This window comes from Loxodonta africana, chromosome 4 (genome assembly GCF_030014295.1).
Source record: "Loxodonta africana isolate mLoxAfr1 chromosome 4, mLoxAfr1.hap2, whole genome shotgun sequence".
NCBI lineage: Eukaryota > Metazoa > Chordata > Mammalia > Proboscidea > Elephantidae > Loxodonta > Loxodonta africana.
Genome location: NC_087345.1, coordinates 154978014 through 155038961, shown reverse-complemented (window position 1 = coordinate 155038961; position 60948 = coordinate 154978014). Strand labels below are relative to the sequence as shown.

The following is a 60948-nucleotide window of genomic DNA, read 5'->3' as shown; positions in this document are numbered from 1 at the left end:
CGCCTGCGCCCCACGTTGCAGTCAGCGGAGCGCGGGGTGGGGGTCGTGGTGGTGGGGAAGAACATACTGGGTTAGCGCCCACCTATCCGTCTGGTTTGTGAAACGCTTTAACTCGCGTGTACGCAACCCACTCCTTCCCACGTTTTAAAATTATTTTAAATAGGCATCACGTATACGTTGTACAGAATTCAAAACGTACAATGGGGCTATATAGTGAAAAGTAAGTTTCCTTCTCATTCCCGTTGTTCAGCCACCTGAGCCAAACAAACCTTTGTTTGTTTCTTCCATTTTACTTCCCTAGATCACACACACACAAAAAAAACACAGTCCTTAAAAAAGGCTGCACGTTGGAATCGCGTGGAAAGGGTTTTTTTTGTTGTTACTGTTTTGTTTTTTTTTTTTGGTGGTGGTGGGGATACTGATGTCTTTGTCCCCCTGCCGGAGATTCTGATTCACTGGGTCTGGGGTTCGGCCTGCGCACTGGAATTTTTTTAACCTCCCAGGTGATTCTCATGTGCAGCACAGTTCGAGACCGCCTGTCTACATCAGTGCTTTTCAGACTTTAATGTGCGTATGAATCATCTGGGGAATCTTGTTAAAATGCAGAATCTGATTCGGTAGTTCTGGGGCGGCCTGGGATTATGCATTTCTGACAAGCTCCCAGGCTATGCCTGATGCTACTGGTCCCGTGGGAGGCGGGACACATTTTAGTAGCAAGGCTACTTGACGCTTTAGTCTTCGCAGCTGGACAACTCCTGGAGCCTCCTAACCGGTCTCCACTCCCCGTCCTCATTCCACCCCGCCCCCATCCATTCTTCACACCGCATCCATGGTAATCGTACTAAACAACCTTAGAAGATAAATCGCGAAAACATTTTGTAGAAAGCATTTCGACAATCACCAATGATTTTTTTGTTTATGTAAAAATTACATAAATATTTTAAGCATCATGTACAAATTTGAAATATTGGAAATAAACGTTGAACGTTAAAGGAGTGGTTGATTTGGTTATGAAATACTGGTCTAGCCACCTAAAAAAAGATGTTTATGAAGATTATTAATATCATGGGGAAGTGTTTGATATGTTAAGTAAAAAAGCTCTATAAAATAAAATACACAGAGTTTCAACTATATAAGAAAAACGGTATGGGGAAATACGATAAAATCTTTGGGAGGTGATTTTGACTTCTCGTTTGTATTTAACCATATTCTAAAATGAGTATCTTATTACCTTGATAACAAGGAACCAGAAGTCCTATCACATTGAAGGCCCTTTGTGATATGGTTTCTGTCTACTTCTCAAACCTCACTGCTCATCATTTTCTCCTATTATCCTTAACTTCCTCAAATATTTCCTGCTCCTATGTCTTTGGTCAATTCTGTTCCCTCTGATTACAAAGTTTCTACCTTTTCCCCACCTTTGTTAGGATTACTCGTACAGATCCTTCAAGACTTGGATAGAGCCTTATGTTTCCCAAGTCTCCCCCCTCCCCCTTCCCCTGTGTACTAATTGCTCCTCCTATATGTTCTTACAGCATCCTGTGAACATCCCTTATTACTCGGTTTCTTTCTTGGTTTTCCTTCTACCTTTTTGGCCACTTTTCACCGCCTTTCTTGGTTCCTTTTCTTCTATCCAACCTAAATTTTGGGTTCCTCATAGCTTGAACCTGCGACCAAACACATTTCTTATACTTCCTATATGACTACGTCAGTTCCCATGGATTTAAGAATCTTTATGCTTAAGATTCCCAACTTTTTGTCTCCAGCCCAGACCTCTGCCCTAAATTCCAGACTGGAATATCCAAAGTACCTCATTAACATATGCATTTATGTGTTACAAAAATACCTCAAATTGAACATATGCATAGAAGTACCCTTGATTTTTGCCTCCAGATCTGGTAACCTCAACCCAATGTCACACGAAACTTTCTCATCTTAGTACATTGGCGTCACCATCTACTCAGATGTCCAAACAGGAAATCTAGGTGTCATCTTGATTTACCCTCTTCTCATTCTCCAAATTAATTTCATTAGCAAGCTCTGTCTACACCATCTTTAAAATATACCTTGATTCTATCCTCTGCTGTCTCCACTGCCATTACCTTAGTCCAGGCCACCATTTAACTGGAGTCCTGCAAAAGCCTCCCAACTGGTCTCCTCACTCCAACTTGTACTCTCCTCCAATCTATTTTCCATACAGCTGAAAAAGTGATCTTAAAACATAAAGTGGAACATACCCTTCTGCCCTTTTAAAAAAATACTCTCCAATGCAGCCTCAGTAAAATCCAAACTTTGATGGTTTACATAGCCTTCGGTGATTAGAACCCTGTCTCTCTAATCTTACCTGTGCATTTCTCCCCTTTGCTCACTATTCTCCAGGGCTATCTTTCACTCAGAAATCTTGTATTGTGCATCTACTCTGTGCCAGGCACTGTACATGGTCCTGGGAATATAACAGTGGACAAGAGAAAGACCCTGTCCTCATGGTGCTTATTTTCTAGTGGGAGGAGCTGATAATAAACAGTAACTTAAGGCAACTCTGAATTATATCCTCATTCAGAGGACAAGTTCCTCCCCTTCTTCACATGGCTATCTTCTTATTGGGTTTTAGCTTAAATATCACTTCTTCAGAGAGGCCTCCTGGTCCCCTGTCTGGAGTAGGTAGGTACTTCTCATCTTCCCCCATTCGCTGTCTCTCCTCTGCATCCTGAAAAGCAATTACCAGAATTTTCAGTTATCTTGTCTGATTTTTTTTGGTCTTGCTCAGTTTCAATAAAAATTTATGGAATGTATTACACTGTTTTGTTTCTCCAGTTCTGAATCTCGAATTCCAGGGTATAGATTAGACTTTGTTCAATATTCACCACTATGTCTACTATTCAGGGCTTCTGACCAGCTCTTTCAGATTCAAACCCCTGCTGATAATTTGCATTTCTAACAAGTTCCCAAACCAGCCCAACGGAAACCCATTGCGGTCATGTTGATTCCAACTCAGAGAGAGACCCTTTAGGACAGAGTATAACTGCCCCATAGGGTTTCCAAGACTGTAAATTTTTACAGAAGCAGACTGCCACATCTTCCTGCTGCAGAGCAGCTGGTGGTTTCAAATCTCTTAACTTCTAGTTACCAGCCCAGTGCTTTAACCGCTGCACCACCACGGCTCCTCTAACAAGTTCACAGGCAATGTTAATGTTGCTGGTTAGGGACCAATTCTGAGAACCACTAGTAGAGCAAACCAAAAAACCAAGCCCGTTGCCATCGAGTCGATTCCGACTCATAGCAAGCCTGTAGGACAGAGTAGAACTACCCCACAGGGTTTCCAAGGAGCACCTGGTAGATTCAAACTGCCAACCTTTTGGTTAGCAACTACAGCACTTAACCACTATGAGACCAGGGTTTCCAACTAGTAGAGCACAGGTTCTCAAATTTATTATACATAAGAATCACCTGGGGATCTTGTAAAACTGTAGTTTCTGATTCAGTACATCTCGGGTGGAAATACTAATTCTTAGCAGGGGTTGAAACCAGTTTATCTACAGTAGTGATTCTCGAAGTATGGTACAGGAACCCTGAGACTCTTCGGGGGTTCGTGAGTTCAAAACTATTTTCATAATAGTATCAAGATGTTAACTGCCTTCTTTACTCTCCTTCTCTCGTGAGTATACAGTGGAGTTTCTAGAAGTTACACAACTTGGATATTCCAACAGCTTGAATGCAAAAGCCGGTACGAGAATACAGATATCTTCTATTAAGCCAGCCATTAAAGAGATTTGAAAAAATCATAAAACACCACCACTGCTGTTTTTGTTTTACAAATTATTTTCATAAAAATGTTATTTATGTTAACATGTAATTCTTTTTGTTATTTAAAATCAATTATTTTTAAAATATCTTGGTTTTAATTTCTAATATGGTAAATGAGAATATCTGTATGACCTATAAAAACAAAAGCTTCTTGGATTCTCAGTAGTTTTTTAAGAGTACAACTGTGTCCTGAGGCTAAAACATTTGAGGATCTTGATAAATCCTGGCTAAATGAATGGAGAAGGATGTCAAAAGCCACTGGGAGAAGAATACCAGTATCCTCAAGGGAGAAGTACAGAATTATGGCTCCCCCAAATTCTTCTTCATAAAGGCCACTGAAAAAAATATGGAGTGCCTTCTGTTTAAATAAATATTCATCTTTGAGAGGTAAAGAATGGACAATGGATTAAAAATTTGAGATTTAAATAAAATAATGTAGATAAGTGTTTAGAATACGAAGCAATCAGTAAAAATTAAGTTTGGAAAAGAGGACCTGAACTTTAGTTTGAAATTTACCAGGTTGTTATTGTGAGATGTTGGATAAATAAAATTATTTAACCTTTCTGGATCTATTTCCATATCTACAAAACAGAAGTGATACCAGACCCTATTACTCTCTACATACTACAACTATTCGTGGAGTTGCGGGGTCATCAAAATTTTAAAATGTTGTTAGTCACTCTCCAGCATTTTAGAAATCCTGAAATGTTCCTGTAGAACTTGTTTTGTACTCTGATCCGTTTTTCGTTTGTTTGTTTTTATCCTTAAAAACTCTTACATAAAGCTTTCAGTTTGTGATTAAATATTTTGTGGCCTCCCAGGACTTTCACAGTATTATAGACATTTATTTCTATTTTTATGTTGGCTCTGTTCTTTAGGTGGTATCAGACATATAAAGAGACAAAATTACAATTTGACATAACCTTTTGCTGGGTCAGGTAGAAGTGTTCACGTATTGAACTACGTATGTGACACTGCAAAGATAACTTGGAGGTACACACAAAGATTTTCAAGATGCTCACCAAAAATATCTGAACAGTTATTACTCTGGGTGGTAGCATAAAGAAGGTTTAATATTTTGGTTTTTTTAATTTAATTTTATAATAAAACACGTATCATTTTATAATCAGAAAAAATTTAAAAGTTACTTTCACCTTGAAAAATGCAATACACTAGAAAATTTAGCTGGCAAATCTTTCACACACTCAGAGAAAAAAACTTGTCACTGGAGGATACAAGAAAACTTGAGGGTGTTTCATTAGGCAGTAGCACTTACTGATAACAATTTCAAATTTGATACGTCTGAAAAAAAATCACACAAAGTTGACTGGTAAAATCAGAAGCAGTGGCATCCCTTTCCTTCTTTATTATGTTTCTAAACAAACCATAAACAAAATATGGCATTGTCCTGTAAGATACAAAGATGACACGTATTTTTTCTTCCATGTAACTCCTTTATTCAGTAGACATTTATTGAACACCTACGACGGCAGTGGTTAGTGGGTACTATGTTCATGACTGTTCTGGGGGGCTGAGATAAAATGGTGACTAAGATTGACAGTCTCTGCCCTCACAATGCTTAACGATCTAGTGGGGAAAGCAGTCAAGAAAATAACTATGTGAATACGGAGAAAAATACACTCTTGAATAAATCTATGATTTTTTTATCCTACGAGTTTCAATAATCTACTTGAGGGGTCTACACAATTTTTCTGCAAAGGATCAGAGAATATTTTAAGCTTTGCGGGCCATACAGTCTCTGTTGCAACTACTCAACTTGGCCATTGTAGGGTGAAAACAACCACAAACAATACATAACAAATGAGCATGGCTATGCTGTAATAAAACTTTATTTACAAAAAGGTGGAGGGTAGATTGTGATCTAACCGACTGCCATTGAGTTGATTCCGACTCATAGCAACCCTACAGGACAGAATAGAACTGCCCTATACCGTTTCCAAGGCTGTAATCCTGATGGAAGCAGATTACCACATCGTTCTCCTGCAGAGTGGATGGAGGGTCTGAACCACCAATCTTTTGGTTAGCAGCCAAGCACTTCATCACTGTATCACCAGGGTACCACTGGATCTGGCCTGTAGGCCATAATTTGTCAACACATGGTCTATCTTAAAAAGCAATTAATGATAACGATGAAGTAAAATCCTAAAGCATTTTTCCAAAGCATTTAGACTTAGCAATTGAACAAGTTTAGTTGGCATTTTCCTATTTTTCTGAAGACACTTAAGTGTCTGGCTTATAAACATATTTATTTCCAATATTTTGTAATTTTGGAAAATATCTTAAGAAATAACTAAGTCTTAGTCCAAATGGTATGCCTTTGAGGCTGCTTCTATATCTAGAGACTTTGTGGACTTACGATCTGCATTCTCTTCGTGGTTCTGTCAATAATTTGCTGCATAATAATCATGAAAAAAATTAAGTTTGGTTTCTATATCCTTAGAAAAAGAAAAAACTGACATATATCCCCATAAAAATCAACTTCAGTAATAAAGCACATCCGCAAAGTTTAACAGATAAAAACAGCACAGGGAGTTAGTTTTACGAGTTAGTAGACAGTTCCTCTTCTCAGCTCTGCTGGGAACCAAGGGGAGAAATGAATGGAACCTCCTCCTTCGCAATAAAATCTTGAGTCTGATGTGCACTGCTAACCTTCCGGCTCTTCCCCATATGGGAAGACTTGTTCTCTTGCTTTATTTAGAGAATAAGTTTTTTAATCAGCAGCCCATTGAGTATCTCAATGCACTCATGAATATTCTCTGGTAAATGGACATATGGCTAGATCTCTTTTAAAAAACCTTTTAAATTCAAAAGAAAAACAGGTTTCCTCTGACAGTGTTGTAAAAAGAAAAAAGTAAAATCCGCTCCCCCTATTTCTCTCCACAAAAGCTACTGCTAAACATTTGATATTCAGCCTCCTAGACTTTCTCTCTTTCTGTACATTCATATATACGCAACTGTTGAGTTTGTGAGTTTGCTTTAAAAAAAAAAAAATGTTGCATATAGTTCTCTAGTTTTTTTTCATTTAATATCAAGGACTTTTCATTGTTTTTAGTTCTTAAACAAGAATAGAAGACTTTTTTTAATTGGAAGTTCTAAAGGCAAAAAAAGTAAAACAATGAGAAATTTCTTGTAAAATTTCCTTCAATAAACTCGATTTAATTCTCAACAGCTTCATGAGAGAAAAGGTTCCTTTATTTCTCACTGATAACAGTTCATCTTAAATGAAAAAAAGAAGTTCCAACATTTACCAATATAGTCATTTAATAGAAACATAGATTATATAGTTCATTTAAAAAGTATTTTAATATAAACTTCACTTATAAACAAAACCAAATAATATTGACATTCTAAAAAACTCAAGGTTTCTCTAAAATGCTAAGATGCCACCTCAATAGTGATTGCTTCGCATTTTCCAGTCTCTTGATCTGTGCATGTCACGTGTAAAGATCCATCTCTAAACAAACAAAAAAAATAACATTTTATAAGCTCATTTTATAAAAACAAAGTCCTTAGAAATTACTTGAGAACTTACGGTAAATGAGAGATTATTTTAATTTTTGAAAGAAGAGTATGAAGATAAAGAATAAACACAATTTCAGTGTCTTTAAATATAGTTTAATACTTAGGTTGTAATTCTTAGAAATTTCCTCCTAGAGCACTAGTTTCTGAAAAACTCATTTTAAGTTTAAGATTTTATGTAAATTCTACAAACTCAAGATGCATCATGCTGTTTTTAAGCCTAGGCTAAGGCAAACCCCTCCTTATGAATCTGGGATTCTTGCTAAGTATAGTTTATGGACTAAGTCATCCCTACTATTAATATGGAAAGGATTTACTTGCAAAAGATAGGGGCGTGCATGGACTGTTGCTAGGGAAATGGCATAGCTGAATTTGATTCGCGCTTTCATTTCCTAGAGATTTTCTATACCAATAGTGAAATAAACTTATCCTTTCGTAGGGCAAATAATATTAATTATGTAAACCTTAGAAAATTTATATTTAAAACTGATTGAAATTATGTCTCAAATTAGTATGGACCAGTTTTTCAGATTGACTATACCCAAAATAATTAAAAAGTTCAAAAAAATTCAGAAAAACAAATGACCTGAGATGTACTTTTCCTTGTAGGTCAAGTCTCAAAGTGAATTTTTTTAACATCAGAATAATTTAATTTGGTACCTTTTCATTGTAAGAACAGCTAATATATCACGCAATCCATTTTCTTTTCTATCTAAATCCTGGAGTACAACCTGTTTATACAAAAAAAAAAAAAAAAAGACAAAAACAATTCAACACTTGGACATAATAAATTGATTCATCAATTATTCCAGATGACCAAATCTGATTACTGAAAAAACTTTAAAAAATAGGACAGTTTTCAATTCTCCTGCCAATAATTTAAACAGAATTCAGAGACTAGGCAATAAACTTTCTTAATTGGAAATACCTCTAGAAGGATGATGTATAAGATAACTAATGTATTTGTCCCTCTTAAATGTCCTAAATTAAAATGGTTTCCAAGAAATATTGTTTGTCTCAGAAAATAAAGACTACTTTTCTTTTTAATAATTAAGCCATTATCAGTAATCTGCAGATTTTTGGTAAGCTTTTTCTATACATACTTTTTTTAAAAATCAAATATTTTAAATACATTTGAAAAGCCTCTATTTAAAAGAAATATATGACAAATTCTTTTGTACAATTAAGATTACATTTGTAAATAAGAGATACTAATGAATTTACTGTAAAATTCTCTGATTTCCTAAAGAAGGTGTATCAATAAACCAAGCCTGGAGTCTGAAGTGGTTTTTGTGACTTTGCCAATATCAAGTTTCATGACCTCAGGCAAAGCACTTTTTACTCACTGGTAAATGAGGAAGTTCGAACAGATAGGAACTCTAAAAGGTTCTCTTTCAAATTCAGTGTTGTTATCTTTTAGCTGTACCAAGATAAAGCTAATTCTTCTCCTTCTGGCATCTTTAAGTTAGGATATAGTGACAGTAGCTGTGATGTCTCAAGTAGTATGCGAAGAGGAAAGGTGATGAAGGTACAGGAGAGAGTAGCTAAAGGAATACTAAGTGACCACCATTTGGGTTTAAAAACCTGATGCAGAGGAAAGTGTTTATACACTACTACACATCAGAATCACCTGGAGGAGCTTTTAAACAATGTGCTAGTAGAAGGGGCCCTACTCCAGCAGATCATAAGTTGGTAAGTCTGAGCTGAAGCCAGGAATGTTATGTGTGTGTGTGTGTGTGTGTGTGCACGTGTGTGTGTTCATTATGCTTCAGTTGGAATTAGAAATAGATATATAAAGCTAAAAAGAATACATATAAATATATAAATTATATATATATATATATACACACCCACACACACACATTAGAGAGAGAGAGTCACCCCCTCTCCCAATATAACTAGATATTTTAGTCTGGTTCTAGACTTTACTTTGAATGTATGTATTTAAAAAAATAAAAACAATCATACAATACATTCTCTTTTGTTACCTACATTTAACTATACAAGTAATTCATGCTCATGCCCTGTATTGCTTATAAAAAGTTCAGTATAAGGTATAAAAAGTTCAGTATAAGGTATAAAAAGCGAAAGGCCCTTCTTAGTATCTTTAAACGTACCCACTTTTAAGTTTCCAGAATACAGTTAAAATATGTATAGATATTTTCTACATACGTGCATGAATATCTAAAAATGCACATCTTTTTTTTTAAACACAAATGACATATACTGAAAATACTGTTCTACAGTCCTTGTGTGTGTATGTATGTTTTAACTATATTTCTTGGGCATATTTCTAAGTAAACGGCATCATTCTACCTTACTCTTTTCAAAGGAGGCAGAGGATCTTATATTATAAAATGTACATGTGGTACTTTGAAAAGGCTTCCCAGGGGATCCTGTTGGAGCATACAAACTTAACCCGTGTCAAAGGCAGCGTGGTAAAACGGAAAGCTCATGAAGCTAAGAGAATCCTACAGCTCCTCCTCGACCCGTGTGGCCAACCTGAGAGTAAATCCTACCTCTACCAAGAAAATAACAAGGCATTTACTACCCTGAGCCTCAGTTTCTTAATTATCTATAAAATAGAGATAGTAATGTCTATCTCCTAACAGTCTGAGATTATGCTGGTATACTGCCTACTACCCATTGCCATTGAGTCGATTCCAACTCATAGTGACCCTACAGGACAGAGTAGAACTGCCTCACAGTGTTTCCAAAGAGCACCTGGTGGATTCAAACTGCTGACCTTTTGATGAACTGCCAACCTTTTAATCACTGTGCCACCAGGCATCCAGATTGCCTACTACAGCACCTGGCATTTAGCAAACAACAATGTTATTTTCCCATTCCACTTAGCTTGTTCGCAAATACCAAGGAGGGTCAAGAGCACAAATACAGAAGCAGTGTAACTACAAACTACTTATTTTCCCATAATGCTTTCCAATTAAAATGGCCTATTTCTTCCCTCTTTCAAAAATGAATAAGAAGTAATCCATTTGTAAAAATGTGTTAGATGTCTATATACATTTTGTAGTAATTGAGATATCAAACTGAATCTAATCCTGAAAGAAAAGCTAAACGGTTTCATGTGACTAATTCATAGTCTAATTTTATGTATTCACCTGGGCAAACTTATTTTCCTCTTTTGCAGAATTTTTCCCCTCAGACTCATAGAGCTCAAGGCATACTGAAGATATACTTCCAGGGGCTTGTAATGTGTGTTGTCTTCGAGCTGGCAAAGGAGTTCCTGATGGAAATAGGACTGTGAATCTGTCGGCTCCTGATTCATCCACACCCTAGTGAGCGGGAAAATAATATGCATATCCTTTGAGATTTATCTTTACAATTAAGAAAAAAATAACACCTATGAACGTAATATATTTTTAATTAAATATTTAATGTAATACTAATTAAAAATATATGCCTTGTTGATAATCTAGAAACTACAGATAGGTGAGAAGAAAATAGAAGCGATCCTTAACTCCAGCTCACTTTATTTAAAAACATATTTTTATCTATATTAGAAGCTTCTGATTAAAATTATCATTAATTTTCATAAATTAATGTTAGATAAATATTAGCTAAAAGAACATAAACTCATTAAAAGTAAAATTAAAACTCTAAATTTATAATTTTAGTCAGAGTACCAAGATTTAAGGTAAAAACATAGTATGCATGAAAATTTATAGCAACTAATTTATAATATTTGTATGGAAAAATATAGAAAAGCTAAACATACCTTAATTAAAATATCTTTGGCTGAACACTCTATCACAAGGGAGTCTTCCACTAAAAGGTTTTCTTTCCCAATAAGAATTCCTGCTTCTATTGCGGCACCAATAGGGATAACCTCATCAGGAGGGATAGAATTCAAAAGCTCAACTTCTGGGAAAAGGTCTTTAATTAGCTGCTGTAGCTTTGGGATTCGAGAAGACCCTCCACAAAGGACAACCTAGAAAGTAAAAATTTTCAAATTTTCACTTTTAAAAAACCGGTTATTTCTTAAAAATTAAGTGCAATAGGCCAAGCCATCTTCTTGTTCTTGTATGTAAAATACAAAAAGCCCTAGATTTTAATATATTATTTTAACATTAATTCCTTACTTACAACAAAATTTAAAACAAGGAAATCTCACCCCGTATTAGAATATACAGAGGAACAACGTAGTTCACGATTAACACTGTGCAAATAAGGCTTAATCCCAAACAGTCATTGGAACAGGAAATATTAACATCTTATACTGTTCCAGCTTTAAAAAGAAATGTTTAAATAAGTCTTACAGCATTTTTATGACAAAATAAATATTGCCAATCACTCTAAAACTATTCCACAGACTTTTGCCCTTAACATGGAATAATAATTCTAAGGAAAAACAGATGCTTTCTAAAACTACATTTTAAGCTCCTGGTACCATCTGATCAATTAAATCAGTTGCCCCTGATGAACTTTATATAATATTGCTTAAATTCCTCACCAAATCATCCAGTCTGCATCTATGACTACGGATATTCAGAATATTGAGTAGTTACATAGGTAACCCATATGTAGCCAAATAAAGGAAATCATTAGTAACCACTTCTTGTTTCTTGTTCTGAAAGCTCAGCGTGACAGGGAAGAGGTCCTACTGATGAAAACTAAACCTCTCTAACATCAAGTATGAAATGATAAAGAATAACATGTATATCTTCAGGTGAAGGCATGAGGAACATAAGCTGAAGAATACAAAAAAAAGTAGGTTTACCTTGGCAAAGATCCCCAAAAGGTCTGTTTTAGAGTAAGTAAAAAGAAAACTCTTCTCTAAAATTTTATGATTTCAGTAAGTTCCATAAGAACAAAAATGTAAATTTTTTTTAATTTCCTAGACTTAACATCAAAAAGCTGTATTAATAAACAAATGTTCTGTGCAAAAGAAATAACCTTGGAAAAACTTGGCTTTTGGACTATTGTCATTTAAAAGAGTAAAAAGTCAAATATGTTACTATTAATGCAGTAACCAGCAAGTTTTAATTTAAATATATCCTTTAAACATCTAGTTTGTAGTGTGAGATTTCTTTTGCAAACTTTAATTTTAATAGAAAATACATATTTCAAACATAAATAACTATTCCTACCAAGAGCTTTTCAAATACAATGTTAGCTGTATTTCATAAAACTGCTGTTAAGAATCAGAAATAACCTAGCTACTTGGAAATGAGAAAACATGAAGCTAAACAACAGAGAGAGAAATACAAAGTACTACAGATTATTCTGAAAGTTAAAAAAAATAAGAACACAGTTTATCAAAGCTTGTAAAAAAAAAAAAAAGCAAGGCTATTAATAAGGTAAAATTGTAGTTAAAAGTTTTTGAGGGAAATATGTAAGCGAAATAAATGAGCTCACATTCAATTTAAGAATTTAGAAAAATAATAAAAGTGACCTGGAAAATCTGAAGGGGTAAAAAAAAAAAAAGAAAGAGAAAGTCAAGAATAAACCAGTTAGGAGAAAAACAGGATTTAAAAAAATCTAAGGAATGTTTTGGGAGGGAATGGTGGCAGGAGTTGGAAAAAACAATAAAACAGATTAATATCTGACAAAGCTAGACAAGAAAAAACAGAAAAGCTAAAAAAGAGAGAGAAATTAGTCAGTTTTAATCTTCTTTAAATGTCTAAATTTAGTATCAAAAGACACATAAAATTAAAAATTTTAAGGATAGTACTCAAAATTGGATGTTAAAAATTTAAGAAATCTTTACAGAGACCACCCACACATTATGCACTAATCCAGAATACCTGAAATCAAGAAAAGGTATTAAATTCATTTTTTAAGCACCTGACAGCCTCCACCTTAGGAATATCTGGAGAGAACCTTTAACAACATTCTTAATACTAAGACTGTATTCGACCTCAGTTCAAGCAACTGGAAGTTGTACTATCTGTGATATCAAAATGTCAGGGCTCTATGATCAGTTAAGGAAAAAAGGAACTTACATTAATAGATCATCTACAATCTGTCACACACTGTACCATATATATTTCATTTAATCCTCCTAACAACTGTATAAAACCCACTGCCCTCAAGTCGATTCTGACTCATAGTGACCCTATAGGACAGAGTAGAACTGCCCCATAGAGTTTCCAAGGAGTGCCTGGTGGATCTGAACTGCTGACCTCTTGGTTCGCAGCCATAGCACTTAACCACTATGCCACCACGGTTTCCAACCATCGTATAGGTAAGTTATAATACTTACTAATAAGGTTAAGTATTATCACCCTCTTATAAGAAGAATAAGGCTCAAGAAATTAAGTAATTTTCCTAGTCTAGAGCAATTAGCATTGTGAGGTTTCTGGTTCAGGTTGGTCTGTTTCCAAGCCCATTCATTTTCCAACACTGCCTTGCTACCACTGTACTACCAAAAAAAAAAAAAAAAAACCCAAACCCATTGCCCTTGAGTTGATTCTGACTCATAAAAATTAAAAAAAAAAAAAAAAATCGACTGCCAACGAGTTGATTCCGACTCATAGCGACCCTACAGGACAGAGTATAACTGCCCCATAGAGTTTCCAAGGAGCGCCTGGTGGACTTGAACTGCCAACCATTTGGTGAGCAGCCGTAGCACTTAACTACTATGCCACCAGGGTTTCCTTCTGACTCATAGCAACCCTAAAAGACAGAGGAGAACTGCCCCATAGGGTTTCCAAGGAGCAGCTGGTGGATTCGAACTGCCGACCTCTTAGCGCCTGAACTCTTAGCCACTGAGCCACCAGGGTTCCTCACTGTACTACAGGCCTTATTTTTTTTTTTTTTATAATCTACCTTCTAAGCCCCACGCAGGTCCCTGGGTGGTACAAATGGTTAAGCACTTGACTACTAGCCAAAAGGTTGGTGGTTCAAAGCCACCCAGAGCTTCAAAAGACAAGTCTGGTGATCTGCTTCCAAAGTAAACAGCCTTAAAAACCTTATGGAGCAATTCTACTCTACACAGACAGGGGTCACCATGAGCTGGAATCCACTCAATGGCAAATAACAACAACAAATCCCCAAGCACCTAGCACAATGGGTGGTACATTATACAATGTTAAAAAAAACATTTATTGAACTGAATTGCAAAAAAAGGATAAAAGAAAGATTTTCATCATACGGCATATACCAAAACAGTAAAAATCCTTCAAACTACATAGACAAATTATATTAAATATTTGCCATACATCTAAACAAAGATGGGATTTATAAGCTCAGGAGCTGATGAGGAAATCAGAATAACAGAACAATACATTTAAGTACATAAATAAGTGAAACTTCTATATGTGAAAAACATTCCTCCCTCCCTAAAATTAAACAATCAACTACATGCCTCAAAAGAAGACTGCGGCAAATGACAGTTAATATTCTGATTATATCAAGCATTAACACAGATACGATTTTCTCAAAAACACTAGGATTTAAAAGATTAAACATGTAAAGAATACGAAATGAATATACACAGGAAACAAAAAATTAAATATTATGAAATAATCTTCTAGTAACCAAAGAAGCATAAAATGACAAGATACCTTTTTTCAACTGAAAATTTATTTTTAAAATGATAAAACTCAGTGTCAGCAAAGTTATAGTAAAATGTACATTCTTACGTACTGCTGATGAGAGTAGTAACTAATTCAACTTTTTTGGAAAGTAACTTGAGATAAAAATAGTCTTAAGTTATTTATACTCTCTGGCCCAATAATTATACTATGGAAATCTAGCTGAAGAATAATCCTAAATACTGTAAAAGCCTGTTACAGCTTTGGTGTACAAAAATAATCACCGGTGAAATAAAGGCACTCTGGTGCCTTTCCCATTGTAAGATACAAAGATCTATTTTAAATTGTGTTTATGAAGGCTACGCAGTTAATACAGAAAAAGGAATTGGTTACGATATTATATGAAAAAAGTAAAATTCTAAATTGTATATATAAACTCAAAATAGTTATATTCTAGCTATAGCTAGAAAACAAACCTATGCATACAAATTAGACTAGTTAGAAATACTCTAAAATACAACATTGCTTGCCTTTTGATATTTTCTGAATTTTAATATGAATACTCATTAATAATGTAAAAGGAAAAAATTATATAAATCTTAAATTTATAAAAACAGTATGCTCAATGAAGTAATCTGGGGGAAAAAAGAAAACATTAAACAACTCGAATGGTTTTGAAAATCTCAAACTACTTTTCTTAAGCAAGTAGAGAGAAACGGTATGGTGTACTAGTTAAAAGCAGACTCTGGAACTAGATTGTAAATTCTGGCTCTACCACTTACTAACCATGTGATCTTTAGGAAATTACTTAATCTCTCTGCACCTTGGTGTCTTCACTTATAAACCCATTGCCGTCCAGTTGATTCTGACTCATGGTGACCCTACAGGACAGAGTAGAACTGCCATGTAGGGTTTCCAAGGCTGTAATCTTTACAGAAGCCGACTGCCACATCTTTCTCTTGTGGAGCAGCTGGTGGGCCGAGCACTAAACCAGTGTGCCACCAGGTTAATAACCGTGACTAGCTCACAGAGTTACTGGTGAGTGTTCAATAAGTTAATACACATAAAACACTTAGAAACAGTGCCTGGCACATACTAAGCATTCAAATGCCTGTCAGTCTTTGCTCACATATACAAAAAACAGACTGGAAAGGAATTCTTTGCTAGAGACTGAATATACATTAACTTTGAGTTCAGCAGCCACGAATCAAAATTTAATCAATTTTCTTTACTGATTAAAACAGGCTTAGAAAACATATAAATGCATAAAAATATTCTTTCGGTACCAAAGGGCTGTTCCCTAAATTGCAAATCTGAAAATACTCCTGAAATAATTAAGTAAAATATAAAATTATTACCTTGTTGATATCATCTGCTGTAAATCCACTTTGTTCTAAGAGTTCTCTGATTGCTTCTATACATTTATTAAAAAGTGGAGAACAGAGGAGTTCAAATCTTGCTCTATAAAACACACACACAGAGAGAGAAAAGGCTTAGGACAATCAAACAAGACATCTTTTTCTGTGAAGAGTAATGCCAAAACCTAATGTGATGGTTCCTGAAGAACGGGTTTATGGTCAAGAATAGGGTATTAAACACCCAGCAGTGCAATATAATTGCGGGGTGGGGGGAACGGGACAGGAGTCTAAGTTATTCATCTACAAATATATGAGGTAGAAGCCTGTCTTGCCCATGGCCTACTTATAAGCTTCAAAATAATCTAATACTCAATAAACCAAATGATCCTTAAAGATTTAGAAATTTTTGCTATTTTTATACATGAAAATTTTAAAATTTATTTCTAATTATTTCTCTGTATAGTTTGAGACTATGATGTACCTAAGTTCAGTTCTTTTGTACTGTTTGAGAAGCTTAAGTGCTGGCATGTAATTTTAAGATCCATGTTCATGAAGGAAACCCTGGTAGCGGAGTGGTTAGGAGCTACAACTATGAACCCAAAGGTTGGCAGTTTGAATCCACCAGGCACTCCTTGAAAACCATATGGGGCAGTTCTACTCTGTCCTATACGGTTACTTTGAGTCAGAATCGACTTGACGGTAATGGGCTTTTTATTTCATGTTCATGAAAATGTACTCCTTAATTTTATACTGAATTTCTTAAATGCAGATGAGTGATTTCTAAATTTATTTGTGCTATCTATAGATACTAAAACATAGTTTTATGTTGGAAATCTTTGTGATAACGGCAAAATTTCCTTAATCAGTAAAAATACAAAGTTCTATTTCCTTTCTAATTACTGATAATGATAAGCAAGCAGATGTACTTGGTTACAAACTTAAGTTAGGAATTCTAGAAATAGAAAAGAAATAAAGATATTGTGCCTACAAAGAGATTTCAATTCAACACTTTTTCTGTCTTTTGGGTTATAGCTTTAAATGTTTCTTAAAAACTCTAGAGCAGTGCTGTCCAATAGAACTTTCTATAAGCTACTAGCTACATATGACTACTGAGCATATAAACTACGGCTAGTGATCCTAAGGATCTGAATTTTTAATGTTATTTATTTTTAATTAATTTAAATAGCCACATGTGGCTAGTGGCTGTTGTATTAGACAGTGCAGATCTAGAGTCTTCAGGAAAGCTCAGGGAAGGTGAGGAAGCTAAACTACAAGGGTCAGATTTAAAAAAAAAAAAAAAGGCATTTAGCCAAGTAGTCAGCAGAGTCCTAAAATAATATAATAATGTAGTTATGGAAAATTTTACTATTTCATAAGTTACCTGTTATGTTGTTGGGAGGTTTTTAACAGTGTTAACTAATGGTGGTGTAAATGGTTAAGCCTGGAGATCTACTTCTGAAAGGTCGCAGTCTTGAAAATCCTATGGAGTACAGTTCTACTGTGCAATACACGGTGTTACTACAAGTGGGAACTGACTAAATAGCAACTGGTTTAACTAATGGTAGCTGTTATTGTTAATAATATACAACACATAATGACAGAGCAAGACCTCCTTTTGGACTTCTTGGGTAAAAATACAATCATGTAACCAATGTTTTGGATTATATAAAACATGCAGCTATTAAAAACAATTTTATGTACATTAAATGTGTATTTGCTAAATGTCGTAAGAGTGATTAAAATTTTAAATGTTGACAATGGATGACTGAGCAAACAAAACCAAGATAGATATAAATCTTCAGTGTAGTATAATGGTTAAGGCGGATGAACCCTGGAGTCAAGCTGCCTGGGTATGAATCCCAGGCCCACCACTTATTATTAGCTGTGTGACTTTTGGCAACTAAACTTCTCCATGTTTCAGCTTCCTCATGCATAAGAATAATAACAGTAGTTACCTTCCAGCGTTGTTAGAAGGATTCAGCGTGTTGATCATGTATTAAGTACTGAGAATGCTGCCTCCCAAACAGTGTTAACCATTAAGTCATAACAAACAGTAACTGACACATGTGCAGGCCCCACATCGAATTTAAGCTAAACAAGGAATGAGGGCCTATACAGGTGAGACTGAGACTGCAATTCAGTAAGAGATACCTGAAAATCTCACCTCACCTTTCTTTAAAAGACCTAAGATGCCTTTTTCACACACTGCTATTTGTAGCTGTAAAATAACAGGGCAAGCAACTGACGTAATTACTTATGGAACAGCTATTTAGTTTGACAAAAACTGGGCCCTGAGGGTAAAGAAAGAAAAGTGCCCCTTTTATACAGATGGCTTGGTATATCTCAAATAAATGAACAAACAAAAAACCCACATGAGAAAACTATACCTAAATATGAGTGCTCTTGAAAATCTTTTTTTTTTCTAAGTTCTTTGAACTTGAGTTTTACCTGGACACATTGCAATCAAAATCTTGACCTTCATATAATGAATCAAGGAAACAATTGGCACTTCCCAAAGTTGACAAAGAGTGTTTTGCAACTTCAGCACTGTTCATCAATTTCATCATGGCTCGAGCGTTTCCCCTCACATCATGTTTGAAAGATCTAAAATAAAAACATAGACTTTGAGGTTATATTTTTACAACAACAGAAAATGAAAAATACATAAATAAATAAATTCACCCTAACTAAAGTCTAGACGATCCCCATTAGGACGATAGTGAATCAATATCACACACCAGGTTTCAGTATCTGCCTTCTAATCCCGTTAAAATTTCCTAAGAAAATTCTGTGCAGTTAAAAAAAAGGTTTTCACAAAAATAATAAATAAATAAACAGAAACCCGATTTACTTAATACTATGAATTGCTGCATTATGTATCCACAACAATAGACTGTCCTTTCAGGTAAGTAGAGTAGATGTCATCTTTTTGCAGGTGAGACAAACAGATTAAGGAGAGTTATGTAAATGGGTCAAAGTCTTGTATTTCACCTATAATCACTGCACAATTATTGTTTAATGGTATAAAATTGTCTATCTGTCCAGCATAAAAAACAACAAATTCTAAGTGCTTCTTCAAAGAAATTTGACACATACAAATACGCAAAATTATAGTTCCTCTATCTTCAATATAAGGTTTTTAATTAAAATTTAAATTTTTAAATTGCTTGGTAAGTAACATCTTTATCACAAAAAACAGTATAAGTCTTTATTAATCAAATGAGAAATTACCATTTTCCAAAAAAAATTTTTTTGACCAATCTAGTGTAGCTGCGTCAGTGGAAAACACTATGCTTTCAGCTACATTTTTTTTTTTTTTTTTTAAGAGCAGGAATGTCCAAAACATACCTGTTACAGGTGTGATTCCTGATATGTCCAAACACACGTAGAATTTTGAATGGAATAATTACATCCAGGAACAAAACTTAAATATTCCTTGTGGCAGCAGATTAGTAATTTAAAAAAATACCCCATAAGACATTAATTCTTAAGATTTAACACTGGAATATGACTATAACATAATCTTCATCAGGTCTAAATTTTTTAAAAAACTGTTCAGAAAGAAGGGAGGCCTCAATGCCTGCACTCTCCTTTACCCAGACATAAAAACAGAACATGAATAATTAAAATATCCAGTTTGAAGCAGAACAATTTAAAATAAATCACACACAAAAAAAAAGAACCTGAAGAGTAACATCAATCAAAATGTATTTTCAAGTTCTTTAATACTCACCTTTGAAACTCAGAAGCTAGATACTGTGCTAAGGTTTCGGTGAAATGCGCACCACCTATGTTCTCATCAGTGTTTGTTGAAAGAACACGATATATCCCACTGTTAACTTCCATGACACTGACAGACAGGGATGTTCCTCCGAGCTTAAATACCAAAATATAGCTTCAAAAGAAAGACAAAGGGTAAGTCATCAGAGAATCACAACATTTTAAAGCTAGGTTGAACATTGGAAGTCATTTAGTATAATCCCTTTGAATTACAAATGAAGAAACTGAGAATCTCAGATGAGCAAATTGTCTATATTCACTTAATGATGAATCAAGCCTAGAGCCCAGATCTTCTAATTCCAAGAACCAAGTTCTTTTTCACTTAGTCATGCTGGTAAAACTGTATTCTGAGTATCTGGAGTTCAAACCATTAAAATTTAAAGTAAATCAAGATGAGATCTATAATTATAGTGAGTTGTAAGAGACTTGGATATAAAAATTGTATATATCAGTACCCATGATTCGATTGTGCAAGTTACTATTGCAATAACACATAAAACACACAAAAACCCAGTGCCGTCGGGTCGATTCCAACTCATAGCGGCCCTATAGGACAGAGCAGAACTGCCCCATAGAGTTTCCAAGGAGTGCCTGGTGGATTCAAACTGCTGACCTTTCGGTTAGCAGCGGTAGCACTTAACTATGCCACCAGGGTTTCCAAAACACACAAAACTAGGAGTTAATTCCTGATTTCCTATGTATGGAAAATTTGTAACTTCTGATATTCTACATTTTTACTTAGTTCACCTAAAATAATTTCCTAGTGATTTATACATATTTCTTTAACTGTGAAATATGAATCAGGTGAAACAGAAATTGAACACAGGGTCTGGATTAATTTCCTTAAAGTTGCATGATGCATCAGATCTATTAAAACATGTTCTGACAACTAAATTAGGGGTAAGGTGGTTTGGTGGTAAAAGTCTCAAATTCCATGCAGGAGATCAGGTTTGATTCCTGGCCAGTACAACCTCGAGCACAGCCACCACTCATCTGTCAGTGGAGGCCTGTGTACTGCTGTGATGTTAACAGGTTTCAATGGAGCTTCCAGACAAGAAGGGCTAGGACGAAAGGCCTGAGGTGATTTACTTCCCCTCCTCCCCACAAAAAAATCAGTCAGTGAAAACCCTATAAATCACAACAGACCAATCCTGTTGTGGATGGCAACTCCTGTTACCCTGAGTTAGGGGCTGACTCAAAGGTAGATAATAACAATGATGTCTTCCTATTTCACCATCAAAAGAAGTACCAAATCCCCATTCTGGATTTCCCCCATCTCCTGCCGAGTTAAATTTATATAAAAGTATCTACCATTTCTAAACATGTATATTAATTGAAATTGGTAGTAAAACTAACAGTGCTGTAGCTTGAATTAGAATTTGGCAGTGTCTTTTTTTTTTTTTTATAATTTTTAAGTCTTCCACCAATAAAGGGACAAAATAAGGGTAATAAGAGAAAGGCAGAAAAGCACCACCTTCCATCCTATTATGTTCTTCTCTGCTTTGCCCCTGTTCTCATTTATTTGAAAAACTCTAGGTGAGAGTTCTGATGTCTTTTCATCCACAAAGTCTGGGAACCACTGCATTATATAACAACCCCTCTTTATATAACTAGAGCCCTGGTGGTGCAGTGGTTAACATCTCAGCTAACCAAAAGGATGGCAGTTCAAATCCACCAGCTGCTTCTTGGAAACCCTATGGGGCAGTTCTACTCTGTCCTGTAGGATCACTATGAGTCAGAATCGACTCAACGGCAACAGGTTTTTATTTACATAATTGCTATAATCTAAAATGTTTTCTGCACTGAAATACAACTGCCGGTATGGTTTTTACCTTTTTTCTGTGGGGGAGTCTTGTCCAATTCCATAAGCAAGGAGAGCTGCGGATGGTTCATGAATTAATCGCAAAACGTTAAATCCTGCAGCTCTGGCTGCCTCCCTGTAAACAATTTACTTTCAATGAATTTAATATCACAACACGTTGAATTCTACATTTTCAGAAATGCTCTGCTAAAGATTTTATGCAACAGCAAGTTAAGATTTCATCAACAGAACATGAAGTACAATGATCTTTAGAAGCGAGATAACAGAAGCTAAGAAATGGATGGAACCATACAAGAATAGGTCCTTTTTTATTTAAAATAATGATGTTTGGAGTTCATTTTCTTGACAAAGAAAATACATGCTTATACTGAGTAAAAAAATTAAATTTCTCAAATATGCCCATTGTTACAAAGTATAAAAAGAGTAAGACAAACTTATAATCATTTTGGAATTGTCCGATTTCTTTAATCTAGGGTCATTGTTTTCAAAAGTAAGTCAATTCTCTGCCTCAGAAGCAATTTCAATGCTCGCCAAAGCCCCAGATGGAATTCTATCCAGGGAAGCAACGGCGTGCGTGCTCCGCAATTATATTTGCATAATGACTTGTAAATGCTACATATATATACACACACACACATGCTATATATACTATATACATGTATATATATGTATATATTGGTATTACGATCTAAGAGGAAGAAATAATTACAAATATTTTCTAAAACTGCATATTCTTATATAATTCCCACATAAACCTTAATTACATGAAATTTAGCCAAAATGATTCATAAACATCAACTTAACCCAGTAACTGAAAACATCTTAACCCAGTAATCAAAACAGCTAAGGTACACCGCATCTAATTTTATGTTCTCTTGGCACTTCAAAAAAGACAGAAAATATTAATGATCATTACCATACTGTTACTTACAAATAGTTTTACTGCCTAAGATATTTTCAACTACAATTTTACCTTTTACTATTTAATGATACTATAAAATTTGTGTTTCCTTTAATTAAGCAAAGATGACAAACCCATGTTATATACTTACCCAAGAGCGTTTTTTTGCTTTTCTCCAAAATCAAATGGAACGGTAATAACTACATCATTTGCATCTGAGCCCAAGGCAGATTGTGCCGTTTCTGTTTATTAAAAAAATATAAAAAGAAATTTTGATGGAACAGAAAAAAAGTGAAGTGATACTTTCTGAGATTTATTAATTTGTGTCAAAGATTTTCTCACTTAAATAATTTTTCCAATTCCCTTGATTGCCCCACCCTGTCAGTTTTCTTCTCTTGCTCTCTTAAATCATAACAGTACTTTTTGTGGTTTTGTTCATAGTTTGTGGACATGGAACCAGGTACTTTTCAAAGAGCCTGGCTCTTAGGTTTCAAAGTTTAAGCCATCCCTTAAATCAGACAGGTTCCAGAGAGCGAGCTTCTAGTGCGTCAATGTGAAGACACCATGTCAGTTCAACACATTAAAGGGCTGCCTTCTATCCCACAAGTTCATAGCCAAACTCCAGAGCTGAAGGGAGCCTTATAAATCATCTACTCCAGAACTTCTAAAATTATTCCACAGAATACTACGTAGCTCATAGCCTCCGTCTGTGAAGTAGTGATAAACCAAAAAACCCTAAAATGAAACCCACTGCCATTGAGTTGCTTCCGACTCGCAGCAACCCTATAGGACAGAGTAGAACTGCCCTGTATGGTTTCCAAGGCTGTAATCCTTACGGAAGCAGCAGCCACATCTTTCTCCTGCAAGGCTAATGAGTTCGAACTGCTGATCTTTCGGTTAACAGCCACGTGCTAAACCACCATGTCACCAGGGCTCTTAATCTGCCTAATTATTGCTGAGAGTGAACTGTCAATCTTGAAGAGCAAGATAATTCACTAGGAGTCCCTGGGTGGTACAAACAGTTAACTGCTAGACTAACAGGAAGGTTGCAGGTCAAATCCACCCAGAGAAGCCTCAGAAGAAAGTCCTGGCAACCAACCCACTTCTGAAAGGTCACAGCCAGGAAAACCCTGCGGGGTGCAGTTCCACTCTGCACACGTGGGGCTGCCACGAGACTCGATGAGACGGCAGATGGAAATAATATCCACTCTTCACCAAGCTTGTTTGACCACTAAATCTTAAATTCTGAAAACGCTAATTTGGTCCAATCCAATTACTTATAGGAAGACTAGGTTACATGGCCAGTTAGTGGCAAAGCTAAGTTAACAGTTTAGGTCTCCTTCCTGTTAAAACCTGCTGAATCTCCCTGCTTCTGCCCAGATTCAAAACTTATTTTTTTCTTAAGGTAAACTTTGAAAAGATCATTAAAGTTAATACTATCTCTTTTGCTCAGTACCTTTCATTTTACTAAAAATCAGCCTGGCAACATCTTCTGGGTTAATAAATTTTGTTTCTTCTCCGGTATCTATTTCATATCGTAATTTCCCATTTTTTTCAATGACCTACAAAAGAAATAGTTATAATTGTACTAAATAAGGAATCATTTTGGTAAAAATAGTTTCAAACCAATGTTCTATGTTATGACTTTGGCAATTAGTTTGTGTAATCAGGAAATAATAATAGAACCATACTCACTAAACATTTACTTTCTGTGATGTATTTCCGGGCCTGTGGATCCTCAGAGCTGTCCATAAAGAAAGTAAAGAGAGCCAAGAATTAAAATCAATATTGCTGATATGTAAGGGTTAAAGAAGACTGTATTTTTCAATACCACTGAACATGAAAATATAAACAAAAATACTAAGTTGCTTAATAAAAGCTTCAAATATTATAGAAGATAGGATTAAGTGGATGATTTTCAATGGCTATAGTAATTCTGTTAATGTGTTGATCTTTGCATTTGAAATAACTCTTATTAACCTTCCTATTATTAACAGATATATTTTGGGGTGATTTTTCATAGCAGTAATTTATTTTGTCATGTACTCTCATATCTATGATTCAAACAGCTGAACAAAAGTATGAACGTTGCACACGGAAAGGTGTTATGAGAATGAATCCAGTGTGCAGAGTACTTCAGGCAGATAAACCCATTTTGACTCACAGACCTACAATAATGTCCTACACAAAGTGGACAGTAAACAAACATACTATAGTACTGGAAAAATTTAAAAAGTAAGCGTAAACAGGTTCAGAAAGGCTCAGTGACTTCTGAGCTAATAATGGGCATAGCCAGGACTTGGCCCATGTCTTCTCCATCAGGCTAGTTTACCACACTGCCTCCCAGAAGATTGTAAATAATCAAAGTTCAGTACTTCTGCCTCTTGAGCAGGGATAGAACTCTCTGATCCTTGGCTTACTTTCATCTACAAGTCAAGATGAACTAAACTAATACTTTTACATGAAATACTTCTTCCAAAGGGCTAGGACTATTTTACTCAGACACTAGCCTTACATGTTTACTAAGAGGAGTTCAAAATTAATAGTGACAATAGCTGAAGAAGGAGCCCTGGTGGTACAAAGATTAAGTGTTTGGCTGCTGACCAAAAAGTCAGTTCAAACCCACCCAGCAGCTCTACAGGAGAAACACCTAGCAATCTGATTCTGTAAAGATAGACAAGAAAACTCTATGGGGCAGTTCTACTCTGTCACATGGGGTCACTGTGAGTCGAAATCAACTCAATGACACCTAACAATAATTGCTGAAGGGTTACTGAACATCTGAGGACCCTGACCTGTATAAATAAGCAGCACAGGAAAGGGGTTTAAAATTGACTAATTCAGCTTAGAACTCTGCCTAGAATACTTGCAGGCTCCTCTTACTTCCTTCTCTAACCCAACTTCTCTACCACCTAAAAATCACTGATCGATGACAGGGGAACAGGTGAGTAGCTTGTCCAAAGTCACACAGCTAATTAGCAGCAGAAATGACTAGACTCTAAATATTCAATACAAAGTTCAGTGTCTTTTTCACTAAATCCTCCACTCTTTCTTTTTTCTAAACCCAATGTTTAAACTACATTCCAGACAAGTATTTCGAAAGGGGGGTGGGGAGATGAAGAGGGCCCATAGTATTTTTTTTTTCACCAATATTATAATTTCAGCATAACATTTACCAGTTGTTTTCTTTAGAATAGAGTTTAAGTCAACCAGGATAATTTATCCTATTATATGCAATTATCTACCACTGACACAAGATAATTTGCCAGGAAGGGTATTATATCTATAAAACTCTTAGAAATGGAAAGTTATTTCTCAATTGCCATGCAAACAGAATGCACAGGTAGCTCTTAGGGCCATATATGGACGAGACACTGGATACTAGTTAGCAGGAAGCAGAGAATGGAGGTGACAAACGATCACAGGTATCACTAGAAAGCAGTGGACTGACCCACAACTACATATAAGTAAAAACTTTATTTTTCCACACCAGGATTAAATTACTTAACAGAAAAACAAAGATGGGGGGGTGGTATACCCAGCACCTCATTTACATCATGATCTTAAGGAGGCAGAGAGTTAATCCTACCATTGTACCTTTACTAGTAATGCCATTTTCTCTTCCTCCTCCCACCTTAAATGCCTCTTACAGTCAGTGGGCCCACAGACTTGACACACACCAGCACTAATGTGCTACAGGGTCTTCTTCTCCACTACAGTTACATTATAGTGACTTACACGTTTAAAAGCATTTTTACATTCATCTATTCATTTGATCCTCACAACATCCCTGTGAGGTAGGTAGGACAATTAGTAGTTTCCTACTTTATAGACGAGAACCCTGAGTTACGTAACGGTAAAATGACTGGCCTGGGGATGTACAGCTAGTCATGGTTGGGCCTAAAATTTAGGCAGGATTCCTGGCCTTGCTTTCTTACACACTGCCTCCGCTATTGCAACTTCCCTCCTCTGAACAGTATTTTTAGCCTAGTGTTGTTTACTCCTTTAAAAGCACTTTTCCCTTTAGTCTTTCCCCAAAACATTAAGATCACTTCATCCACTAGATTCTCACAATACTACCTCCAAAGCTTAATTCAACTTGTTTTTTAGCATTTCTCTTATCCCATGTGAATTCCTGCTTATGTACTTTGCTACCATTAATAGGTTAATATAGTACAGGCCTAATTCTCTGTCAAGTACTTCTCTCTGCTGTTTCAGAAAGTCTACCTATTTATATTAGCCTCATCCTGTTATAACTGACATTTACCCTTCCACATTACAGCCTAAAAAATTTGAGAAAACACATATATCCATCCCCATTTTGATACCTTAAAAGCATTGCTTCTTTAGAGCAAGGAATCTGTCTGGTGTGATGCTTAGTAAGTTCATGAGTATATTAATAAATATTAATGTGACACAATGTTTCCTTAAAAATCCAAGTGTTACCAGTATTTCGAACATGCATTAATATGCTGCTGTGACTGAAATTAAAATTTTATTTTCCTTTTGCCTTTATTTGGTTATGCTGCTTATCAGAATTTTTTTAGAACTAGAAGGTATTGAGGCACAAAAAGGGCAAGTGATTCGCCCAGTGTAACAAACCATGCCAGGATTTGAACTCAGGAGTTCTAGCTAGATTCCAGTGTATTCTACCACACCAGCTACCTCCCACATCCATTACCCATTCATCAGAGCAGTTCCTTGCCATTTATTCATGGTTCCAGGTTATGTTCCCACTTTTTTTTTTTTTTGACCACTTCACCTATTTGTATTTCTAGCATTTAGTTAAGCATCTAAGCTGTCCCAACGTGCCCACTTTTTTTTGTTTTTTAAGCCTCTAAATTGTAGGAAAGCTTTTTAAACTCCAATGCCCCCTATTTGTATTTCCTAAAAGTACAAAGTAAACCACTAAAACTTTCGGTTAGTTCAATGATGGCCAATACCCTCTTCCTTTCTAAAGTAAACTGGAAGTGTGGCTGAACACCTTCCTATCTTCCCAAAGGAAGGCAGGGGCTTGTGCTTCAAATGAATTATCTACTGCAAGGAGACTTTATCAACAACACCTTCAAGTGTTCCCAAAGCTGAAAGACAAGCAAAGCTGTTCTTTCACTACATACATTAACTAGGTGAACTTTTATGGATACCATCTGAGAAAAACTGACTTTTGCCAGTTCCCCAGAAGGAAAGTTTTCTAGGGCTTGCCCTCTGTAACATACTGGACAGAAAACCAGCTAACAGAAAAGAATGAAATTAGCGAAAAGCGGATTGAGATGCTGATATAATCTGAACTGTTTCCACAATATTCGAACGGCAATCAAAATTTAAAGACAAATACATATAAAAGGACCCAAATAATAAGAAATGCAAAGAATTTAGTTACATTTACCATTTTATAAAACGGCCAGTATTTCATTTTATGAAAGCCTATTATCAGTATGAACCCTAACACACTACGGAGACTCCCTGTCAGTTCTTTTCTATATTGTATACTGACAGACTAAGAATTAGTAAAATGAAGAAGGAAAGATGGTCCAGCTGTTAGCAGTGCTTAGTAATACACATGTCACAGACACAGCAGTGAAAATATAAGACATAAGGATACAAATACATTTTGTCTACATTAGTCAAATGAGCTATAAACCAAACCCACTGCCCTTGAGTCGATTCTGACTCACAGCAACCCTACAGGACAGACCCATAAGGTTTCCAAGGCTGTAAATCTTTACAGGAGCAGACTGCCACATCTTTCTCCCATGGAGCAGCTGGTGGGTTCAAACCGCCAACGTTTTGGTTAGCAGCTGAGCACTTAACCACTGTACCACCAGGGAACCTTCAAATAAGCTACAGAGGAATTGAAAAAAAGGAACATTTCGAACTCCATGATGCAGTCAAAGAGAGTTAAACTAGTAAAGGAAGGCTTCAAGCAATGAGATCATGGTATACAACAATGCTTCTATATCTTGTAAACTAATGTGCTTCACCCTAGCCATATGCATTAATAACTTACATTTGTATAGTGCTTTTAAACTTTTAAACCCTTTCACATCTATTAACCATTTGATCCTCACAACAACCCTGTGAGGTAGGCAGGTCAGGCATATGATCTATTCCCCATTTTACAGATAAGGGAACTGTTATAGAGAGGTAAACTAAATCATGTCACACAAGGAATCAGTGACAAAGCCAGGACTAACTAGCTCTCTGGACGTGGCTCAATCCTTTTTCCACTAGGCCGTCCCTCAAATTTCTGGAAGGTCTGTCAATTAGTGGAGAATCTTGGGAAAAGGAACTTGCCTGTTTTCTGCTATTACTTTGCGTATTAATGGTCCATCCACTTTTTTTTCCCCTGAGGACTAGGTGCATCAGAAAAGGAGCCAGAGGACCAGGAGGCAGATGTTGGAACTAGACTTCTACTAGTTTAGGAAATAACTCCCTTTTGTAACAGATACCTAACTTTTGGTATTAGAAATTAACCTTTGAAGCAATTTTTCAAGCCCTAGCTGAAAAGCACCAGTTGCTTCTTCCACTGCTGTTGCCAAACGTCTGACTGCGATCACAGCATCCCTGCGAAGCTCATTGGCGGTGTCTTGCTGAGCACTGGCCTCCTCACCAATAGCAATCAGCCTGTCCAATTTTTCTTCCTCACGTTTTGAAAGTTCTCGTGCCAATCTCCTGTTTTCTGCCAGCTCAGCAGCAATAGTCCTGGACACTGAATGCCTTCTTCGCCTTGCCCACCTTGGAGGTGGCTCACTGGTCAAAGGCCTATCTCCACCAGAAACAAAACGAACTCTGGAGGAGGAGACTTGAGGGCGCTGTGTGGAGGCTACACCAGGAGCGTTTCGGCTGGTGCTGGTGCAGGGACTGGGCTCACCGGACACACCCAGTCTCGTCATGGTGCTGCTCTGACAGGGAGCAACTGCACCTCTGAAAAGGTTGTGGGAGCTGCTGTAGCTGGGGGTCCCTTGAGAGCACCCTGAAAAACAAAGCAACAATGTTGCAACGAGGACATTCCTGCTAAAGGAATGCTTGGAGCCAGCAGCAGAGTTGGGAGACAATTACAAAACTGGCAGTTCCTGGCAAGATCTCTTCCAACAAGGGATTGGAAAGACTTCATTTCCTTAACCTGGACACTTCACCTCCAAAACCTCCCCCTCATCCTTCCTGAAACCCTCTCCATGTAGCTATCCAACCCCACTCCATCTCTACAAATTCCTAAGAACCCATTATAAATAATGCCAAAACTAGTTTGGTTCCAGAGTACTTCTAGGTTTAAAGAGTTCTAATACTTCACATACCTAGGTTTATAGCTTTTAAAAACCTGGAGCCCTTTATCTCACCAGTAAGTTAAAGAGGTGGGTGGAAAAGTAGGACAGAAACGGTGACTATAGGAGACTATACTATCTGAACATATAATGCTGTTTAGAACCAAGTTGCTCCAGGACCCCAATCCTTCACATGCTTGAGTTACCTGCACCCGAGGATTCATCCCAGGAGTCCTCAAGGTCACTGGTTTCTTGAATCCGGTCACTGAGTCTCAGGTGACAATCCTCATCTGATTCCTTAACCGTTTTCAGGACAGGCTGATGATCTGCTACCTGAGTCCTTTTTGCTTTCAGAATGCCGGTTCCCTCTTCCCCTGCGCGATCAGAGGCCACTAAATTCTGATCACAGCGCTTGGCCCAAGCAGCATCCTCCATTAAGTTGTCTGGATCAGTCACTATCTGATTTCGGAGAAGCTGATCCAGCATATCATAAAATGGACAGTGCGGTGGATCGGCCATACTTGTGGCATGGGCAACATACGCTTTTAAATATAATGCCTTCAGAACTTTAAACTTGGAGCGGCACTGGCGTTCGGTGCGGCGGAAGCCTTCCTGCTGCATTCGCTTAGACACAGCCTGATAGACATCTGCATTGTGGTGCACAGTCTGGAGGCGCTGAATGTACTCTGCCTCGCCTAATATGGAGAGAAGAGTTCGTGTCTCCTGTCTGGACCACCGGATGCCCGCACTGCTATTGGTACTGGCCATGGTGGACTGGGAAGGAAGGCTAGCTGAAGAAAGCTCCTGGACAGCAAGGTGCAAATCTGAAGGTGTGGGGAAGCTCTGTGTGCTCTCAGTTTATTTCCAGGAGCCAGCCGATTCTTCCCTCTCAGGGCTAATTGCTGAGAAGCCAGGTCCAAGGACCGCATTTCTGGCTGGAAGGCCACAGGGGAATGAGAGTTACAGGGAGGGTGTAAGGATAACTTCGGCAGCAAGTTAAGTGGAGCTACCTGTAAGTACTTCATAAATAGGCATGATGCCAAGACTGAGAAAGCCCCACTCGGGGAGTTCGCCCAGGACAGATACTGGACCAGGGGCTAACAAAGGCCTTACCGGTTTGGTAACAAAAGGACTAGTTTCTCCACATAGGGCTAAATGCTTCCAAAGCTGAGACCTGGTACAACTGTGTGTCTATAAAAATCACCATTGCCTGGTAAGCAGACAGATTGAGGGAGCAAAAGCAGCTAGCTCTGGAGAAGTGCTAGCAGGACCATGTTGCAGCAATATGTCTGAAGGGCGCTCATCCTTTACCAACCTTTGCTTACCTAGGTAACAGGCTGTGACCATGCGTTACCCATCTATTCCTATGGCACTTCTTTATTAAAAGGTCACTTTCAGTGCCAGAAAGGTGAATTTAAGTTGTTCTTGTTAATACAAAGCTTTCTAAATAATACAGTAGAAGACGGCTACACCATTAGTCTGACCATCTGCCCCAAAACAGCAGCATGACACAAACAAACAAAAACATACTGTTGGTCACTTACAGTGGTCCTAGCTTCAAGACTTATCTGCAACTCTCGGCTTTTTTCATGAGTTTGTAATTTGAGAATTTTTGACACCAACGGATTTATTTTCAGTATGCTCGAACTAAATTTTATGAATGAGTAAAAGGATCTGGGAGTGTAGCTATTGTCACAAAAATTTGAATTCTCTACTGTTTTTGATTTAGTGTATCGATATCCTAAGGGAAACAATTTATATCAAATTCAGTTAACTAAAAACAGGTATGTGACCAAAAAAAAAAAAAAGCTGTGTGTGTGTGTGTGTATATATAAACATTAAAATTAACCTATAACCTCAAAATCCCAGGACCATAAACACAAGCAAATTCCTACTTCAATTTCCAAATGAACTAAGGGCAAAGGAAAGAACCTGGGGCTGAGGATTAGAAAATGTGAAGTACGATCTAGTTCACCCCCTAACTAATTTAGGAATGCCACAACTTATATGTGCCTTGATTTTCTCATCTATAAATGGGGAGGGAAAATACCTGTCTCACCAACCTTGCAGGGATGTTAAGAGGAGTAAATAATAGATGTGAAAGCACTTTGAAATTTTAAAAACACTATGTCAAGTATTACTACACAAGCAAAAATGAAAACCTCTAATTATTATGGTAATCTATAATTTGAGGAAACAGAAGTCTGGGAAAGCAATTCTCTTTAATCTTTTAATTAAAGTCACAACAGATTAACCTGATTCTTACTTAAGACATTAATTAAGCGATTTCTCTAAAGATTAAATTTGCAAGCCTACCAGAAAAGTTAGTTCCAAGACAGTGTCACAAAGGCCATAAAGGAGAAAATCTATAGCTCCTACACAAATTATGAACAACTGTAATAGGTTTTGTAAAATCCAACTACAGTGCAGTCTCAAATTCCCACAAAATCTTTCAAGTTCTTCCAGTTAAAAAAATACAAAATTGTGGAAAGTCCAAATTACCCTATGAGTCGAATATCAAAAATGAATATTGGCCATTACCAATACTCTCAGACCTGTCAGCAAGAAACATAGGTCTGAGTGCATCCCATTCTTCAGAAGACCCAAAACAAATAATCAAAAGAAACAGTCTATTGGGGGTACTCTCTGAAATGACTCAGTTGTGAAAAGCAACCAAAGGACAAACTGTGGTGTTTCTGGTTTCATTTCACATTATGCTTAAAATTTATAAACACAATTTTATCACCATATGTGTAAATACTATTTCATTCCTTACCTTCTGCCAAGGATCTGCTTTACTTTCATTACTGTATTTGAAATATTTCTTATTCTACTTTGCTTTGCTGCCAGTCCAACAACCTGAAAAACAGCAATATATTACAATGTGTGTAATTTTTAATTACTTCAAAGTACAAACATGATGGGACTAGTACCTCTTCATTTTCGGAGTAAGCAACAACAGCTGGAGTAACTCTGTCACCTGCATCATTTGCAACCACACCAGCCCTGCCATCCTGGATAAAAACACACAACTGTATTAGTTGTTTGGGAATGAAACACATAGTCTTATTAGACCTATTCTGACACATGTGGGTCAGTGGTACTTCACCATATATGTGGGCGAAATTGTATACCAATATTTTACATTTGTATATAATTACCATTATTAATTTTCTGGACTTTATAGAAGGCCTACGTTCCATGAACAGCTGCCTCATTTTTTCAGTCTGCTCTGCACAGCCAATAACCGGATCAAACATAATAACCACCTTTTTACATATAATAACAACAAGCTTATTATTACATCACTCTTCCTTACTTCTGTATCTTCCCCCATAAATACATCTTCTACCCTTCTCTTCTACAAATTAAGTAGTACTAATCCCTCTGGCTTTTGCTTACAAATCATTTGACATTTAAACCCGGGACTAGGAGCAGGGGACTTCACTATTATTGTTCCTTCCGACTTTTCACTGATAAGAGAAAGACCACAAGCCCCCCAACACTTTCAGTCTCACTTCCAGAAACGACAAGTCAGTACAGCAAGCACGATCAACTCGCTCACAGCCAGGCACGGCTCACGAGAGCAACCATCCAGTTCCAGATCGCGTGCACCCCGCCCTCCCCTGTCAACAGTACAGGGACCTCCGGCTCACAGATGTTCGGGACCCCGACACGCCGCGGTGCATACGTCTCCGGGCATGCAACTAACTGCCAGACGTCCCGGGGACCCCGCGACCACCTTCCGGCATGCTGCGGTCCTGAGATCGCGGGAGCCCGCGCCCGTCTCGGAGCGTCCGGGGCCGCGACGTCACCAAGACCGCCCGCCTCTGGGCATCCTGCGGCCCCGACATCACCGGGACCCCGTGCCCACCTTCAGGCACCCTTCAGCCCTGACGTCCCTGGAGCCCCGCGCGCCGACGTCCCCACGACACCCCGCCGCGGGGAACCGAAGCCTGGTCCGCCCGACCCTTCGCCTTTTCCCCTCACAGTAATGCCACTCCACGCGCCGTTTCCAGCCCAGCAGACGACCAAAGGAGTTGACCCGCGGCCAGAGGTCAGACTGGCCGACATAAAGTCCATTGCCCAGCTCCCGAAGCCCTTCACCTTATAGACGGCCACACAGGCTGATGTGCAGCCCAAGTGCACGCCGATGGCCGCCATAAGGCGGCAGGGACAGCAGCAGCAGTAACGAGCAGTCTCCCCAGTGGCAACAGCTACCGGCCACCGAAGAGCCCCATCAGCCACCGCGGAGACTTCACGTTCCCGCCCGCCCACTGCGCTGGTCGATCCGCGTCTGCCTCCTGAGTCGCCGCCAATCAGTGCGAAGGTCCCGCCTTGCGTTCCGAGGAGTCGGCCAATTGTTTTAGTGCGTCTCTCTCGGCTGAGAGCGGGTAGCACCCCGTGTAGAATAATACGCACGCGCTACACCGGGAGGGAAAAGCGGCTCCTTGGCTCCGCCCCTTTGCCCTGTTACGAGAGCCAATGGAAAGTCACGGTTCAGTTGCGTCATTTATCCTAGCAACTAGGGGCAGGTTCTTTTCAAAGGCTCGCTCGGCTTTCCTGCGTTCTGTACAGCGCAGCTGGGCTATCCCTTGGCACGGGTGGCGGAGGCGTTGGAACTGCTGGCGCAGCATGTGGTGCGCGAGCCCAGTAGCAATGGTGGCCTTTTGCGCCGGGCTTTGGGTGTCTAACTCCGTGCCGGCGCAGGGCCAGGAGGCCCGGGGGCGGCCGGGGGCCGACTGTGAAGGTGAGCGGTGTGAGACCTGCCTGCTTGCATGGCGGTGGCACCGCGCTGCAGGGCAGCTGTCGGCTTTGGCTTCTCCATGCCCTGGCTATAAATAACATTTCTCTCAGAACTGCGGGCCTTACCCATTCTTAGTATCAGATCACCTTCGCCCAAACCTAGGAAAAATTCGAACCGGGCCCAGTGACATCGAGCGGACCTAGAGGCCGTGTTTTGGCCACTGCCGCAGTGAAAGCTGGTGGTTTGGATTTGGGTTAGATTTTGTGCAGAGCCAACTAAATGCAGATGACCCTGTCGTCAAAGTGATTCTACGGCTTTAACCGGCGAGCCTTCACACTCCTTGCACAGATGTCTTTCAAGTACAAATTAGTTTGTGACTCCCAAAAGGAAAATAACGTGACAAGTTGTCTGCGCTTGAGGTGGGGTGGCTTAAATCAGAACATAACCAATTAGGATTTTACAATTAAAAGTTGCTTTACGAGGAAGTACATTAACTCCTTAGAAAGGGGAAGAATACAGAAGAATGAGCCCTTCTAAATTCACCTAATCTGAGCTAAGTACTTGCAGTCAGAGCACGAGTCTTTGTCCCACCAAGCGCACCGAGCTTGAGGCTGCTGTTGTTGGTTTTTGTAAAATGAGCCATGATAATACCTACCTAAGAGGGCTGTTAAAAGATCAAAGATGATTAGCTATGCTAGCCCCTCCCTCCATGCACTCTTAGGTCCATGTTTCCTTGAAATAATTAGTTTAAACGGATATCCCCCTCACCAGTCTGTGATCTTGCGAATCTATTCCTGCTGAACAGGAAATTGTGGGCTCACTATATGTGTTGAATGAATGGATGAGTATAGTGTATACTGCTACTACTACCCACTGTCGTCGAGTTGAGTCCAACTCATAGCGACCCTATAAGACAGAGTAGAACGGCCCTGTAGAATTTCCAAGGAGCGCCCGGTGGATTCAAACTGCCGACCTCTTGATTAACAGCGGTAGCACTTAACCACTAGGCCACCAGGGTTTCCATAGTGTATATTATACCTAAATAAAGTTTTGGTAATTGGAGTCCGGATTTGTATCAGCTCTACAATAATTAAACCTTTCTCCAGAGTTTTAAAATATCAACATGTTATTTTAAAACTTTATGTAGCTTAGTTTAGCAAGATTTGTGAGGCATTAGCAGTTGATTTGATGAGTCATCAATAATTTATTTCCTGGAGTTTCTGCCTAAAAAACATTCAGAAGAGCCAGCACTTGTGTATTAATTGTGAAACTTAGATGCCATCTTTCCTGAATTTATTAGGGCAGTCTGCTTCCGTAAAAATTTCAGCCTTGGAAACCCTATAGGTAGTTCTCCTCTGGCCTATAGGGTCACTATGAATTGGAATCAACTTAGACAGCAGTGGGTTTATTGTGATTACTTGCATATCTGACTAACCTGTGTGTATATTTCCATTTGTTAGGCAAACCCGTTGTGACCCTATAGGCCAGAGTAGAATTGCCCATGGGGTTTTTAAGGAGCAGTTCGTGGATTCGAACTGGTGACCTTTTGGTTAGTAGCCTGCGCTAAGTGGCCGTAAAATCACAGGGTAAGGAAATACTACTTTTGGAACAAGAAGAACTAGAATCTAGATCTGGCTGTATTCCTGGTTATGAGCCTTTATTATTAACCTAAAACCCATGCCATCAAGTCAATTCCAACTCATAGCACCCTGTAGGACAGAGTAGAACTGCCTCATAGGGTGTCCCAGGCTGTATATCTTTATGGAAGCAGACTGCCTCATCTTTCTCCCAGGGAGTGGCTGGTGGGTTCAAACCGCCAACCTTCTGGTTAGCAGCTGAGCGCTTAACCACTTCACCACCTAATTTCCTATCAATGGATAAAATTAAAATGCTATGTTTATATATGTGAGAGCAAAGGTAAAAAAACTGATGGTCCATGAGTGAACTCTGACCTATTAATGTATTTTCCTCAAGTTCACAAAATATTTTGAAAATCATTTAAATTACAGGTAGTCCCCAGGTTACAAATGTCCGATTAACGTACAGCCCATAGTTATGAACCCACCTCCGTAAACCCTATTAAAAACTTGAGGTACATACAATGGTTTATAATAACAAACAGCTGCTACTTTGCAACACACATGAAAATATTATTACTGTATTATGTTAAAGTGTTTTAGTGTATCTGGGAGTGTTTCTTGAATGTTTTTTTATGCATAGAAAGTTAACACTGTATACTATGTATTAAGACAAACATTTGACTAACTGATATTAGATAGGAACCATACCTAACTCACGACTTACTTACAAATTTGACTTAAACACTAATTAGGAACAGAACGTACTTGTTTGTAATCCAGGGACTGCCTGTAGTGCCTCAGGTGTCAGCAGATGTCAATCTTATGTAGATTAATCCCCCTTCAATCCAGTCCTCAAAGAATTCTCATAGTTGAAGTTCTAAGAAATAGAGCTCACGTTAAGAAAAATCATAAACCTGTAAGGAAGAAGAACGCTGTGACAGTTGAAACAGGAAATGAAGAAATATGCCTGTAAAGTCTTCAGGTATTAGAATTATCAGGCACAGAATATAAAACATGCTTATTATGTTTAAGGAAATAAGGAAGAAATTGAAAATATGAATAAAGGGCAAAAAAAAAACAAACCAAGCCTGTTGCCATCAAGTCGATTCTGACTCATAGCAACCCTATAGGACAGGAGGCTATTAAAAATGTCCAGTCATATTTGGAAAAGAACCAAATAAATGTCTACAAATAAAATATGGTGGGAATAATAGCAGATTAGACACAGCTGAAAAAAGAATGAGTGATTAGAAGATCTAAAGAATGAATTACTGAGAGATGAAGAGTTGAAAAATATGAGAGAGAGAAAGATACAAAAAGGATAAAAAGAGACATTCCAACATATGTTAATTGGACTCCCAGAAGAAAAAGAGAAACCAAAAGAGATAATGACTCATTTTCAAAACTGATGAAAATCATCCATCCACAAATTTGGTAAGCCCAATATATCCTAAACAGTATAAATAAAAATTATTCCATATCTAATCACATCAGAAGAAAATTGCAGAACACAAAAAAGAGAAAATCTTAAAAACAGCTGGAGAAAAAGACTACTACTTTCAAAGAAATGGCAATTAGACTGACATGATTTTTTTAAAACAATCAAAGCTAGAAGTCTGTGAAAAATATATCTTTAATGTGCTGACAGAAAAAAAAACTATCAACCATTCAGGTTGACAATTTTTTTTTGGTTGTTTATTTTTGGCTGCTTTTAGAACTGTACTGTGCCTGTCTTGAGACATTTTTTTAAATTCTTTGGAAGCCAAAACCTTGGGCAATAAGATATATGACCAGGGAAACTGAGGGTATGGCAGGTGATGGAGGAGCCAAGTTGATGATTTTTCTATTGCAGCCTGTGATTTAAGAATATTTGGGCCTTCATCTTTTGTGCTTGTGCTTTCCCTTCTAACTTCTAGCTTTACACACCATATGTGTTACAGATTAAATTGCATCCCCCAAAATGTGTGTCACCTTGGCTAGGGCATGATTCCCTGTGTTGTGTGGTTGTCTACCATTTTGTGACTTGACTGTAATTTTCTGTGTGTTGTAAATCCCAATCTCTGTCTGTGGTTAATGAGGCAAGATTAGATTATGTTAAAGAGGATTAGGGTGGGATGCAACACCCATACTCAGGTCACAGCCCTGATCAGATGTAAGGAGAGTTTCCTCAGGGTGTGGCCTGCATAGTCTTTCATCTTACAAGAGATAAAAGGAGAAGCTAGCTGAGAGATAGGGATCTCCTACCACCAAGAATGAAGAACCAGGAGGTGAGCCCGTCCTTTGGACCTAGGGTCCCAGCACCAGGGGAAGATTGATGACAAGGGCCTTCCCCCAAAGCCGACAGAGAGAGAAAGCCTTCCGCTAGGCCCTAAAGTTGGACTTCTAGCCTCCTAAACTGTGAGAGAATAAATTTCTGTTTGTTAAAGCCATCTATTTCTGTTATTTCTGTTACAGTGGCACTAGATAACTAAGACAATATGTGACCGGAATAATCATGAGGAAATTAATACTAATCTATGGCCAAAAAGCTGCAGTGTAATTTCAAGTTTCCCTAGTCATATTTGATTTTTAATGCTCTTTCTTATGCAGTCTAAAATAAAGACCCTAATGGATTTAAGTATAAACAATAGCCACATATATCAAGTACTTATACAGTTAATCAGATACTTGTAAGTACTTTACACATATTAGCTCACTGAAAAAAGTCCTCACAAAATCTGAGGAGGTAGGTACTCTAGTTTTCTGTGTTTTACAAGTAGGGGAACTGAAGTATGATAAGTAACTTGCCCAAAGTCACACAGCTAGTAAGTAGTAAGCCACAGAGTACTGAATCACTACTATACTGCCTTCTGAGTATAGTGTGGGAGCTAATTTATTTAGGGAAACATTAAAAATAAAATTGGATCTATGAGTTAGTATACAAATTATTCAACAAATTCCAGGTGCTCTTAAAGTCTGAGCTCGTTATAAAATGTATTACTATATACTTAGGTAACAATACTCTCCTTGTTCTGGTACTACCAAACTGATCTGGTGTTTTTCCAAAATCAAGCTGGAGCAGATAAAGGGGGGCTGACTTCAGTTCTAGAAGGTGTGGATGGGACTGGTGAGAATAATGACCCTAGTTCATTGATAGTTTTAATAATTCCGCAAATCTACTCTTAAACACTTTTTTGAAAAAGTTACAGCTTTTTCCTGCAGGTGGCATTATTATATTTTTTCAAATAGTGGTTTCTCCTTGTGGGCTCTGGTTAATAGTTGTTTACTTGAGCTGTTGAGTCACTTTTCAGATTTTAAGTTTCATTTCATTGAATTCATTGAACACTTCAGTTCATTAATGTTACCAGGTATTTTGTTGAGCATGTTGGGGATTTTTTGTGATAGTTAAATATATTATGGTGAGTTTCTAAAATAAATTAGGAAATATTTCAAACATACAAAAAAATATATATAATCTGTATATGTAGCATCAACATGAAATAAATGTTAATATTTTGCTCCATTTGCTACCATTCTTGTTCTATTTTAAAAAATAAAGCATTAGCTACAGCTAAGTCAAACTCTTTTTCCTTTTTCTCTTCTCTGTCTTCTAAAGTTAATGTGTGGTTCCCATGCATTTTGTAAGAACTTTTACTACAACTGTCTATATCCTTAAATAACCTATGAATTTGTTTTGTGATTTTAAATGTATGTAAATTGTACACTGTTGTCATGATTGAATTATGTCCCCCCAAAAAACTGTGTATATCAATTTGGCTGGGCCATGATTCACAGTATTGTGTGGTTATCCTCCATTTTGTGATTGTAATTTTATATTAAAAAGGAATAGGATGGGATTGTAACACCCTTACCAAGGTCACATCCCTGATCCAATGTAAAAGGAGTTTCCCTAGGGTATGGCCTGCACCACCTTTTATGAGATAAAAAGGAAAGGGAAGCAAACAGAGAGATGGGGGAACAGTATACCACCAAGAAAGCAGTGCTGGGAGCAGAGTGTGTCCTTTGGATCCAGGGTCCCTGCGTGGAGAGGCTCCTAGTCCAGGGGAAGATTGATGACAAGGACCTTCCTACAGAGCTGACAGAGAGAGAAGGGCTTCCCCTGGAGCTGACACCCTGAATTTGGACTTCTAGCCTACTGAACTGTGAGAGAATAAATTTCTCTTTGTTAAAGCCATCCACTTGTGGTATTTCTGTTATAGCAGCACTAGATAACCAAGACAACTGTACGTATTTATTTGCAGCTTTTTTTCATTCAACATTAATGTTTGGGGGATATATGCACATTAGTAACTGTAGATGTGGTTCATTTGTTTTAACTCCTCTGTAGTGTTCCACTTTATGCGTGAAAAGGAGTTTATTGTATAGTCTCCCTTTGAGAGAGTTACTTTTTCCAACTTTTACATAATTTCAATCAAGGTTGCTCTGAATATTCTTAAACGTGTTTCCTTGAGCCCATATGTGATGATTCTTCTGGGTCACACAAGAGAATTTGCTGGGTCATTCTCTATGAGTTGGAATCGACTTGATAGCAATGGGTTGTGGGTGGGTTAGGGTATATTAGTTTCCTATAGCTGCTGTAACGGATTACTGCAACCTTGTTAGCTTAAAACAACATAAGTTATTCTCCCATAATTTAGGAGGCCAGAAGATTAAAATCAAGGTGTCAGTAGAATTAGTTTCTTCCGCAGTCTCTGAGGGAGAATCTGCCCATGCCTCTCTCTTTGCTTTACGTGGTTGCCAGAAATCCTTGGCTAGTAGATGGATCGCTCCAATTTCTGTCTCCTTCCTATGGCCTTATTCTCTGTGTGTGTCTATGTCTGAATCTCCTCCTTTTTTTTATGAAGACACCAGTCATTGGATTTAGGGCCTACACTCATTCAGTAATAAAGAGACTTTGTGGCACAGTGGTTAAGCACTAGGCTGCTAACTGAAAGGTGGCAATTAGAACCCTCCAGCTGTTCTGAAGGTCAAAGATGTGGCAGGCTGCTTCCATAAAGATTACAGCCTTAGAAACCCTATGGGGCAGTTCTACTCTGTTCTACAGGGTAGCTATGAGTGAGAATCGACTCCTTTGGGGTTTTTTTTTTTTTTTTAATGATGTTAATGAGGCAGGATTAGAGGCAGTTAGTGAAGCAGGACTCAATATACAGTATAGGCTGTGTCTTGAGTCAGTGACTTTTGAGATTTGAAAGACAGAATCAAGAGAGGAGAGGAACCCCACACAACCAAGAAAGAAAAGCCAGGAGAACAGTGCATCATTTGGAGCCGGGGTACCTGCGCTGCGAAACTCCTAGACCCAAGGGATGATTGATGACAAGGACCTTCCCCCAGAGCAAACAGAGAGAGAGAGCCTTCTCCCTGAGCTGGCACCCTGAATTCGGACTTCTAACCTCCTAGACTGTGAAAGGATAAATTTCTCTTTGTTAAAGCCATCCATTTGTGGTATTTCTGTTATAGGAGCACTAGATAACTAAGACAGACACCATCGAGTCGATTTTAACTCAGAGAGACCCCATGTGACAAGGGAGAATTGCCCCATAGGATTTTCTAGGCTGTAATCTTTACAGGAGCAGATTGCCAGGTCTGTCTCAGTGGAGCCACTAGGTGGATTCGAACCTAGGCTCTGATAAATGCAAAGATAAATCTTCTCTGGGTATAAGACACCTTTATCGTAAAAAAAAAAAAAAAAAAAAACCCTCTGCCATCGAGTCAATTCTGATTCATAGTGACCCTATAGGACAGAGTAGAACTGCCCCATAGGGTTCCCAAGGAACAGCTGGCAGATTCAAACTGCTGACCTTTTGGTTAGCAGCTGTAGCTCTTAAACACTGCGCCACCTGGGCTCCACCTTCATCCTGGGCCTCATACAATCTCCACAAATAAATCTCAAGAACTGTGGGCTTCATGCAGTACAAAACGAGCAAGCAAACAAGTCACCCTGAGCAAGAACCCATACAAACAATTAGAAATAGAAAACATAGTCATGAAGACTTCAGATATTGGAATTATCAGATGCAGGTCATAAAAAATTAGGTTTAGCGTGTTTAAATAAACAAAAGGCAAACCTGAAAGTATATTCAGGAAATAGGAAACTATAAGCAGATTCGAAAAAAACATTAAAGAGAACTTCTAGAAAAAAAAACTTTAAAATTTAATGAATGGGTTTAATAGTAGGATAGAGAGAGCTGGTGATGGGATCAGTAAACTAGAACCTCTGTACTCAAAGTGTGGTCTTTATACCAGCAGCACTAACCTCTAACACAGAAAGGCAGAATCTTGAATCCCACCTCAGATCTACTAAATTACAGGCTGAATTTTAACAAGACTGTAGGTAGTTAAAGTTGATGTAGGTGGAGCCTGAGAGCCTTCATTTCTAACGAACTCCCAGGTGATGCTACTGGACTGAGAATCATAATCTGAGTAGCAAGGAAATAGAAGGTAGGTCAGAAAAAATGGCATCTTCAATGCGTTCAAAGAAAACAACTGCCTGTGAAACCCAGTGAAAATGTATTTCAAGAATAAGGGTGATAAAAAGATACTTTCAAACAAGACAAAACAAAAAGAGAAAGGAGAGCGAGAGAGACAATTTGAATTCTAAAATTAAAAAAAAAAAAGTAAAGACCCTCTTCAGGCAGAAAGGTGGGAAATCTGAGATTCAAGAAGGAATGATGAGCAAATAAAATAATAAATAGCATGTTTAAATCTTGAGTGCACATAACAAAAATAATACTGCCTGTTGTGGGCCGATGAGTAGATTCTGACTCATAGCAATCCTATAGGACAAGAGAACTGTCCCCATAGGGTTTCCTAGGCTGTAATTTTTACAGGGGGAGCCTTGGTTGTGCAGTGGTTAAGTGCTCAACTGCTAACCAAAGAGTTGGTGGTTCGAACCCACCTGTAAAGATTAGAACAGCCTAGGAAACCCTATGGGACTGTTCTATTCTGTCACATGGGGTCACCATGAGTAGAAATTGACTTGTATCACCTAAGAACAAAAATCTTTGTGGGAACAGATCACCATGTTTTTTTGGTTCCAACCTTGGATCTTTTGGTTAGCAGCCAAGCACTTAACCATTGGACCACCAGGGCTCCTTAATAATAAAGCCTAAAAGATTTTGGGAAACCCTGGTAGCATAGTGGTTAAGTGCTACGGCTGCTAACCAAAGGGTTGGCAGTTTGGATCCACCAGGTACTCCTTGGAAACTGTATGGGCAGTTCTACCCTGTCCTATAGGGTCGCTATGAGTCAGAATAGACTCTATGGCACTGGGTTTGGTTTGGTTTTTTAACAGATTTAAAAAAAAAAAAAATTAAAATACTTGATAACAACATAAGTCAGAAGGGGCAGTCCTTTAATTATCTGGGTGGGGGATCAAGTCCTTTAATTATCTGGGTGGGGGATCAAACTTTAGACATTGATAAATTAGGTACTTATATTTTCTTTATAACTCTAAAGAAACCCTGGTGGCACAGTGGTTAAGTGCTCGGCTACTAACCAAAAGGTCAACGGTTTGAACCCACCAGTCCCCCTGGGGAAGAAATATGTGGCAGTCTTCTTCCGTAAAGATTACAGCCTTGGAAACCCTATCGAATTGTCTGTATGGCAGCTGGTTTTTGGGGGGTTGTTTATAACCCCGAGTTTTTAACTACTAAACCGGTAGAAGAAGAATGATAAAAATGGGGAAATGATTTTGATTGCAACCCAAAACTTGTAGAGAGAAAAACATGAAATCCATTCTCCTATTTTACATGTATTTATATCACCATTTTTTGTAAAGATCAATTTCAAGGTTCATATTGTCATGGTCACGTAAATACCGTCCAGAGGTGAGTTAGCCAGTGTGCCAGGATTTCCTATCTTTTATGGGCATCTCTTTCCTCCCTTAGTTAATTTAAGTTTCATTTTTTTTCTCTAATTAATTTTTGTTCCAATCATTAATTCCTCACATTTTTTTCTTTTCAATTTCTCGAACTGAAAGCCATCTCTGAACACATTAACCATATCAGGAATTCTATTAGTTTTGTTTTCTTCTTGGTGACAACATTTGTGGGACTCTCTGTGCTCCTTCCCGAATGGGGATGGGCATCTTTTGAGTCCTGCCACACAGCTGCCATCCTGGGTGTCTCCTTTAATTCTTCGTTGTATTTTTTCTCTACTTTTCTGGAATATGGAGTCCTGGTTGCATAGTGGTTAAGGGCTAACCAAAAGGTCAGCAGTTTGAATCCACCAGCTGTTCCTTGGAAACTCCATGAGGCAGTTCTTCTCTGTCCTATTGGGTCACTATGAGTCGGAATCTACTCCATGGCAATGGGTTTTTCTTGGAATACATGCCATCCTTTTTTGGTTCATTCCCCCATTTTGGTGAAGCACAAACCAAACCAGTTGCCGTCGAGTCGAAGCACACAGTGTCCCGAAAAACTGAATGTAAATAAAATTTTGAGATCTCAAATGTCTGAGAATGTCTTTATTTACCTTCACATTTAACTAATTGATTGAATATAGAATTTGGGAATGAAAATATTTTTCCATTGGAATTTTGATGACATTGTGCCATTTTCTTCTAGTTTCTAGTGTTGTTAAGATATTTAATGTGAAATAGTTCACAACTGTTATTTGAAATTTTTTTTTTCTTCCTTTTTACAAAACTAGAATCTTTTCTTTTCTACCAGGTTTTTAAAGTTTCTTAATTTGTGTGCTTGGTATAGATCTTTATTTTATTTTATTGAGGTCTATTTTTTTTTTTTTTTTAATCAATCCAGAAAAGCGCTTAGCTACTAACTGAAAGCTTGGCAGTTCAAATCCACCCAGAGGTATCTCAGGAGACCTGGCAACCTACTTCTGAAAAAGCACAGTGATTGAAAACTCTGTGAAGCACAGTTCTACTCTGAAACACACAGGCCACTATGAATAGGAGTTTAGGTTATCAATCCGAAAATTGTATCTTTCTGTAATGGAAATATTTCCTGTATTGTATCTTTGACAATCTCATATTCTATTATATCTTTCTGGAACTCATTGTTTAGGTATTGGGATTCCTGAATTTCTGAAATTTTATTATCCATTTTCTACCTCTTTGCTTTCTGGTCTATTTTCCAGGAATTTTTTTTTTTTTCAACTTTAATCTCCTAAATCCTCTGTTGATTTTTCTTTAATTTCAGCTATCATATTTTTAATTATTGAGAACTCTTACTGGCTCTTTGATTGTCTGAATATTGTTTATTTATCTCTTTTTTTCTTGCTTAAAACTTGTCTATTTTACCATCTATTGGTTTTATTGATCTTCATTTTCTATTTAATTAATTTATGTTCTCTTTATTATTCGATGTTTTTGTACTTTTTAAAACTTGAGTTGAATATTTACTGATTAATTTTTCATTTTTTCTTTTGAAATAGATACTTTTAATGTTACGAGTTTTATTCTAAGTACTGCCTTAGCTGCATCTCTTTAAGTTTTACAGATAGTATTCTTATTGTAATTAAGCACTAAAAATTTTACATTTTCATCATTACTTTTTCTTTGACCCATGAATTACTTATTAGTGTGTACTGAAAATTTCCAGACATGTGGAGGACAGATACTGGTTTGGTAGTGTTATTATTTTATTTTTGTTATTGACTTCTAACTGAGCTCAGGGAAACAAAATGATACTTTCTGAGACTTGCTTTCCTTGTGGGAGACCTGGGTTCAATTCTTGGCTAATGTACTTCATGCATAGCCACCACCCGTCTACTTGCTGCCACCCATGTGTCAGTGGAAGCTTGCATGCTGCTGTGATGCTGAACAGGTTTCAGCGGAGCTTCCGGAGTAAGATAGACTGGGAAGAAAGTCCTGATGATCCACTTCCGAAAATCAGCTGATGAAAAACTCTATGGATCATAATGATTTGTTGTGCATGGGGATCACCATGAGCAGGGGGCCAGCTTAGTGGCAGCTAACAACAACAACAATATCTCCATGCCTCGAACCAACTAACTTTTTTATTTGGTAGGTGGGACATACACCTAGGTGTAGTAGTGTCTATACGGTGAATACATACATAATTTCTTTGTTGCTTCTAGTGTGTATAGAATTTTTGAACCGATTCTACAACTTCTTGATAGCCAAAGGAGTTAACTTTTCTCTGGACATCATAGAAAAAGAATTGATCAGCTTTTGCTTGGATGTCAAAGGAAAAGAAAATCGCCTGGTATGGTAAATTTTCACCTTTCGTTTTTCTCTTGGGCTTGAAGAAACTGCTAATAGTTTCATTTCTCATCTTGGACTTGATGTTTTTCTGCTTACATGCTTGCCTCGGGCATGTTCATTGTAGGCTGCAAATAGAAATTGATCTTTCAGAGAAATGCAGTCATATGTATTTTTATCCAAACTATATCCAGTTTCATTTTGCTTTCTGACTGAATAAGCCATAGACAACTAATTCTGTTTTCTTAAATAAAATTATGAAACTGAATTCCTAGTAAGAATTGACTGTCCTGAGTTAAGAGCAGGAAGACTTTCGATCTCTTACCAAGACAATTAGTCAAGCTTATCAAAACCTTTTATAGTATTATTTACACATTACTAATGGTTGGTAATGGCAGTTCGAATCCACCAGATGCTCCTTGGAAGCCCTATGGGACAGTTCTACTCTGTCCAAAAGGTTCTCTACAAGTCAAAATTGACTCGACGGTGGTGTTTTTTTCCTTTTTTTAATGAGCTGCTTACATTTTATTGTAAAGGTGTTTATATGGTATTTCCCAGGGATGCACATATGGCTTGTTTCAATATACTAAACAATATACATCACTAAAGAGTATTTTGCCTAAAGTTATCACATTCCCTAAAATTGTCCTGTTGAATTTGTTAAATTCGCATTACAGACAGCTCAGTACCAACAGATGGTAAAACCCTTGGCATTGATTTTTGCCATTGTTTTTGATATTTTTCAACATAAAAATCTTAAGTCAGGTAGCTTGAAAGGCAGCGTAGTGTGGTGGAAAAAGGCATGACCTCTAGAGCCAAAATGCTAGATTTTGAATTCTGTCTTTTCTACTTTTAGCTGGGTGACCTTCAGTTGGCCTAGGTGTAACTGAGGGTAATAACAGCGCTTACTTCACAGGATTGTTGTGAGAGTTAAATAATACCCTCAAAGCACTTTGAGCAGCGCCTGGCACAGAGAAAACACGTAGCATTCTTTAGCATCCTGTGAACTGAAGAGTCACTTCTAATTAAGATGATCACAGGAATTGAGTCTTGTTTTCTGTTGTCTTAGTCAAGGGGTTAACATTTAACAGCTGGACCATGAAAACTAGGTTAATCTTTTCCTTATTTCTAGATACTATATTACTCCCCTCACCCCGACACAAAATTCTCTTAATTCTCCTTCAGTGCTATTATCTCGGAGCAACGAAAGACGCAGCCACAAAGATCCTAAGTGAAGTTACTCGCCCAATGAGTGTGCATATGCCTGCCACGAAGATTTGTGAGAAGCTGAAGAAGGCAGACAGTCAGATCTGTGAGCTGAAATATGGTAAAATGGAGTCAAGTGTTTTTTCCAATATGCCCGATGCATTGCCAAACCTCTTAATAAAAGGCCGTGTTTTCTAATGAGTCAGTGTTAAAAGGAAAGGAACCCTTAGCTCACCAATAGGATGCTGGGCTGACTGACAAATGGTGCCTAGTGTCTTTTGAGCTTCTTTAAGGGAAGAAGACTAAATAGTACTGTAATCAAAATTAGGTAAAACTGCCAACCCAAACAGCAAAGTTTAAATGACCAAGGCAACGTCTGCACGTATATGTCAAGGGAAATTTTAAAATATAAAAGGAACAGCTAATTAGGGTGATTTAGTTCTTGGTAAGGAGTTCCTGGGTGATGCAAACAGTTAAATGCTTGACTACTAGCTGAAAAGTTGGTGGTTCAAACCCACCCAGAGGCTCCTTGGAAGATAGGCCTGGTGATCTGCTTCAGAAACATCACGGCCTTCAAAACCCTATGGAGCACACGTGGGGTTGCCATGAGTTGGAATTGACTCTAGTGGCAACTAACAACAATAGTTCTTGGTAACCAATTGAGACAAAAGTTCCATCTCTTCAAAGATGTAAATGTAACTGTATCTTTCTTCCTACCATATCTATCATTTTACCCGCTTTAAATTCTAGGAAATAGGTTATTACATCAAATCAGCTCTTGCCTGATGAAATAGCCTTATCAGGGGTGCCTAAAATAAACAGCCAGGAAGGAAAGAAGATGCCCTATTTAAAACACTATCCTTGGCCTTATAAATTTCACATAGATAGATCCATTGTTGTACTGAATGTTTGTATGTGAGCCAGCCTTTTGGATAGATCAAGTAGGTATGATAAAAGACTGGGAAATTCCTCCCTGGCCTATCCTTAACCCTTAACCCCTGAAATCCCACCAGTAAAGGTTTATTCCTTTTGCTTAAACCACTGTTTACTGTCACATATGTGGAATAGTATCATAAACTCCTTAAGTAATTAGCACCTAGCTCTGAATTATTTTCCAGTGTAGCTATATAATATGCCTATGTATCATAACTACATAAAAGATACATAGCTAGCTTTAAATAGTTTTAAAAGCTGGAAGATGCCAAAGATGACCTGTTTCTCAATTTGCCAAGGGCAGGACCTAACTTCTAGGGTAGTGATTAAGGGACAAGCACCCCTTTATGTTGGCTTCAAAATAATGAAATAGACTCAGGGATCACTGAACCCACGTAAGCAATATTCACCAAAGGAACAAACTCCTGCTGATTCTTTCATTCACCACATTTATTTTAAATACCTTCTATTATGTACAAGAATCTTACAGGGCTAATCAGGTATTGGGAAGAAGAGAGTACCTACGTAACTATATGTTTTGACGATACTGGCCACTAGAGGCCCTTGAGGAGCCGTGAACTAGTTTTAATTTTTGTACCAGCCTTTTTTTTTACTTTGTAGTTTTAGGGTGTCACATAGGCTTCCCCCTTTTAAAAATTAATGCCAGATGCCAAGTTCCCCAGAAAAACTCAAACTACTGACATTTGCAAGAAGTACAAGAATAGACCCACAGTTCTAAATTTCTTCTCCCCAGCTTATTGTTGGCAGCAAAGTTGAGTTGTGTGATGTTAATGAATTGGGCTATAAGAGCTTCCACTTTTAAAGGTCTTCTTTCAAGATGAAATTACCACACAAGGTAAGTGTGGACTTGGATGATGTTTTAAATTAGGAAGGGTTCAGTCAGCTTTTGATCTGAAGGACGGTTTTTGTTTGCTTTGTTTCTTAAAGGAAACCCCGGTGGCCTAGTGGTTAAGTGCTACGGCTGGTAACCAAAGGGTGGTCAGTTTGAATCCGCCAGGCACTCCTTGGAAACTCTATGGGGCAGTTCTACTCTGTCCTATAGGGTCACTATGAGTCGGAATCAACTCATGGCATTGTTTCTTAAAAGGATGTGGTCACTATAAAAATTTAAGGGTTCTCTGGAGCACGGGTGTAGCTGACCCTAAAAAAAAAAAAACTTAAAAATCGAGCTTTTACATTTGAATACATTTACTGGAAATTTTTGATTAATCACTTGACAACTCTGTCAGATTTTTAAAAGGCTTTTAAACGCTATGCTCTACTAGGCAGGGGAAGCAGGAAAGGACTCTCAATTCAAGCTGAAAAGGTCCTGAGCTGTTACTAATTGTTTACTAAGTAAATTTAAGCGTGCTATTCGGCATTCAAGCAAACCCCTGAGGAAAGAGGAGCATTAAACTTAATTTTTTGTTTCTACTTTTGGTTCTAGAAGTTTTCTGCAGATAATCAGTAAACAAGAAAATAGTCTTGCTAGGGTAGTTAGAGCTTGGAGAAGAGGTCTTTAAGGAGCCAAGTTGGCTGGCATCGAAGGAGTGGCAAAAGAGAAATGGGTGTACCGCAAAGGGCTTTAAGATTAGTAATCCCAGTAAGGGCGGGGGAATCAGGTTAGTTTAAGCAGAGATTCAAAACAATTAAGGATCAGTGAAAATGGTCCTAGTTTTATCCACATGGTTGGGTTTCTTTAAACTTTTATGTTTATTCCTCTTAGTACGAATGTTATGTTTTTAATAAAAGGTGAATCCTAACTTTGTAGTTAATCACAGTCTATGGCTTTCACAAGGCCATTCTCAAGGCACTGCCTTTGATCTATTTCCTTCTTTTTACCTTAGAAGCACAATTACTCATTTTAGGAGTGCTGGGAAACCCTGGTGGTGTAGTGGTTAAGTGCTACAGCTGGTAACCAAAAGGTTGGCAGTTCAAGTCCACCAGGTGCTCCTTGGAAACTCTATGGGGCAGTTCTACTCTGTCCTATAGGGTCGCTATGAGTCGTAATCGACTCGATGGCAGTGGGTGGGAAACCCTGGTGGCGTAGTGGTTAAGTGCTACGGTTGCTAACCAAGAGGTCACCGGTTCATATCCGCCAGGCGCTCCTCGGAATCGACTCAATGGCAGTGGGTTTGGTTTTTTTGTTTGGATCTTCAGGACCCAGTCTTACAGACCTGACAGCAGATATTGCAAAAATACACAGGCTCCTGTTTTGAAGCAAGGATCATCTCTTAGAGAAAAACTGATAGAACGCTAACTATCCCAATAGCTTTGTACATGATAGATTTTCTTTAGGTATGTTTTGGTTTCCATAGAAATTGGAGCTGTTCCCCCCTTTGGATCCCAGGGCCCTCAGCACCAAGAGAAGTAACACAATTTGCCTTTTAAAGTGTTTAATAGTTCTTGGGTTTTGTTCGTATATATGTGTGTGTGTTTTCTTTTGTTGTTTAGAGAAGAAGTTGGACTTGGCATCAGTTGACCTGTCGAAGCTGAGAGTGGCAGAGCTGAAGCAGATCCTGTATAGCTGGGGAGAAGAGTGCAGGGCCTGCGTGGAAAAAACAGACTACGTGAATCTGATTAAAGAACTGGCACCCAAGTATGCAACAACACACCCCAAAACAGAGCTCTGACTCGCGGACGCCGGTGCACTGTTGATTGTAATGAGAAAGAAACGACTCTCCAGGGTGTGGATACACTGGCTGAGGATAACTGGGAGCTGCACTATGCGTGGTCTTTTATTTTCTGTCTTGATATTACACCAGAAGTGGTCACCTGAGTTTAGGAGTAACACTAGTGACATCAGCGATCCCTTACAGTTGGAGTATACCAAAACCTAAAAGTGCCTTTCTCATGATTTTCTCATGAGGATTATGTAAGTAATCATTGACTATCTCCTAAAACTGGGGAAAATGAACTGGAAAAATTCACAGAGTAAATTGGTTCTGAAAGGGATGAGCGTGTTCATAGACCCCACACTGTGCACTAATGTGTGTGTGAGAAAAACCATAAAACTTTATTAAGACAATAAAGAAGATTCAAATGAGCAGATAGATGTATCATGTTAATGATGGAAAACTCAGTATTATAAAGATGTCAATTTTTCTAAGGGGTATTGACATACAAAGAAAGAAAAAAACAATTATGGATACAAAGGCAGGTACATATGTAGATCTGGTGATCTCAAAACAAACAAAAAAACCTAAACCCATTGCTGTCCAGTTGATTCTAACTCATAACAACCCTATAGGATATCGTAGAACTCCCCATAGGGTTTCCAAGGATTTGAACTGCAGACCTTTGTGGTTACCAGCCAAGCTCTTAACCACTAGTGCCACCAGGGCTCCAGATCTGATGCCAGACAATAGATATTTCCTAAAACTCTATAAGGTTAAAACTTTCTTCATTTGTATAGTCTGTTTTTATACTAATTTTTAATATATATTGGTTTAGGACAAAAGAAACAATGTTTAGCTTATCGAATTCACAATTTCAACCCAAAATAATAACAAACAAAAGGTTTTAAGAAATAAGGTTTGTATTTTCAACTGTAAACCATTCTGCATTCTAGGTCTCTTTTTTTTTTTTTGCTAGAATGGTGGGGACAAGAGGCAGTACTTTGAATTAGTTTCCTGTCTGAAGAAATACCTACTTAAAATTTATTTAAACCAAAGAAAGAGATCAAGAAGCCACTTAAATATAGCTAAAGTTTTGGCAAATTGTATCAACACAGCATTATTAATTGAACCAAGCTCAGGTCTTCTTCAAGCTTCACTACCACACACCAGACAAGCCTTTGATAGAGGAGGAAACCATAGTAGGACCACCTGGGGGCGACATGGGGCTATGCGGTTCTTATCATTTTTCTTTTTCTATTGTACCTTAGATGAAGGTTTACAGAACAAACTAGCTTCTCATTAAACAATTAGTACACGTCTTGTTCTGTGACATTGGTTACCAACCTCATGACATGTCAACACTCTCCCTTCTCAATCCTGGGTTCCCAATCATCAGATTTCCTGTCTCCTACCTGGCAGTCCTTGCCCCTGGGCTGGTGTGCCCCTTTAGTCTCGTTTGGTTTTATAGGCCTGTCTAATCTTTGGCTGAAGGGTCAACCTCAGGAGTCACTTCATTACTGAGCTAAAAGGGTATCCGGGGCCATACTCTCGGGGTTTCTCCAGTCTTTGTCAGACCACTGAGTCTGTTCTTTTTTTGTGAATTAGAATTTTGTTCTACGTTTTTCTCCAGCTCTATCTAGGACCCTCTATTGTGATCCTTCTCAGAGCAGTCAGTGGTGGTAGCCGGGCACCAGCTAGTTGTGCTGGACTTAGTCTGGTGGCTGTGGTAGTTGTGGTCCATTAAGCTATGTGGTTTTTAATGCTATTTTATCAGTTCTAACTCGTAAAAATCATTTCCAGTTCCATATATCCTAGCCACATAAAAATAGGAAACCATGGTAAAGCGGTTGCCTCTGTATGGCAGCCAGGCAATGACTGTAAAGCGGCAGGAGGGAATTTTCTGGGGTGATGCAAATATCCTATATCTTAACTGGGGTGGTGGTTACATGGGTGAATACGATTGCCAAAAGTCATCCAATACTACACTTAGACCTATTCATTTTATTGGACATAAATTATATCTCAGAAAAACTGTTTTTACCTAAATCCATAAGTACGTAAGATTTAGAAGCCAGACATTCTGATAAAAGTGATAAAACTCTTGGCTAAAAAATGTTCTCTAAACAGCAGTGAGCTGGGACAGAACATTCCTGGTCTAGTCTAGATTTTAAAAGTCCTAAGCAGAAGACCCTTTAATTTGGGTCTTAAATAAACATGGGAGACTAGCTGTAACATTTTAGAGCTCAGTTTACTAGTTGGAGTTCTTGGTTTGAGTATGGACAACTTGTAATACACATTTCACTACGAAGTTTCCAATTTAGGCCAAATTAGGTTGCCATACTACTAAAAAAAAAAAACAGTACAAGAAAATACTTGATTAGCAGATTTGTAAAAAAACAAGGGAGCATTTTGTGATGCGGAGGCCCCATCCATGGGATTGAGCAACTCTTGGTTCTTACCTGTCTAGGCAGATACCCATGTGTTTCTTATCCCTGGTTGCACCAAGAAGAAAGAATTGTCAAGTGGCCATTCCTTCACTGTGTACTTCACCTAAAACAATTCCACCAGGAGAGAAGTCCCTCTGGATGTGTTCTCATTCTGAGTTTAAAATTTTTTCATTGGTTTCTATGTTATTGATTTTAGTTTGTTTTTTCCCCCCCTCCTTCCGCTTTTAGTGTGGAGATCTAAATCTTGTAGTAGCAACACGCGATGAAAATTAGAAACGTATTTAGATCAAGTTTTTATTCCTCGAAAAATACTTTTTCTATTCTGGTAACACAAAACAAAGGTCTATAGAAAAGGGACTGAGTAGCCATATTGCTACATATTAATAGTTTTTTTTTTTTTTTTCTTTTTTGGGGGAGTTTGGTATGTTCTTCACTGGCAAAAATTTGGGGACCTTGGGATTGTCTAAGCACACCTGGGGCTGAATTTTCAGAGCTCACCAGTGGATTGAGACCTTTAAATTCAAATTTTAAATGTGGTTAGGCTATTGCTAGTGAAATAGATCAGTTCTAAGCCACACATCTTATAGGTGGGCTTCTGCCTGTTGGCCCAGTGGTTTTCAACCTTGGCTCCACATTAGAAGCACCTGGGGAACATTAAAAAGTCCTGAAGCCCATGCTGTACTGCACGTCAATTACTTCTGACCTGGGTGGTGGTGGTGGGGAGTCCCAGGTGTCAGAACTTTTTTTCAATGCTTCTCAGATGATTTCAATGTGAAGCCAAGTTTGAGAATCACTGTATTGGGTACTCCAGGAGTCCCTGGGTGGTACAAAGGTTAAGTGCTCGACTACTAAATAAATGAAAGTTTGGTGGTTTGAACCTACCCAGTGCCTTGGAAACGGGCCTGGCGATCTGCTTCCAAAAGGTCATAGCTTTGAAAACCCTTTGGAGCAGTTCTACTCTGCACAAGGAGGTCACCATGAGTCATAATCTACTTGGTGACTGGACTGGTCCTGGGTATTATACATAAAATTCTGACGGCTGCCTCCAAGGGGCGGTGGTGCCTTGGTGTAGCAAGCTCAGCCTTTGCAATTTGACTCTTCCGAGGTTAGGATGTTTGACCTCACAAGACTATGTATGCAATCTGGCAAGTCAAGCGTTTTTTGTGAAAATATATCTGCTTATTAAGATACTGTGGATTGGCTGGCTATACTGTGTAAGAGATTAATTAACCCAGACTTAAAAGAGGAAATGAAAGAACACATAAAGACATATGAGTCCACAATCCATTACCAAGATCCTTGGAGCTAGATAGTCTTGGAATACATAATTTTTCAGATTTTTAGAACAGTAATATGGTATATACATTACTGTGTAACATTCTTTGTTGCTTGGACAGCACCCTGTAAACAGCCTACTGTGAGTCCAGATAAAGTTTATTTTTATTTTTGAACATTTTATTTATGCTTTAGGTGAGTGTTTACAGAGCATTTGTGATTTCACTCAGCATGATGCCCTCCTGGTTCATTCCTGTTGTGAGTTGTTTCAGAGATTTATCATTGTTCTTTATCATTACTTCTCGTCAAATGAGTTACCAAAGAAAAATAACTTAATTTTTCAAAGCTTTTTGGATTTTGGAATCGTGGATGAGAGATCATGGACCTGTAATTGTGCAGTAACTCCAATCTAGTTGTTATCAATGAGTTTGACTTTAGGCCTTCATTTTTTTTTTTTTTTCTTCATACTCATGGCCTTTTTTAAAAATTGTGGTAAAAATATATGTAACAAAACATTAGTCAATTCAACAATTTTTACATGTGTAATTCAGTAACATTGATTACATTCATCATGTTGTGCAACCATTATCGTTATCTTTTTCCAAGTTATTCCACCACCATTAACAGAAACTCAGTGGACTTCAGACCTTCTCTTATAAAATCTCCCCTCTCCTGTAGACTTCTGGGAGTTGAAAGGCAACCAGAGGCCTGGAATTTGCCAGGCCTCAGAAAACTAGGACTCAAAGGAGCACAATTATTTTCTTTGGGCCACTTGCCTTACCGGAGCATATTGTCGTTGTTGGGAACCGTGGAGTCGATTTTGACTCCTAGAGACCCATGTGACAGAGTAGAACTCCCGCATAGGTTTGTCTAGGCTGTAATCCCTACAAGAGCAGATCTTCAGGACTTCCTCCCACGGAGCTGCTGGGTGGGTTTGACTGCCCTGTTGGTTAGCAGCTGAATGCTTGACCTTTGCACCAACTGGGCTCCTTTACCGGAGCACAGAGCAGGATAAATCTTAATATCCATTGAGGAAATGTGTTCAGTGTGTCTTCCTTCCCCAAGCAGGTGTTTCAGCTGTGCAGTTTCCTCTTTGGGCTGTGATAGCCAAGAAGCGAAAGGAGCGGCTGCTTCTCCTTTCTGCACTTCCTAAGGTCCCGGCCCCACCCTTGAGGTTTATTTTTCGTCAGACTAAGTCTATCCTGCTCAGGCTTTGCAACCGTCAGGTATCGCCTATGGCTGCACTGTTCACAGTCACCTGAAGGAGACGTTGCTTAAAGCGCCCTTGCCTTTTTTCCTTTTGAATTTTTCAAGACCTATTTTGGAGAAAACAGATCAAATGCCGGCTCCCCAGTGACGGAGCAGCTATAAACACATTCTAAGGGATCCTGGGCTGTGCAGTTTCTAGCAGGTAGTAAACTTGTTCACCTATTAGATTATCTAGGAATGTGTGTGTATCACAGGAACTTGGGTGTTCCCCTTAGTTCTAAATCTTCCACTAAGAAGCGTAGTTGCTTCTTAGTATCTCTATTCTTCCTCAATCCTAAATTAACAGGTTTCTTGTTCCTTTAGATACGGATTAAGAATTTCCTCCTTCCCAGATGTGTGTGTGTGTGTGTGTATTTAATATGAAGTGGGCAGAGGGTTATTGACCATCCCATAATAGTTGTTTTTCAGAAAAGTCTACTCTTGTTACATTTTTGTTACAACTTTCACAACACCTCACGGTGATTGGTTGATTCACAAGGTTTCCCCTCGTCACCTGGCAGGATGCCGAGGCGCAGGCGCACCAACTCCAAATTTACCCGCTTTATGAGTTTTCTGGGGTGGGAGTAACCAGCCCTCGCCATTTTTGGGGGGCTGTGTGCAGCATTTTTAGAGCTGTGCGTAAAAACTCATTCACAAAATTATGCGGACTGCCGGCACATCCAGGACTGAAGATCCTCCCCTCACTGTTCATGAATATGTATGTCACTCCCTATATAAGGAGCAAATCTGCCTTAATTCAGGGAACTGACATCCTTAGTGAGTGTGATTCCGGCAGCGTTTAAGTTCGCAAAGTGAATAAACCCTTCTGTTCTTCAACGCCGAGTCTGGCTGACTTGAATTTGCTAGTCTGTAGGTCAAGAACCTATTAGTTGTCAGCTTCAAATGCACTTTATTTATTCAAGCAGTTTTAGATTTACAGAGAAATTGTGCAGAGAGTTCCCATATATTCCTTTTCCCTGCTATACATTGTTTCTATGACTAAAATCTTGCGTTAGTGCGGCACATTTGTTATAATTGACGAATCAGTATTGACATTTTTCACTGAAGTCCATAGCTTACCTCAAGGTTCGGTCTTTGTGTTGTGCCCTTCTTTGGGTTTTGACAAACACATAATGTTGTGTATCCACCATTATGGTATCAGGTAGAATAGGCTCACTGCCCTTACAACGTGTCCTGTGCTTCGCCTAGTTCTCTCTCTCCCTCAGTCTCTGGCAACTACTTATCTTTTTATCATCTCTATAATTTTGCTGCAATATGTATGTATTTTTTGCTTCCCTAGAAAGTTCATAGTGTCACCACATCTTGGCTCTGGACTGAAAGTGCTCCAAAGCCTGGTTCAGACTCAGGCTTTGCACATGACCTTTGCTTGCTCTAATGCAATTTATTGATGATTCTCAAAAGTTTCAGTTCTATTGAAAAATTATATTATTGTAATACAGTGTATTGAATATACAAAGATAAATGTAGAAATAGTAGGGTGGAAAGAGCCCTGAATTAGAATTTTAATCATTGGTTTGCCTATGAGTACTTGTGCTATCTGAGAAGAGTTGTTCAACTTTTCTGGCCCTAGGTTTTTCATGTTAGAACAGAGCTAATAATACCTACGTAACAAAGTTGTTGTGAGGATTAAATGGAAATATAAGTAAAATATGTAACAGAGTGCCTACTACAGAGTGGACACCTTAATAGATATTAGTTGAATCTGAATGGCACTTTTAAGGATTTCATTTATTTTCACAGCATTCTACTTGAAGGCTGACAAGAATTGGCCCATTTTACAGATAAGGAAGCTAAGGCAGAGTGACTTGCCCTCGGAGGCCAGGAAATGCATTCAGATCACCTGACTTCTGGATTGCATGCTAATTTGTAGGCTGGGAAAAATTCAGGGGTGACAGAGTCTATGATTTGGAAACTAGTACTTTGAAGTCACCTTTGGGAAGCAGGCAGGTTTGTACTTTGGGTCTTTGAGGTTTTAAGGGGATGTAGAGAAATTACCTAATGTGATTGGAATCCAATAAATACTGAATATAATGTGTTCTGGAATAGTGCCTGTGTTTAGTGACGGGCTATGTCTTTTATTTGGGGTGCCTCAGGGTTTCTGCTAACAGCATCCTTTAATTCTGCACATCTCCACAATGCTATTGCATCATGGGAAACACCAGAGAATTTAGGTCAACCATCTTGTCCAACAATAAAAAAATATGAATGTGTTTGTGGATATTTTTATTGCCGCCACATATACCAGTTGTCTGGAAACACCTGGGAGATTTACTCATCAGCATATGTCTATAGAATGCCTATTAACATTCTTGAAACTCAGTCATTTAAAACGAACTGCTTTGTGAGTTGTGCTTTATTTGAGCTAGTTTACCCATCAGTAATTTTGCCAACTATCTTCCTTTTTAGGTTAGGCACAAGGGGAAAAAACAAAGATAATAGGCTATAATGTGATACTCTTGTTCTATTTTGAAGAGTTGCTTGTTTCAAATGTTAGAAAATATAAGTATTGATTTTCTTGTTTTCATAGTATCAATTATTTTCATCAAACTTAGACTTACTGGAACACACCCTAAGTTATACTTCTCTCCTCTGGAATGAGGGGGAAATATAATGATTTTGCGATAGTATAGTGCCTGGAAAAATCAATGCCTATCTATGGATGTGCTTTTGTTAAAAGCCTGTTGCGCAAGCCTTAATTTTAAACCTAGGCCTTCATGAGGAAATACCATATTGAAAAAACAAAAGGCCATTTGAGGGCTTTTACTGATCATTGCAGTTGACTCAAGTGGAAGGTTTTGTCAGCTGTAGGGGTGATGATGAACCAATTATTTAATATTTTTAAAGTCACCATCCCGTATGGCATAAGTGAAAGGATGGTTGTGATTGTGCTGCTTGTAACCTTTTCATTCTGAGGATCTTTGATGTTGGTGGCACTTCAAGGAAGTGAAAATGTGGAGGAAGGACTCCTGAGAGCCTTTCTCTTAGCTTCACTGGACCCACCAGACAAAACCAAAAGCCTCACAAAGAAGAACCATACACAAGCTTACTTTTTACCTATGCATGTAAATACCAAACCCACTGCCACTGAGTCGATTCTGACTCATAGCGACCCTATAGGACAGAATAGAACTGCCCCATAGAGTTTCCAAGGAGCATCTGGCAGATTCGAACTGCTGACCTCTTGGTTAGCAGGCATAGCACTTAACTACTATACCATCAGGGTTTCCATGCATGTAAATAGCACCTGGGTATTTCCAGTAATTTCTAGGAGATTTGGGGGTCAGTTTCACAAGAAAGGTATCCCTCGGTGGTTCAGATGGTTAATGAGCTCTGCTGCTAACCGAAAGTTTTGAGTTTCCAGTCCACTCGGAGGTACCTCAAAAAAAAAGATCTGGCAATCTACTTCAGAAAAATCAACAGTCGAAGACCCAAGGACAGCTCTACTTTGACGCACATGGAATCACCATGAGTCCGGAGGCCACTTGATTTCAACTGCTTTGGCTTTTGGTTTAGAAGAGAAACGTCCAAGATGGTAAATGCTTGTTGAACGCAACTTCCCTTGCTGTTGTCCTTGATGTCGGCTCAGAATCAATGAGGAAACCATGTGTATCTTGGACCCAGGCCCATCTTGCTTTGGGAAGATTCTATTATTTTATCGATGGCCTCTCCCACTTCTAATTACAGAATAGTGGTATATATGTAGAAACCTTGCTATTCCTGACTTGTCAAATATGTTTTACACATTTGAAAATTGTATCCTGTATAGTTGTCAAGTGGAAGAAAGGCTTGGCAGTCTGCTGCCATAAAGATTACAGCCAAGAAAACCCAATGGAGCAGTTCTACTCTGTAACACATGGGGCCGCCATGAGTCAGAATTGACTTGACGGCAACGAGGGAAAAAATAGATGTCAAGGGAGAGTTGTTTTTCTAGTGATAAGCACAGCAGACATAGTTGTTTCCTCTGATTCTGTTCTTGCTGTTTATGTATATGCCTGAGTTATTTTTCCTGTCCATGCTGTGTGTAAAACATTCACAGGTGTAGGATAAGGGAAGAAAATTTCAATGCCCATTCTTAAGTAGGCCTATAAAGAGACCTCTAAATTAAAATAAAACCGAGTTTTAAGAGTGAGTAGATTGCTAGAAAGAAATAAAGATGAGAAGACTCCTTAAAATTTGCCAGTGGCACTGCTAGGGAGGGGGCATATGGAAAATTCAAGCCCCATTGAAGGGTCTTTATGATTTTGTCCATGGGCACAGCCTTACATCAAATTTATCATCACTTTTGAATATTTGGGTAACCCAAGTCTGAGGAATTTTTTTCCTCCTACAACATGATTATTAGGTATACTAGTTCACATGGTAATTTGAAGTACATGATCTTATTTTGTAATAAAAGTAAAAAAAAAAAACTGTATTGAAGTATATCAGGTAGAAACAAGTATCTTCTAATGATGGAATATCAGAGGAAGATAATTTTATGCAGCAATTAAAAGTCAGATAGATTTATCTCTACTGACATGGACAGTTCTCTAGGATACATTTTTAAGTGGAATAAGCAAATTGCAGGACAATTTGTGCAGTATGATCTCAATTTTTAAGATAGCAACAAAATCCTTGTATATGTACATAAACACAAAAAAAATGGTTCAAATAATCTCTCTCTCTTTCCCGTGACGTATATTAGTTACTTTTGCCAAGAGTTGATGTTGAATTGCATGACATGC

At 38.2% G+C, this 60948-nt stretch overlaps 3 protein-coding genes across 5 annotated transcripts; 1 reads left to right on the top strand and 2 right to left on the bottom strand.

The window, feature by feature from the left end:
* Positions 1–358: 358 nt before the first annotated feature.
* HSPA14 (heat shock protein family A (Hsp70) member 14) lies at positions 359–34181 on the bottom strand. Of its 2 annotated transcripts, XM_064284879.1 has the most exons (15): positions 34074–34181; positions 32900–32980; positions 32743–32825; positions 24400–24448; positions 24161–24266; positions 22856–22946; positions 21814–21918; positions 19935–20096; positions 18650–18805; positions 16202–16304; positions 11084–11296; positions 10467–10640; positions 8005–8075; positions 7213–7279; positions 359–2707 (listed from the first exon to the last, which is right to left on the bottom strand). In XM_064284879.1, the coding sequence occupies exons 1-15, from the start codon at positions 34128–34130 to the stop codon at positions 2582–2584; spliced, it is 1644 nt and encodes a 547-aa protein (XP_064140949.1). In that variant the 5' UTR covers positions 34131–34181; the 3' UTR covers positions 359–2581. The 2 variants fall into 2 exon arrangements, with proteins under 2 accessions (XP_064140949.1, XP_003410621.1); XM_003410573.4 differs by lacking the exon at positions 359–2707 and having other exon boundaries at positions 2738–7279.
* MSANTD7 (Myb/SANT DNA binding domain containing 7) lies at positions 24456–32925 on the bottom strand. 2 transcript variants are annotated; one of them, XM_064284881.1, is made up of 3 exons: positions 32900–32925; positions 32743–32825; positions 24456–29677 (listed from the first exon to the last, which is right to left on the bottom strand). In XM_064284881.1, the coding sequence occupies exon 3, from the start codon at positions 29595–29597 to the stop codon at positions 29154–29156; it is 444 nt and encodes a 147-aa protein (XP_064140951.1). In that variant the 5' UTR covers positions 29598–29677; positions 32743–32825; positions 32900–32925; the 3' UTR covers positions 24456–29153. The 2 variants fall into 2 exon arrangements, with proteins under 2 accessions (XP_064140951.1, XP_064140950.1); XM_064284880.1 differs by lacking the exons at positions 32743–32825; positions 32900–32925 and adding an exon at positions 30173–30865.
* Positions 34178–52052, top strand: CDNF (cerebral dopamine neurotrophic factor). The gene is made up of 4 exons (XM_003410574.4): positions 34178–34716; positions 46353–46480; positions 47662–47803; positions 51070–52052. Exons 1-4 carry the CDS (start codon positions 34452–34454, stop codon positions 51246–51248), a joined length of 714 nt encoding a protein of 237 aa, XP_003410622.2. The 5' UTR covers positions 34178–34451; the 3' UTR covers positions 51249–52052.
* The last annotated feature ends 8896 nt before the right edge of the window (positions 52053–60948 follow it).

Bases quoted from the DNA above. Each gene is read 5' to 3' on its own strand.
- MSANTD7 (XM_064284880.1), bottom strand. From the start codon at position 30,734: ATGGCCAGTACCAATAGCAGTGCGGGCATCCGGTGGTCCAGACAGGAG. The intron at 29,678-30,172 runs GTAACTCAAGCA...TTTGTTTTTCAG, and splicing joins GGATGAATCCTCGGGTGCAG to GGTGCTCTCAAGGGACCCCC.
- HSPA14 (XM_064284879.1), bottom strand. From the start codon at position 34,130: ATGGCGGCCATCGGCGTGCACTTGGGCTGCACATCAGCCTGTGTGGCC. The intron at 32,826-32,899 runs GTACTAGTCCCA...GCTGTTTTTCAG, and splicing joins CTTACTCCGAAAATGAAGAG to GTTGTTGGACTGGCAGCAAA. The intron at 18,806-19,934 runs GTGAGTATTAAA...TTTTTATTTTAG, and splicing joins CTAGCTTCTGAGTTTCAAAG to ATCTTTCAAACATGATGTGA.
- CDNF (XM_003410574.4), top strand. From the start codon at position 34,452: ATGGAAAGTCACGGTTCAGTTGCGTCATTTATCCTAGCAACTAGGGGC. The intron at 34,717-46,352 runs GTGAGCGGTGTG...TGTTGCTTCTAG, and splicing joins GCCGGGGGCCGACTGTGAAG to TGTGTATAGAATTTTTGAAC. The intron at 46,481-47,661 runs GTATGGTAAATT...ATTCTCCTTCAG, and splicing joins AAGGAAAAGAAAATCGCCTG to TGCTATTATCTCGGAGCAAC.